Here is a 70309-nt window from a genome sequence, read left to right as displayed (position 1 = left end):
AAGGGCATTACTGTCTCTTCACAGAAGTGTAGGCCAGATCTCCTTCCAGACTTCTCTTATGCAGCTGGGGAAATGAAGTAAACAGGGGTTTGCACAATACTCTACAGTGTATCAATGGTCATGGCGAGCTGATCCAGGAGTTTGATTAGGTTCCCTATGCCCTTCTGCCCCTGGGGTGGGTATGGGGACCTCAGAATGAGGCTGGAAAAAGACAGGCTGCACTCACACCCATTTTGTCTGAGGTCATGAGCCCAACTTTTTCCCTCTGGGTCACATCATCCTCCTTGGTCGTCTGACCCGATCCTTACCGTGGCTGCATACAGTGCTTTCAGTCACCTGCACAGAAGGGAAACTGAGGCTTGGAGTTAAAGGATAAACATAACTTTAGCCTATCTTCTAAGAGGGAGCCCATTCCAAGCCTTGTCTTTGTTCTGGAAGCTTCCAGGGAGTCTTCTGCAAAGGCAGGGCAGTGGCTCCCCCTGCTGCCTTAGCCCTTTACAGTTTCTCAGTCACAGGGACACCTTGGATCTTTCTCTGGTGTCTAAGTGACCCCAGGGCCTCTGACCTCCAAGGGTCTGGCATCTCCTATATGGTGCACTAGGGTAGGGGCAGCTCTTCCTACTCTCAGGACAGATAGATGCACCAGGCACCTGACAGTGTTTGTCATCCAACAGTGTGAGTGGGCTCTGGACTGGCTCTTCCCTGATGCCCTCTCTCCAACTGTGGTGGGTGGCTGGCCTGACCCATCCAGCCCCATCAGCCTTTGTTTTTCCCCTTCCCATGTGCTGTAGTTCTTCACCATGGACCAGCATAGAGCTGGTCGCAGCCAGGGTGGACCAGGGTCTGCCTCCCTCCTGGGCACCCCAGACTGTCCCTCCTACTTGGCCATAGCAGAACAACAGAGCCAAACTTTGGCTTCCAGAACCTTATGCCTGACCCTTGCTGCAGCCCGGAGTCATGTCAGATGAGATCATAGCTAACGTGGCTTTGGGGACCTCAAAGATCATCCCTGGCCACACCTGGCATGTGATAGGGTTCCTCAGCCCATGTTAGTGGGTGACTCACAGGGTGGGCCCTGCTTGGGTGATGATATAAGACTGTCTACAGCCCCTCCTCTAGAAATTCCCTCATGGGGGTGTTGAGAAGGGCAGGGGCAGCTGCTAGCTGTTCCTAGGAGCTCTATGAAGGATGGGTGTGATCATCTTTGACCACTTATTGTTAATCCCAAAGATGAGAGGAGATAGACCTTCGACTCAAATCCATATGGCCTAATTAGGTAAAACAAACAATTAATTAGAACAGGCATTTTAACTCATGGAGATGGGATGCCCCCCCCCCCAAAAGTGGAGTTCAATAAGTCAGCATTGGACATAAGGAAGATTAGGTTTTTATAGCCCAGCGGTAGGGATTTCCAAATAAGGGATTTTCCAGGCAAAACAGGTGGGCTTACAGAAGCAGGCTGTAACAAGATGGTCATAAGAAGAGAGTCATAATAAAGTAGTCATAAGAACCTTTTTGAAACAAAGGAAGGGTTGCAAGATGGTCTTTACAACTTTTTGAAACAAAGACATGACTGCCATTCCTGGAACAGGCACTACGGAACCATTCGTAGTTAAGGTTACAGGCGGGGCATAGCCTAATCCTTAAGACACAGCAGTTTAATCATAAACAGGAAGGAGTTTAGTTTGTCTTTGCTATAAGATGGCTTTCAAGTCTAAGATGGAGGCAGGCTGGCTCATCATGATGAGTCTCTGTATGAACTGCCGCCCACTGCAAAAAAGAAGCTTCCGTGAGAGCTGCACTAATGTACGGTTGGAAACATAAATATTTAAAAGGCAGTTTTACAATATGCCCATTCAACAAAACAGTCTAATGTCTATGAATGCTCCAGTCATGGACTTTTGACCAAGGTCACAGCATCAGGCATGAATTCCCTCCTGTGGAACAGGCTTCAGATCCAATTAGAAACAGCTAGTAACCCCCATTACAGCCGTGCCTCTACTGTGAGCACACCTTGTCTGGCAGGTCAGTATTGCAGCATGCAGGGGTGGTTTCAGGGTAAGACCATCCATGCTTCTCCCTCCACCTCTCCAGCAACCTGAACGCTATCTTGTAGCATTCCTAAAGCTAGTCATCAGGGAGGAAGTTTTCTAGGCAGTTCCAGGTTGATGTCTCCATATCCTGTACTAAAAATGTATGGTGTCTCCAGCAATAGGGTCTTACCAATCAATTATGGTAGGTTCTCAAGAACAGTGTCAACAGCCTGTGCTGTGTTGAGAGCCTCTGGGGCCTCCCTGACTGACAACTTACAGGGAGATATCCCACACCTGGGACTGAAATCTTTATTTGATATTCTGCATCCTCTAGGAGTAGCATTGTCCACCTATTCAGGGTATCTCCATTCAAAACTTTAAAAATGTTTTTAAAATGAGCTTTCAAAGTAGCAGGCTTCCATAATGATTTTTTCTATCTCCTTATTTCAATTAACCCTACCCACTCATCCTCTCTCTCATTTTTCTCATCCCATCCCTCCCTACCTCATCTCATCCCTGGTTAAACATTTAACCCTTAGTACACAAATGCCTATTTGCACACACAACTCTCCTTTTAAAGTGTGACTGGTCATTTTGGGTGTCTTCATAGAAATAGACAACTACCATTACAATTAATTTTAGACTATTTTCATTATGACAGGACCCCAGACCTGCAAGCTGACACTGGCCACCTCCTTCTCCCAGCCCTTGGTCTTATCTCCGTGAATTAGCTAGCTGCTCTGAATTTTCCCTATGAATAGGATCGTATTACCTGTGGTCTTCTGTCTGCCTCCTCTCCTGGATCCTCATGTGTCCAGGTTTATCAGCACTGCGGGATCAGGAATCAGTATGTCTCCCTTCCTCTGCATGGCTGAATAATATTCCATTGCATGTCTAGACCACATATGTTTGTACATTCTTCTGCCAATGGATGGATTTTTCCCCTCACTTTTCAGTTATCTTGAAAAAATGCTACCATGGACATTCCTGTGTGAAGTCTTACGTGGGCTTATGTTCTTGATTCTCTTGAGAGCGTACCTAGGAGTAGAATGACGAAGCCACGTAGTAATGCCGTGCTTGACCATTTAAGGAACCACCAGGCTTTTCCACATCTGTACCACTTTCCACCCAAACCATGAGGCTCCATTTACCCCAAACCCTCAACAACTCTTGGTATTTTCCATTCAAAAAGACAACAAAACAAAAAAACCCTTTGGTTGCCATTCTAGTAGCTATGACGTGGAGTCTCCTTGTGGTTTTGATTTATGTTTTCCAGGGAGCAGACAACACCATATGTCTTCCCTATGCCTTTGGCCACTTGTGTCTCTGGGAGAGATGTCTCTTCATAGTCATTGGTAAGTGTGGTGATACAGATGTTTAATCCCAGATCTCAGGAGGGCTTTGAGTTATCTGTTCATTCTTGTTTGATCAGCCATGACCATGATTCCTTTGGTTTCTTTAGGGGATTCCCTGCTTTAGCTCTTGGTTTTGGGTTCACCATTGGTTTTGAGCAAGGGCTTGTGGTGTGAGGTAAGAGAATTAGCTTCATTTAATTGTATGCAGGTATCTTGTTTTCCCAGCACCTTTGGGGCAACACTATTCTTTCCCACTGGCTGGTCTTGGCACCTTCTCTGCTCTCTTCCTCCTGCTCCCTGACCCTCTACAGCAGTTCTGATAGGTTCACTTCTAGGGTGCTACAAGCCTGGGCCTCCACCACTTCAGCCATGGATCTATGTTCATCTTTCCTTGGGTGGCTTTGACTTAGTGCGTAGGCTTCCAGCAGGTTCTTGTAAGTCCGCTGCCTTCCTCTTCCTCCTGTTCTCTAGTGCAGTGACATCAGCCTTCTTAGAGCCCATGAGTGACATCACACCATCCTTGCCCTCCTGTGCCCAGCTTTCCCTTCAGTTGTCTAGGGTTCTGTGTCAGTACCTGTGACAGGATTTCCTCCTTTGTGGCTGAATAGTACTCTTCTGGGTGCTCACACCTCATTTCCTTTACTTGCCTGTTGATGGACACTGCAGCTGTCCCTATACCTGTAAATGGTGGACAGTGCTTCAAGAGTATGGGACTTTAGATACCTTCAGGGAGGAAACAGAAGCCCAGAGAGCTTCTTGGACAGCAACATGGACTTCCTCTCTCCATTTTGAATGTACACACACACACACACACACACACACACACACACACACACTGTCCTTTGATTCCTTGCTGTGCCTTAGCCTACCTCACCTGTTCTATGGAGCTCCAGAAGCTCTATCCTTTGCCCCACTGCCTCTTCTGGGATGTGGGATCTGGTCTATGTTCTTTCATGCTCACAGCCATTCTATATGACTGTCCCCTCCCCAGCCCAGTTCACCTTCTCTGCCATATCCAAAGGCTGCATATCTTTGCAGCCCCCCACCTTGCACCTGCCCCAGTGATGGCACTGTGTTCCAGACTCTTCATTCTGGGTTAATTGTAGAATTTTTCAAAAGTTGAACCAATAACCCAAAGAAAGATGTCCCTGTGCTGAGAGTCCTGGGTCAGCCCATTGAAGCTTTGCTTGGTTCTTTTGCAGTGCCCTGACTGCCCTTTTAAACTTCACATATTGGAAACTTCATCCCTTAAGCCAGATTGGTAGGATGATGAGGCTGTGCCTTTGAAAGGAGATTGGGAATTGATGCCCTAGTCCAAGCATTGGGTACTTAGACAGCATTAGTGGCATTCCAAGCAGAGGGGAAGAGTCCTGAGCCAGTAGTTTGCTCTGTCTGGTCATGTCGTGCCCAGTGCCACATCACAGCATAGCACAAAGGCCTCAGCAGACACCAGCAAACACCACTGGTACACCTTTGAAGATCTAGCCTCTGGAACTGGAAACCAACCAGCTTCATTAATGTGGCCACTGTCATGTGTTCGGCCACAGTGCCTGAGTGTCTGAATGTGGGTTAAGTCATCTCCCTCCAGCCCTCCCTCACCCTTTCCCTCCCTTACACCAGTCTCATGTGTCTCAGGAGAATTGCAGAGCCATCCCTCCTCTGCCCTGTTGTCTTCCAGCTCTAGTCCTAAGAGCATGGTGTCTTACACCCCCAGTGATGATGGTCAAAAGCCAAATCAGGCCTGCTTCTGTGGAGCCAGGAGCTGAAATGAAGTGAGAGGGTCAGGTAGGCTTAATCTGGACCCCACTCTATACTGAGCACTGTCTGCTGTCACTGAGGCCTCTGCCACAGAGCTGTGTAATGCTCATGTCAGCAGAGGCTCCTCTCTAGGGGAGGGTAGAGTAGGGAATGGGCCCTCTTCCCTACTCTGCATGCTTCATCCTGCAGCCAGACACACAGAGCCTGAATGGAGTGAATTGAAGATCAAGGAAGTGGAACCTCCCAGGAGTCAGACTCCCACTTAAGAGCCAAGAGCTAGGCTGGACTGTCTCCAGTGTCTCTAGGGGTCTCTTCCCAGACCCACTCAGGGGTTTGTAGGGGAGTAAAGTGGACAGCCCCATGCTCAACATGGACCATGGTCGAATGCCTACTTCTGAAAGAGGGTGACATGGGCATGCTCTCAGGGCCTGACATCTGGCAATGCCCTCTGCTGCAGTCATCCTCAGGGACACCTTGGTGGCATCTGGAGCTTCAGACCCAGTGCCCTATTGACCTTATATGCCCCAGCATGATGTGGTCAATGACAAACTCCATAGACTGAGACATGGAGGGGCAACTGTTCCCACCAGCAGAGTGTGCTGGCAGCAGCAGGGTTGTAATTTTCATGTTCAGTGGGCAGGAAGCTCTAGCCACACAGCTGCTGTGGCTGCCCTGTCAGAGAGGGCCCCTTGCCTGCAGGGCTCTGGCTGGGGTCACCACAGGCCTTCATGGTAGCTATGTGCAGACACAGCACAGGCAGTGGGTGACTTCACCTCAAAGGCATCTCCTTCCCACAAGCCCTGACTGAGGTCCCCATGACTGGCTCATGCTGTAGGCAAGCTCTGAAGCCTTCTGGGTACCTTAGCTCAGGTCCTTCCCTCTCTCAGTGTCTGCCATGGCTCCCCAGTGCCTAGTTTTCTACTTCCTGGTTCCGTGAGGGTCCTCCAGTGATCTCTCTTGTCCTTTGCTCCTGTGTGATACCCTTTACTGTCTTTACTTGGGACTCTTCTCCACCTTCATGATTTGGTCTTGGCAGTGGCTCCCTAACTCCCAGTGACAGACATTGCCTCTGGGCCCACATGGCCCTGGGCTCCCCTGAAGAAGTCCAATCAACTGTGACCTGCACTGTTATAGCCACCACAGCCTCACTGTCAGAGAACCTTTATTGGCACTTGTCTATATTTGTAACCCTCCCTCCAATGGCATGTCCCCACCCCTCGTGAATCTCAGAATTCAGGATATGTTGCCCTGTAGCTTGTCTGGGCCACACAGAACAGTCAAGGCTGAGCCCCTTGTGTGGCAGCAGGGTGGCTGTTCCTGAGAGGGGTGAAGGTAGGGCAGCTGGGGTGTGAGTGCAGACGTGCTAGTTCCTCTCACTGTGGCATCTGGGGGGTGTTGTGGAGAATGTTAACCTTACTCCCTGCTGCTCTGAGTGCTGTGGGGGGTAAGCAGGGGGATGGGTGTGGGGGTGATGACAGAGAGCTAAGGAGCAGGACTTCTTATGTGACACAAATGTAACTCCATCAAATTGGGAGGAATCTAACACTGCCTTCAGGGGCTCTTAGCCTTCAGGACAGTAGGTAGGCAGGAGCTCTTCTGGCTGGGACATGGTGAGAAGGAAGGGCAGCAGGGACCTCAGGCATCAATGCGCCTCTTTGAACTTGCTTGCCCAATAGCTGAACTGAAGTTGTCTGTGGTGGGCAGAGATCTGGGCTATGATCTAGGTCAGACCTTCAGCCAACCACTGGTGATCGCCTCACCAAACCCTAGGAGGGACACCTTGGCCTGCAGCTCCACTGTGGCCCTTTCTTCACAGTCATACCAGCAGTGAGGAGACACCATGACCATGGCAACTCTTATAAAGGAAAAACACTTATTGGGGATGGCGTACAGGTCCAGAGGTTTAGTTTATATCATCATAGTAGGAAGCATGGCAGCGTGCAAAGAGACATGGTACTGGAGAAGCAGCTGAGAGTTCTGCATCTTGATCCAAAGGCAGCCAAAGGACATTGTCACACTAGGCCTACCTTGTGCATATGAGACCTCAAAAAGTCTGCCTCCACAGTGACACACTTCCTCCAACAAGGCCACACCCACTCTAACAAGGCCACCTGTCCTAATAGTGCCACTCCCTATGGGCCACCATTCAAACACAGGAGTCTATGGAGACCATTCCTACTCAAATCACCACAGATAGGGACATGTTTTCTGGTTTGCGTTCAGAACTGTCAACTTTGTAAAGTGATGAGATCACACACCCTATCAATGTCACAACCATGTCATCCCCCCCCCCCCAACTGTAACCATCACAGCAAGTGATGCCACCATCCAAGCCAGTGTCACATCAGCTGTGTAGTGAGGGATCAAGCCAGCCTCTCAAGAGTAGAAGATAGGCTAGGCCTTCCCATGTCTATCCCTGTCATCTCAGGCACACTGGATCCCTCAGCTGTCCCCATGTGCTCAGGAAATGCCTTTGTGATGATGTCATCCTTCCTCAGGGACAGAGCTGCTCTCTTAGGCAGTATCAGCAGAAGGGGAAGGAGGTTATACACCCAGCAGGGGACTAGGGAAGGGAACAATTGATCCTGGAAGGGTCTAAGGAGGGGGTCCTATAAGAGAGGTCAAAGAAAGGGTCCTGCAGGAGAGTGTGTGAGTGTGTGTGTGTGTGTGTGTGTGTGTGTTGACTGACAGACCTGCAATGTCTTTTAAGAAGCTTGATTCCCTGAGAATCTTTTCATCTTATCACATACTTCTTAGAGAGTTGCTTCTTTCTGATAGTAAAAAAAAAAAAAAATAAAAAAAAAAAAAAAAAAAAAGATACGTAGTACAAAATGCATGCTTATTTCACAGAAACTGGAAGATTCGAAGCTAGAGACACAAGGAATAATTACTATATCTAATGCCACCCAAAAGCGAGGACCAGTTTTGTTTTTCTTCTCATTTTGATTTTTGTCAAAAATCCTCACAGGAGCATCGGGGAGATGATTCATGGGTGGAGTGCTTATCATGTAAGTGTGAACATCAGAGTGTGGGGCCCCAGCACCAGAATAAAAACTCAGGGAAATAGAAAGGTATGATGGGTACCTGGAATCCCTGTGCTCCTGATGTGTCCAAGGTTTGCCTGGACGAAGCTGGCTGGGGAGATCTGTCCAATCAGTGAGCTCTGGGCCCAAGTAAACGGCTCTGACTCAGTAAATAAAGTGGGTGACAAAAGAAGACACTGACAATCTCTCTCTCTCTCTCTCTCTCTCTCTCTCTCTCTCTCTCTCACACACACACACACACACACACACACAGGTACATGCACACACACCTACACACATGCAAACATGCATGCACACCCCAATTGCAGACAAAATTCTTCCAGAGAATGCAAAATGGCAGGGAATGGTTCACACTTCTTAAAGGCTAACTATCACCTTGTGACCCGTGTGCTGAATCCCAGCCATTCTCTGCAGCAACTTGTCCACATGGCAGCTGGGACAGGATGGCCCACAGCACATTCATTCATAACCACTGAAAACTTGCTAATGGTGCCAAACTGTTCTCAGCAAGCCACAGACTATGGCTGTTGTGAACAGGAAGAGGAGCGTCACTGGCCCCCACACACATGGATGCAAAGGTTCAGTGAGGGAAATGTGTGTGACATTCTGTTGCATTGCCTGAAATGGTGGCAGCAGTCCCGGGGCTGCCAGACACATCTCTCTGCTCTGGCCGCCACAGGAATCTACTGAAACATGACAGGCCACAGGCTAGCACCCTGGTGGCCCTACCGTACTAGGTTATGAAGCATGTGGTCTTGAGGGATGCTGGGAGAAGGGCATTCAGGACCTCTCTAAAGTGGTTCTAATTTGAAGATGAAAGCCACTCTAGAGATGGCAAAGACAGGCAATGGAGTCTAGGTGGCTGACAGCTGGGAGAAAGAAGGACACAAACGCCTGAGCTGGGAGCTGTGTGCCCCAGGGCTAAGGGGCTCAGGGAAGTGGAGCCTGAGGCAGAGGTTCATGGCTGGAGCTAGAACCCTGGTGGAGGAACAGGGAAAGCTTGCCTAGTGTTTGTCCTGCCTGGCCCAGGGCTCTCCCAGGCTGAGCCCAGCAAGAGAACAGCAGGGAGGAAGCTCCCTAGCTAGAGCAAATGGGGAGAGGGTGTCGCCAGTCCACGAACATAAAGCCTTTATGCCCCTCACGTCTCAGTCTATTCACTTCCTGCAGGTGCCATCTTGATTCGTCCTTGACATATTGAACGTTATCTTGAAAGGAATTTCGACATTTCATCTCTATATTCCTGTTCATGGTGCTGGACAGACACACACTCAGGCCGTGGCCAATGGTACAGCCAGGGAAACTCCAGCTACTCCACCAGCATGACTCTCACCCTCCCTCATGATGCCTGGTCTGCGTGTGCTCATGCTCCAAACCCTTCTATCTGACAGCCGCTTGCTTAATCAATCCCTTCTCGAAGCCCATTCTGCAGGCACACCCTAAGACACACGGTCAGCCAGAAGTTACTGGTTCAGTCTGGAATCCCCTGCCTGCATGCTCCTCTATCCATTCACTCCCAACTCCCTCAAGCACATCCTGAGTCTTGGGGGATATGTGAACAGAACCAAGGAACGGGGGTCTCCAGGGCGGTGGGAACATCTAAATAGCCAACGCGTTCCAAGTCCTCACTGAGCTGCAGCTTCTGAGGCTCACCCCATGCTCCGTGCCCTGTTGTCTGTCTGCATGGAAGGCGTTATGTCTTCTGCACTGTGTCAGCATTTAGGTCACTGTGCATGACCCCAGACAGCACTCAGGCCTAAAATTGGGTTGTGTCAACAGACTGGGAACTGTTCCCTGAACTGCTACAAAGTGACAGACGATGACCTTAGGCCGGGTCCATCTGGAGTCCCCAGAGAATGCTGGACACTTTGGGGACATACTCCTGCTCACAGACTGGGATTTTACAGGTGAGTAACCAAAGGCTCAGAGAGGAAGGCAGCCTGCCTAGCCACATGCGGAGGGTCTGGGCATTCTACAGATTGTCAAGGGTGTGTTGGCCTGCCAGCCCAGAAAGCTTGTGCCTGTATGAAAAGCCTATGGAGATTGGGAATCGCCTTCCTCTTGGGTATCAGGTAGAGAGAATGGCTGGTGTTCATGTGGCTGCCATGACTTGTCGGAAGGAATTGATCCTGTCATCATGGTTCAATATGGAGGAACCTGACCCCTTAAATCAAGGGTACCAAACAAGAGGGGTACTTGGGACTGGAGCAGGTTTAGAGGGAAAAGGGTATGAGACACAGAAAGCCTTGCTCACTGCACCTAGTCCTTCAGACAGACAGACAGACAGACAGACAGACAGACAGACAGACAGACAGAAGCCAGGGCCTGTTGTTATCAGCCATTCAGACCACAGAATCAGGCCACAGCAGCCACAATAGGCGAGATGGGCTTTTCACACAGTAGAATATTGTGGGTATTCACACAGAGAAAAGAAGCAGGCCTAGGTGGGTGGGGTCAGCAGAGGGCCTAGACAATCAGAGGAGGGTCAGAGAGGAATTGAGAGCTGCCCCCTACACACACACACACACACACACACACACACACACACACACACAGTCGTGCATGTGCCTGCCCACCCTGTTCCTAGCTGCAACCTTAGATAGATGGCAGGAAGTTGACCCAAGAGCCTGAGCAGCTCAGGTCAAACGCTGGTGTGATCCACCCTATAGGAAGAGATGCAGGGATAGGGGGTAGCTGCATGGAGCCTGGGAATCAGAAGTTGGGAGGTCTGTAAGGGGCAGTTGGTAACTCCCTAGGGTTCCAGCCATGGCCTGCTGCTGGTAAAGAAAGGCAGACTGGTCCTCTCTGGTGTGGGACCTCTACAGTCGGTCAGTCACACGGCTGCGTGACTATTGGGATTCCTCGCCCTTACGCAGCCTCAGTGTTGTCTGTAGAAGGGGCTGATGAGGTTGACTGCACAGAGCTGAAGAGATCTGTACGTTGCTGAGAAGTAGGGAGCACTTTGACTCTGTGTGCCAGGCAGAGGAGGCTTTGAAGACGGAACATTTGAGCTGGGTTTAGGGGGAAGCATAGGAGTCTGCCACACAGCTTTTCTGACAGCATTGACTTCATCCATCTCTTTCAGTCCCATCATCTATCTGAGCCTGTGACACACTGGGAAAGGACCTGAGAGGGAACCTTTGGGTTCCCTTGTCTGATCTACTTGGGTTTCAACATGTACTCTGATCACGCCCTTATCCCAGTTGGACTCATCCCATCAGCCAAGGGGCTGGTGCCTTAGTGGGTGAGCTGGGAGCTGCTGGTTGCAAGGGACCCTGTTTTCCCGGGTCCTCAGAACTGCCTGGTGAAGCATTGCTCCCTGGGTCTTTCTGAAGTCACAGAGGAGGGAGCTGAGGAGTCGAGGTACCACATAGTCATCAAGAGGCTGCAACTGGACTCGGGGCCAGAGAAGCCTCTCCACATAAATATCAGATGATGACACAAGACCCTGTATGACTCAGTGGATCCTGACCATGTGTGATTGCGGGCACGCAGCAGTTCAAGGTGCAGGGGTGAAGAGACGGAGGTGTCTTGAGGCATCTGTCAAAGGGAAATCTGTTTTTAGACACTGCCTGTGCCTGAGACCTACAGGACCCTATGAACTCTGCAAAGGGAATAACCCCTCCAAGCCAGGCCCCATCCCCCACTGTGATTCGGAGCCCACCCCTTCACAGCATCTATGAGTCACCCATCACCTTGCCAACAAGCTTCCACCACCATAGTTCCTTGGCCTCTACCCTGCCTTACTCCCTATCCCTGCTTTAACATCCTCCTTCTACCTCCCTGCTTGGAGTCACCCAGCCAGAGAGACAGAGTATCCCTGGAGATGCCAAGGTACCAACTACTACCTTGTAAATGAGACCCTCACCAAGCCTGTCTTTTGGAGCAAGGTAGACTCCCAGGTGGGTGATGGTCTGGGTTATTCAAGTGGCCCCAGCTGCCTTCCTGTATCCTTGTTGGAGTAAGGAACAGGGAGACACCCCTCCATCCCACACATTGAACATGGTGTGACTGGAAGGATGCAGGGACTGAGATGACATGCCCAGTAGGGATGGACCTCTCAAGATCTGGTGTTCAGGACACAGTCCCCTGGCCTCACAAGTGCTGCTGCTCAGGTTTCTGTGGGGATGGCACAGGAGCTTTGGCTGGGATACTCTGCCCTTCCTAGCCACCTCCCTCCTGAGCTCCCAGGGCCTGTTCCCCACCATATCTGGAATATTCCACATGTCCTGCCTCTGGGAGCCTCCTGACCTCTTCACAGATTGCCTCTGCAAAGATTGGGCTCCTCTGAGCTGGCCAGTGATGGCTATCATAGGGGTACTTGAGACCCACCTGAGGCCTAAGTGAGAAAAGAGCCAGGAGAACGGGGTGCAGACAACCTCCTGATTGCTGCTATGGGGTGTTCAGGAACAAGAAACTAAACAAGAGAAGTGGAACCAGGGCAAGCTTGTGAAGGAGCTATTGGCGTGAGGTCATGTGGGGTAAGTAGGAGCTCACCCAGCAGCATGAGCTGCTCATGGCCCTGTGTGGTGACATCTCCATGAAACTTTTGCAGTAAAATACATGTGACAGGAGTAGTCATCAGGGGTTCACACCCTCCTATGGTTCCCATGATCAAGTCTGAGATGAGTGTCAGTGTTCCAGAGATGGACCAGGACTCGGGGGAGGTTGACTTGCACAGAGCCACGTGAACTGGATGTTGCTGTACCCCAGAAGACCTGTGTGCTGACGCCACAGTTCCCAAGGCTGAGATGTGGGGTGAGGGCACCTGCTTTGGCTTAAGTGGATTTTTCTGATGCCCCTGCCAGCAATGGTAGAATTCTCAGCTCAGGTGGCTTTGTTGCTGTTGATGGCTGAGAGCCAACATGGACCTGAGTCCTCTGGTTCTTGCTTGATCTGTATCCCCAGAGTCCCTGATCCCTATCCCCTCGAGGGAGAAGGAAATCCTCAACTGCTGAGGTCAGAGCTAGACTAGCCTCTCTTGGCCCCAACACAGGCCATGCCAGGAATGGGTGTGTCCACAGTCATCTCTGAATATGACTGCTTGGTGGGGCCTTTATGCTGGGCTATGGTCTAGAAGTGGTCATCTAGCATGAGTGCATTGCTCAATGGTCCTTCTCCAGCCCCCAGAGGCAGGCATGATGGGAAAGTGAGAGGAGCAATGGCAGTTCTGGGAATGGAGAAGCACGGCTGAGGAGTCAATACTCACTAACCTCCTCCTAGGGCGAACCTGTCTCTGTCCTCAGACAGAGGAAGATTCCCCCTCTTCCTGAGTCTGCCAGGCTGATAGGCCCCCACAGAGATGTCCTCACCCTGCTGACTGGGTCACAGAGGCATCCTTGTCCTCCAGGAGCCATTGCCTCAGGTCTTTAGAGATAGAAGCCCAGGATTCCTGCCTCCCTAGGACACAGGCTGTCAACCCAAGTCTGACCAAAAGGACTGGCTTGGTAGAGATCTCACAGTGGGCAGGGAAAGGCTGATTGGATGCTGTTTGCCCACTAAAGCAACCTGAAGCTCTGACATGGGTCACACAGAGTGTTCCTGTGATCCTGACCCCCAAGCTTCTCAGCTCCCTCAACACCTGAATCTACCTTCCTGGGACAAAGCTGGTACAGAGTAACTGTGCTCCCAAGAGAGTGGATACAGCCATACTGGGCTGGGGCTCATGACCTCAAAGTCAGGCCATGTGTGAAGGAAAGTAGTTGTATAGATTTGGGAGATGCTGGGCCTCCTTCTAAAGCTTGGCTTCTGGGCAACGGGCCTAAAGGCTGCTGAAGCCTTCAACAGGCCACAGATTATCCTAGACCCATGCTAATGGGGGAGCAGTAAGGGGTGCACTAGGCCCCAGCTTCCACCACTCACTCCTACCTTGGCAGAGATACTGCAAGGGACTCAGTCCCCATGTTGTCTTTCTCCTGTCATTCATAGAAACTCAAGGTTGGGCTTGTTTAGTTACAGACAATGGGACAGAGGGTCTGAGAAGTTAAGACAGCATCCTTTGTTACTTAACTTACGGCTGCTGGGACGCTCTAGGCTTATAAGTATCCTAATAGGAAACAGCACTGTGGCAGGGCCAGCCCAGGGAGCACCATAAAGCTCTCTAGCACCCGGCTACCCAAGTCTCACCTCAGCCCCAAGGCAGCTGCTTTGTTTCAGGGCCCACCTACCTGGGCTCAGAGAGATCTACCCCTAAAGGCCTTGCAACCTGAGGTAGCAGGCAGCTGAGGACATCTAGTGGCTGACAACTTGCAGACTGGCAGGCAAGTGATGACCTCATCCAAGTGTCCTTAGTTACCATGACAACTCTGGGTGAACTCAGAGTAGGTCACCACTACCTTTTATCTTCAGCATCCCTCCCCCTGTGGCCCAACCCAACCAAGAATGAGACTGTCAGATGCTGGCAAAAGGCTTGGGTTGGGAGAGGAACTGGTTCTGGAAAGTTCTTTGCTGATTCCTGGTGGGGAGACAGGGAGAAGCATCTGCTTTGGGAGGGCTTTGAAAGGTGAACACGACTCCTTGGTGTTCAGTAAGGTTGTGTGGAGTGGACACCCCAGTTCCTGCCTGAAGTTTTCATTTTAAAGGGGGACTTGGAGAGAATATAGTGTTCTGGGATACATGGGGGCTGAGACACTATGACATTCAGTGTCATCAGAAGTCATTAAAGTGAGAAATTTCACTTATTTAAACATAACTGAAGGAGGGGTTGGAGCACTGCCGGCCACTCACAGCCCAGCTTCCCCGTGCCATGGTGTCCCTGCTTAATAAAGAAATGATCTGAATCACATTTCCTGGGCTGGAGACTTGAGAGGTCTTGGCGACTAGGTGACAGCAGAGGACAGAGGGAGCAGGCAACTGTGGGGCTGGAGAGGGTGGCCATGAAGTCACCACATTTACCAGGCCTGTGGCTCTCCTGACACCATTAGGGATGAAGAGGTTCACAAGCTGCTCTCATGGCGTAAGGTGCCGCGTCCTTCCAGGCAGGCTGGCAGGGAGGTCACTGTGCTCGGTTGGCTCTGGGGCTCAGTTCCTCCCTGCTGTGTGGTAATGGATAATCTGGGTTCCCATATCTCCCACTGCCAATGGAGGCCATCATGTCCTGAGCTCCTCTCAGGCAGGTACTGTGAGCATGAATGATGCAGGCTTGTGTCATATACACGAGAGAACAGAGAGGATAGGTCACCTTAGGTCATGCTGAGGGACTCCCATCCTCTTACCTTTTGATCGACAAGGGGATGGTAAGTGATTTGCCAAGGCCACACCATGAGAGAGCCAGCAGGAGGCCTTGCTGAAGCATGCTGGATCCAGTCCTCACTGCAGACAAGGTGAGGCTAGGCTGCAGTGTGGGTCCAGAACAAGGATGGGTCAGGGGGTTGGGAATGGGGACGGGCTCCTGGGGAGGCAAATCACACGCCTAGAAGATACCACAGGTGCTGAAAATTGTTTACTACTGTTTGGTCCTTCAGTTCCTCCCCCCCAACCCTCAGCAAAATAATATAATAAAAATAAGAAGAAGTTGCCCAAGAAGAGGAAGAGTCAGTCCCCACGTATATGCCCCTTCTCAGGTTGTCAGGATGGGTGGCCAGGGGCTAGCCAGGGTGCCCGGCTACAGAAGCGTTGGGGCATCAGATTGGTCCTGCGGAGGTTCAGTTCTGAGGCAAAGGTCCTTGCTTTTTGATAGAAGAAGAGCGACATCTCACGGTCCATGAGGAAGTGGTGGTAGATGGTGGCCAGACGTGTGTAGATCTTCAGCTGAGCCTTCTTGTGGCCCAGGTCCACGGCTGCTGCCAGTGCCAGCTGGTAATACCCAGCTGCATCAAAGGGGTCCTGTGGGCAGATGTGTTTCACTGTGTTAAGCTGACTCAGTGGAGGAGGGGTGTGCCTGGAGCATTCCCCCAAGGACTACACAATCCCAGGGTCACTCTGATATATCTACCCATAATGGGCAGGGGTGGGGAGCAGAAACATCTTGAGCGACCCCCAAAGGCTACATGATCGCAGGATCCCTCTCATGCACAACCCACCATGATGGTTGACCAACAGGGCCGTATCAGGACACTATGGGGACATCCTTTCTTGCTCTGTTGCAGTCACAGCTTAGCCTTTCCTCAACGTGGACAGAGCTTCCTGGTCCTTGTGTTCGGACACCTTTCGTTGGTGGTAGTGGTTGTTGTTCTTTTTTGGTTTTTGGAGACAGTGTTTGTGTAGCTTTGGCTATCCTTGAACTTTCTCTGTAGAGCAGGATGGCCTTGAACTCAGAGATCTGCCTGTTTCTGTCTCCTGAGTGCTAGGATTAAGGGTGTGCGCCGCCACCACCCAGCTGGACACCATTTTTAAAAATCTGTTGCCGCTAAGGGTACCAGTTTGGATGCTGGCTCAGAGCCAGCTCCAATCTCATCCCAAGTGTGATCCAGAGACCCAGGTGATCTGGAACAGCATTATGGCTACCCCTCAGGCCCTTCCTGTGCACACATCTCTGTCCCTTTCCTAAAGCTCCCTTCTTCCTCCCAGATCCCAGATCCCAGATCCTAAGGCCTTGACCTGCCATGGCCTCTGCTTCTTCTCTCCTGAGCCTCTCTGCTGTCTGTATCTGATTTTGCCTCACCTCTAGTCAGTGTATGATGCCTTCCCAGGAGGTGGTGGGTCCCCTGGGACTGCAGGGTCTCACTAGCTCTGGGGACTTCCTGGCCCCCTGTTGTTGAGTGATTGTACAAGTATCCCATATCATTGGAACCTAAGATGAGGTGTGACATACCTGCCCCCAGCCACTCCCAGGTCAAGGGCCACTTTGGCTCAAACTCAGCATCCCAGTAGGATGCCAACTGCCCCTGGACACACCCCACAGCTATCTCCCACCCTAGCTTCTTCAAAGGTCTTTTCCTACAGGAGTGACCTGAGGAGCTTCCTGAGACCTCACCCAGCCTACCTTCCCCTGGTCCACATCTGGGACAGCTCCCTCAGCTGGCAACAAAGTCCAAGATCTAACAATGTCTTTTCTGTACCAGCCCAACAGAGCCAGGATCCAAGAACAGAGTGGGCCACATACAGCAGATGGTCAGTGCTCTTCACCCTGGGCTCAAGGCCATCCCTTCCTGGCTAACTCTGTGCCATGAGGAAGCATGGGAGGTACCCAGCACCTCGGGGGTAGAAGTTCTGGAGGAGAGGACACTCAGCTACATGGGAAGGACAGCCAAAGTGTGTGTGTGTGTGTGTGTGTTTGTGTGTGTGTGTGTGTATGCACCTGTGTGGCAGCTTGGATTCACATCTGTGCCTGAGTGTGACCAGCAAGGATTCAGAGAGGCAGCCTGGGATCAGCACACCCCTTCCTGAACCACAGTTTCCTTCACCGTGAGGCAGGATGGTATTATCTCCACTCATCCCTCCTAGGTGACCAGGAAAGGGAATGCCAGAATTCCAGTAAGGAATTGTGCAGAATGGCTAACATGCTGGGTGGGCTTCCTGGAAGAGGCACCATGGATTCTGCAATGTGAGTGCTCAGTGTTCCTACAAGTCCTTGTCCCTTTGTGTTCTTTTGGGAGAACCACCACATTCAGGAAGCTCCCCAGTGACTTTTCCACTGCTGGTATTTGGTATCCTGCACCCCCTGTTTGTTACATGAGAGGACCAAATCTGACCAGCACAAGAGGCTATGCCTGTCTGCTGACCTCACTGGCTTCTCACAGCCAGACCTTGTTCTGAGAGAATATGAGGTCATTGCTGTGAGGCAGTGACTACAGTGCAGACCCCACATTCAGGTCGAGCAATGGCTCTAGCCCAGGCTAGCCCCACCCTTTTTGCCCACCTTCAGGTCATAGAAGATGATGTCACCCAGCACCAGGTAGACCTTCACATAGTACAGGGTCTCCTCATCGAATTCCAGGGGTGAGCTGCAGAGTGACAGAGCCTTGAGGAAGAAGTGCTCAGCAAGTTCCCCATGGCCCAGCCGGTGATGCAGAGTGGCTAGCCTGTGGTAGGCCACTCGCTCATTCAGGCGGTCACCTGGGGGGTGCAGGTGGAAGGGCACATGAGGACACTGCTCAGTAGGGCAGGCAGGCCACGAGCCAATCAAGAGCAAGCATACAAATACAACACCAGGCCACGCAGCTGTGGACATTCACAGCCTTAGCCTAGGTAGCTCTAGCCAGTCCTTTCCTGACCTGGACATACTTTCTCATCTGTAAAGTGCACTAATGATGATAGTTCCCCTTCCTTCTACGTCTAGATGAGGCAAAGCTGCAGGCTCATAAGCCCCACTTCCTGTCTGCATGGAGCTGCCTAGCAATGCCTTCAGTTAGGCCCACGAGCTATGCATTCCCAGGCACATGGTTCACACAGGGACTGACTGTGGCTGCTGCCTTGTAGGCTCAGCACGGTCTATTACCTTAGGTAGCCTTGCTCGCCAGAGCTCCAGGCTTTCGCCTTCAAACAGGCAACCTGCACGAGTGTCAGTTCAAGGAGCCGGTACTCAGCTCTTTGAATCCAGTTGCACACCTCCTGCAGGTCTGAGGCCCCAGCCAGCCCACTCAGGGCTCTCTCCCAGGAGGAACAGAGAGACTCCCAGGCAGCAGTACAGTGTTGGATAGAAGGTAGCCTAGCTCTAAGAAACAGGCTGCAAACAGTGGGTGAGGGCAGAGGAGGTGGAAAAGGGAGGTGGGAGAGGACAGTATACACAAGTCCGCCTGTATGGAAAGCAGGACAAGCGAGTAAGCATGTGGGCCAGCAAGAGAAAGCCTCCAGGCTTTGCTCTCTCTCCTCAAGTCCTTGCCCGCTCTGTGTTCAGCTGTGGCTAGGCATAGCCAGCTCAGCAGAGCTGCTGTGGGCCTCAGTCAGCCCCCACAGGAGATGGGAGAAGCCAAGCAATGTCTGCTCAGCAGACCAGGGACTGGAGGCCGAGTAAGATGGGGTGCAGAGCAGGGTACAGGGCTGAGGACTCACCTAGGGTGATGCTGAGTGCTAGGGCCTCATGGGCAAACTCTAGGCCTTCCTGGGGTGCCTCCAGTGCAGACAGAAGGGCCACCAGCTTGTTGCACAGGCGCAGCTCCACCTCCTGGTTTCCTACAGTGACAGCCAGGGGCAGTGCCCGGTCCTGTCCATACACTGAGGTTAGGTTTCTGCAGTACCCACCATCCAAAATACCTCCTGAGCCCACATGTGTGCAAGGAACTGCCCTCTCCTTTTGTATGGTGTTTCCTGGGACAGAGGTTGGTTCTGTCCTGACACCCCAAGCTAAAAGCTGGGGTCATTCTCACATATAGTGGTCACTCACCCGGTAGAAGGACACAGCTTTCTCTCGCTCCCAGGTTCCATTGAAGAAAATGTCCCCAGCTGCCTCAAACAGTTCTAGCCCCAGCTTGGGGTCTCCAGTATACAGGGCTGCATTCTGTGCGACCTGTAAGAACCAGAAGTTTGGGCTGGAGAGATGGCTCAGTGGTTAAGAGCACTGACTTCTCTCCCAGAGGACCTGAGTTCAATTCCCAGCAACCACATGGTGGCTCACAGCCATCTGTAATGGGATCTGATGCCCTCTTCTGGTGTGTCTGAAGAGAACAGCAGTGTATTCATAAAAAATAAACAAATACATCTTTAAAAAGAAAAGATTTTTTTTATAAAAAGAAGAAGAAGAAGAAGAAGAAGAAGAAGAAGAAGAAGAAGAAGAAGAAGAAGAAGAAGAAGAAGGGGAGGAGGAAGAAGGAGAAGAAGAAGAAGCAGCCCAGAAGCTCTCTGGAGACTGTACCTCCTGGAGAGGCTGTCTCTCTGAGATGTGTGTCTCTTACTTGGAGACACCAACCTCCCTCCTGTCCTTGTGGGTTTGTGGCTCTGAGGAGAGGAGCTTTTCGGGACCAGAGAGCTAGGAAGTGTCAGTCCAGCTGCATCCCCAGAGCCCAGCATGTGTGGGATGCCAAGGTGAGCAGGGAAGAACTCGAGGCTGGCTTCGAGCCTGCCCACTATGTTCGAGTCACAGCTGGATGCCCCTCCTCTAGTTCCCACTACATTCTAGTCTGTCCTGACCCATCCATACCCACTTCTCTCCCATCAGCACCACAGGACAGGGCTGATTTGTGGCTTCTCTGCTGTGTCCAGGGATCCCTGCAGTGTCTGGTACATAGTAGATGCCCAATAAACATCTCAGGAATGAGATAATAAATACACCCAAGCTCCTGCTTCTAGGCGAGACCTGACACTAACTTCCAGCAGGTGGCGATAGCTCCCCACCCTGACTCAAAGCTGCTTGCTCTCAGGCTCAGCTGGCCCTCCCCATGCTCTTTGAGCCCTGGGCTCCTGGATCCTAGATCCTCAGTTCACCGTGCTGCTCTGTTCTCCTCATCTCTCCAGATCACACCATGTTTGGGAAGCATCTCAGCTTCTGCGATAAACATGTTTTGAAGTAAACATACCATGAGCTGCTGAAGCAAACTCTGCTGTGTGTAAACTGAGTGGACCTGGCAGTCCCACATACGCTGGGCACTCGCTATGTGTACATAAGAGGTGAGTACTATGCGGGGCCCACCTTCTGCCCAGGGAGCTCAGACAGTTACCAGAGGAGCTGGGCATGGAGGGAAACTGAGGGAGCCAGAGCAGGAAGGTACTCAGCAGCGGTACTCAGTAGTGATGGGTGGGTAAGAAGAACAAGTGGATGGATATATGGGTGGATGAGGGGATGCACAGGTGGGTGGGTAGACAAATGGATGAGTGGTGGAGAGGGAGGTGTGATGAATGGATGAGTGAGTAGGTGGTTGAAAGGATGGATGGGTGGATGGATGGACTGGTGGGTTGATGGGTGCGTGGGTAGGCAGGAAGATGGCTGAGAGGACAGTTGAGTGGGTGAGTGGGTAGATGGGTGGGTGGGGGTAGGTGAGTGGACAGTTAGGTGGTTGAGCAGGTGGGCACAGGGCAGTAAGTGGGTAGATAGGTAGGTTGGGTGCTGAGGGTGGGAGCCAGTGCACACTACCAGCACTGAACGCACCTGGATGTACAGGTCCACCAGCTCATTCTGGCGTAGGATATAGTAAATCTTCCCTGCCTGCAGCCAGGCACGTGCCTCCTTCTCCTTCTGCTGCAGGTCAATGAAAATCCCCAGGCTCCGTTTAGTATAATCCAGAGCTGACTTGTAGGCCCTGGGGTCAGACACAGGCATCAGAATAGGATTAGCCTACAGAATGGGCTAGAAGGACAGGACCTGAAGGAATCCTCTGTGGGCAGCATCGTGTCCTGCTCCAGGCTCCCCGTCACAGAACGAAAAGAAAGACAAAGGTAATTCTTCAGAGGGAAGGCAGGCAGCTATGTGTAAGGAGCCCTCTACGTTTGATCAACCCCAACATGTTGAATCCAGTCAGTAATGGCCAGTTGTATGTCAACTTGACATAAGCTAGGGCCACCAGAGGACAGGGGATCTCATTTGAGGAAATGACCCCACCAGACTGGCATGTGGGCAAGCTCAGAGTATGTTTTCTTGATTTATGTGTAAGGGCCAGCTTGCTGTAAGCAGAGTTACTTCTAGGCTAGTGGTCCTGGGCATCACAAGAAAGCAGGCTGAGCAAGCCAGCAAGCAGCACTCCTCCATGGCCTCTGCATCAGCCCCTGCTTCCAGCTTCCTGCTGTATTTTGAGTTCCTGCCCTTACTTTTCTCAGTGATGGGCTATGATACAGAAATGGAAATAAAAATAAACCCTCCCCCCCCAAGTTATTTCTGGTCGTGATGTAGAAACCATAACTAACACAGTCAGTCTTCTCTGGGAGACATTGGCATAAGGCAGAATTCAGATTGTAGGCCAGGGCTTCTCAAACTCTGTATATACTGCAGTGTTACAGAGGACTGTTATCAGCAGCGGCTGTCCCTGAGGCCCAGGTGGGGCTGAGCACCTTCAACATGCTTCCAGGGGGATGGACAGCAGCCCAGGGACAGATCCAAGAAGCCTGGCTCCAGGCCACACTGTCCCTGCTGTGAGTTCTGTGCTAGGACAGAGGTCTCTCCTGCTTCCTAACAGGGATCTTCTCTGCTCCAGCGCCCCTGCCTTAGGGGAGGTGTCATGTTGAGGATTTTGCCAGCTGGCAGGCTAGTCAGAACTTCAGTGTAGATCACACCTCTAACATGACCCTGAGTCCTGGCTCCAGGGTAGTTGACTCTGCCCTCTGTGGTGAGAAGCCTAGAGAACATGTGACCACCATTGTACATCTGACAGGTGAAGGACACCCAACAGAGGTGACAACTAAAGACTCAGGACAGGTAGGGGTCAGCTCACAGCAGCAGTCATGGCATGGGTGGTTTGAAATGGCTGTAGTAATGACCCTTGCTTAACTGAGACAATGTGGGTAGGAGGGCTGGACTCATCAGAGCTGGGGTCATGCTGGGACTGAATGGAATGATCCCCAGTCCTGGAGAATTGGGGCTTGGCTGGTTCCTGAGGGGAGGGACTCCGCAGGGTTTCTGTGCCCCCTACACTGCTGCCCTTACCGCTCAGTGCCCAGCGACAGATAGAGCTGGCTGATGGCCTCCAGGAGCTGCCCCTCCAACACCTTGTCAGCAGTCTTGCGTGCCAGTGCCAGTTGGAACTCGTGGTAGATGACACATCGTACCTCGTTGGGCATCACCTTGCTGTAGAAGTAGCACAGCTTTTGCACAGCCTGTAACTGACCTGGGTGGGGACAGAGGGAGGATGTGTTACCTTCCCAATGCAATCACCTTTGAGGCACCCCAGTGCCTGCGAGTCGAAGGGTTGAAGGTCTCACTGTATGACTCCCTCTTCTTCACTTCTGAGCTGGGTCCTCAAAAAATGGTGATCTGAAGCCCAGAGCCAGGCCATGTGGTCTGTAGAGTAGGCCACCATGAACTTCCCATCCACTGACATCCAGGGAAGCCTGTTGATAGTGCTGACCCATCCAGGGGAGGGTCCTGCCCAGGCTTTTGCCCTGTCTACACCTTTTGTTTCTGTCTTACCACATTTTCCCCATCTCTACCCTGGCCTGATGTCCAGGCAGCTCAATATAGTTGGCCACACAGACGGTCCATAGCCAGCATCTTTCCTGGAACCTGTGCTCCACCCATAAGCCTGTGCTCCACCCAGGAGGCAAGGCTTCAAACCAAGTCTCACTGGACTATCCTGAAGCCAGGGTCTGGGAGCCATGAGGCATCCCCAACTGTCAAGACAACTTGGAAATCAACACAAAGGCAGAAGGCTTAGCCACACCATAAGCCATACAGATCTTGAGGGTTCAGGTCTTCTCCAGGGCCCATTGGGCAGTCTCTGAAGACACACTCCAGGCCACTGACAAAGTCTCAGGAAATGCACAAGGACGGAAGTCATAGGGAATGTGTTCTTTGGCTACATAGCAGCAAAATAGAACTACAGAGTGAGTTCAGGGCCAGGCAGTACAACTAGTGAGGTCTTCTCTCAAAGAAGACTGGGAGTACAGAAAGGTTACAGAGCGTTTGTCTAGCACCTGTGAGGCCCTGCTAACCAGAGGGACAAACAGAAATCAGTGAGAGTAGAAAGTTAGGTAAGCTCATGGATGTATGAAAGTTAAGCTGCCCATTTCTGAATAGCCAGAGGTTAAAGGAAGAGACTCAAAGGAAACAGAAGCATAGAAGTATAAGGGATGACTGGGTTGGAGACATGGCTCAAATGTCAAGAGCACTGGCTTCTCTTGCAGAAGACCTGGGCTTGATTCCTAACACTCACATGGCACCTCACAACCACCTGCAACTCCAGGTCTAGGGCATCTGAAGTGGGGATCTGACATTTCTGCCGGCACCAGGCACACATGTGGTACACAGGTATATATAAAGGCAAAACACTCATGTACATAAGATGGCGATGATGATGATGATGGTGGTGATGATGATGATGATGATGATGATGATAGAAACTTAAGGGATGTTGAAAAGCAACGCTGAGGGGGAAGCTGATAGCTTTGAGTGCTTTTGATGGTCGTGGGAGGAAGGGGAAAGAGATGGAGAAGAGGTGAGACTGGAGAAAGGGGATGTGAGGGAGGGGCTGGGGGAGACAGGTAGGAGATGGGAGGATGGGAAGTAAGTAAGTAAAGCCCCAAACCTCAACTTCCGTCTTAATGAACTACAAAGGATCAACTGCAACGCGGGTGAGAGGCAATAAGATAACAGCCAAGGAAACCCACAAAGCCCAAGCCTGGTCTTTGATGAGACTGACAGAATGGTAAACCTTCCTCCAGCCTGACCAGGGAAAAGAGATTGTGAGTTTCTAAAACTAGAAACGAGGGGGCGTGCTGCTGGCAGTCTCACGGAAGTGACCGTGAATACTGCAATAACTGGGTACAGCTGCCCATCAATATCAGAACACTTTCCAGAAACACACTTTGTACCAACACTGACTCAATGGTGAGCTGGCCTGTGGCCCTGGGGTCATCCCTCAGTCTCCCTAGCGGAGGAGAGACACAAATGGCTGGGTCCTCAGTGCATCTGGGGAGGCCTGACAGAGATGGGCTGGTAGCTATGTGGTCAGGATGCTGAGGCTGTGAAAGTCTGGACCCCAGAGGCAGGATGTAACCTGAGGCTTCCTGGGTTCCTTCACGCCACTGTCTGTCCTGCCAAGGCCTTACCTGCTGGACCCTGCACACAATCCTTAGGGGATTTCCTCCATGGCACCCTCCACACAGTCATGTCCATGAAGCCTCATGTGTGTGCTAGGTTCTCTGCCAGAGAACAGACTGCAGCCAGACCCACCTCCTCTCCAACTCCGCAGCCACAGAGAGTGAGTGTCCTATAGACTTGATGGGTCTCCAGTCCTCTTGGGAAAGGGGGCAAACCATAGGCTAGGGTTCCTAATGATGCTTAGCCCCTCAACTGAGGCTTAGCATTCAATACTGCAAAGTGCACGGGTTCAGCATCCCTGTCCTCAGCTTCTCCAGCACTCTCTACTTGGCTAAGCTTTCCTCAGACCTTTAGTCAAAGAGATGTCCCCAAGCCACAGGCTGGAGTACAATGAGAACCCTCTGTGGGGCTGTTCTGACCTGGCCATCTGTTTCCTGTCCAGCTCCTGGCCGTAGTAAGAACATGGTCTCATTTGTGGGTGGATCCTGGATTACATCCATACAAGGTCCTTGTGGGTGAATTTGATTGGCTCTGAAGCCCTGGTGACGTCTAATGAAGAGGCCATGTGAGGTGGTCAGGGCTGCAGAAGACAGAACTGGAGGTCCCTCTCACAGAACCCCAGGCTTGTGTTAGCTCAGTGGGCCCCCAAGTCTCAGTGTTCTGTCTAGGATAACCTCTACCTCAGTATAGGGCAGTAAGGAGGATTGTGGGGTCCTTAGTACAATGGTTCTCACCTTCCTAAGGTTGCAACCTTTTAATATAGTTCCTCATGTCTTGGTGACCCCTAAACTCAAAATTATTTTTGTTGCTATTTTCTAACTGTATTTTGCTACTGTTGTGAATTGTAATGGAAATATCTATTCTGCCATGGTCTTAGGCAACCCCTGTGAAAGGGTCATTTGACGCCCTCTCCCCCAGAGGTTGTGACCCACAGGCTGAGAACCACTGTCCTACATACAGTAAGCCACTCTCAGTATATCCCCCATGTCATACCTAGCCCAGCACAGGAAGAGGTGGAAGAAGTTTGCCTCAAAGGTGATGGCAAACATCTCCAGGTTTCCACTACTCAGTGGGCGGTCTCTGTCCTGCGCCTCCCACCCCACAGTGTCTGAGGAGGGAATGACATGCTTTCTCAGAAGCTGGCATGATTCATGCAGACCCCAGGAGGGGGCATGGGGGGGGACAAGGTCAGTACTTACTCTCCAGATGGTCCGTCTCCACAGCCACCAGAAAGGCCCACTCATAGTAGCACTTGGCCTGCTGGGGGAGGGCCCGGCGGGTGCACAGTTGGCCCAACCACAGGAGCACCTGGGTGAAGTCCCGGCCACACACACCACTGGGCAGCTGAGAGAAGAGCCCTACTGCCTCGCGCAGGTAGTGCTGGGCCAAGCTGCGTGCACCAGCTTGCAGGCACAGGGCCCCAAAGTTAGCCAGGACCACTGCCTGGCTCTGTAGACGGCCCTGGCTGTAAGCCATTTGCAGAGCTCGAAAGTAGCCTTCGGCAGCCTGCCGAGTCCTGCCCTTCCTCTTCAGGGCCATGGCCACCATGTTCATCATAACACATTCCTGGTCCTTGTTGGCCACGGCTGCATCTGAGACACACTTCAGGATGTCCATGGCTACTAAGCTTTTCCCATAAAGCATGTGCAGCCAGGCAAGTGCCACCAAGCGGTCCACGACAGGATGGACCCCAGCTGCAGTGTCAGCTTCCGCAGCCTGAGACATGAAGGCAATGGCCTGGCTGTACTGCTGGTGGTGACTGTACAGCTGAGCCAGGCTGGCATAGAGCGGCCCACGCAGTGCCTGCCCCATGCCCGGAGCCAGAGAGGCCAATGCCTGTCTGAGGTAGCAAGCAATCTGGGAGGGAAGGCTATGACCTGTCCTTCTTTGGCTGTTTGGCCCAGGAGCATTCTGTAGTACCAGGTCCACACTCCTCAAGGAGCCAGCCAGAGAGCACCTAGTCCACAGAAAGGACACTCTGAGGCAACTCAATGCCAGGTGGGGCAGGCATTTCCGGCCATAGATGTCTGCCAGAAGCAGGTAACAGTCTTCAGGCCATGAGGCCTGTGGGGTCCCCACATCCCTGTTGAGGCGAAGTAGTCTCTCCAAGTATGGCAGTGCCTCCTCAGGCTGTTTGAGGTGGGCATAGTGCCTGGCCAGTAGGAAGCAGGCCCGGGCCTCAGCCTGTGGGCTGAGGCCACAGATGACCCTGCGCAGTGCATACTTCAGGAGCTCAGCATCTGTGTTGCAGGAGTGGTCAGGTGTCCCTAGGAGCAGCGCTGCAGCTTTGGGTGCCATCTGCACACACTTCTCCCCGTTCTTCTGCTTCAGATACACAGTAGCCAGGCTGGTATACACTGCTGCCACCAGGGAGAGGTCCCCAAAATTTCCCTCCAGAGCCCCCAGTGCCTCTTCAAAGTACACCCGGGCCTGGGATAGTTTGAGCTTTCGGGCACACAGCCGCCCCAGCAGGAGGCAGAGCCTTGCCAGGGCCATGCCCAAATCAACTTTCTTGGCAACTCCTCGGGCCTGTGCCAAGCGTTCAGCCAACTGTTCTTCATCATCAAAGCCATAGAGTGCAGTGCTCAGCCAGGGAAGTGAGATATCGTATAGGCTCTGGAACTGGGCTCCATAAGTAGGGGCATTCAGGACCTGCAGCAGTGAGTCCAGAGGCTCAGGGTCTGTCCAGTCATCCTCGGGATCCAGGCAGAAGGGGGGATCCTCAAGGTCTGGTGAACTCACTCTGCTAGACACTGCTCCAAGGCTCCAGGATACTGGGTCTTCAGGGTGGTCAGGGCAGGCCTTGCACTTTTCTAAAATGTTCTTTACCATGTGCAGAGTCTCATGTGGTTCTGGGTTCAGGTGAGATGGAGACATTTCTAGAAGTCACAGAAGGCCAGGTTAGATCAGCAGTGGACCTGAGTCCCAACTTGACCTGTGTAATGTCCCCCACCCACTGTTCCACTAGCTGCATGTCCCTGCTGGCCCAGTTTCTGGGTGAGACTTTCTCATTCCAGAACACTAGAGTCTGAATCAGTCAGTCCTGGTTCCACTTGTCAACCTTCCTGCCCAGAGTTTTCAGAGACCCCGAATGCCAGAGCAGAGGGGTGGCTTGCAGACGTTTTCTCTTTAGAAAGAACTGAAAGCCACTTAACCATCTGGCCCACAGTCACAGTCCAGCCACAGGTGTGTGACTCTGCAGGCCCCTCAGACTCTAGAAGCCAGGAAATCACTGACAGTCAATGGCACAACTCGTCAGCATGGGCTCAAAGGCTGCCACATAAAACAGACAAAGCATCATGTCTATCTGCGTGACCTGTGTGCCCAGTGTCCATGGAGGCCAGACATATGGGGAGCATAGCTCAGTGACAGAAAAGGTACCTAGCATGCACATGGTCTGGATTCAGTACTCAGCAACACACACACACACACACACACACACACACACACACACACAAAGTGAAGGCAGAAAGAAGGCAGATAACAGGGATGTTGTGGTCATTGGTCTCAGCAGTATCATGGGAAAGTGATAGTGGTCTCCTTGGGGAACAATCCCAGGGACAGTTTATAGATTGGCCAATTGAGCACAATCTACCACCACCTGCTTGTGGGCCTCAGACAGGTACAGACCCAAAGCCACACTCCTCTATGTGGGCAGAGTAAGCAGACACGTATTTCCTACTGGGACAACACAGGCCTAACATGGAGTTATTTGGAAGGAAATGAATGAACAAAGGCTCTGGGATTAACCCTTCACTGGTATTAAACAACCTCTTTGCTCTCAAATGTGAATGTTAAAATGTGCTCTTCCAGAGGACACAGGTTTGGTCCCCTGCACAGATGGCAGCCCACAACCAGTTCCACTGTGGATCCAATGTCCTTTTCGGGCCTCCATAGACAGTGGAGACGCAGGTCACACATAGATACACACATGCAGACAAACACACACATAAAATAAAAATAAATCTTTAAAAATATATGCTTTGGACAATCTGAAGCCAGACGTGGGAACACTCACTTATGGTCACAGCACGTGGGAAGCAGAAGGAAAACCAAGTGTTCAAGACTCTCCCTCACTACATGGCATGTTTGAGGCTAGCCAGAGACCTTTTTAAAAAAAAAAAAAATCTGTCTTTACTATTCTGTAAAGCCTTACAACAGACCTGAGCCTATTGGATTGGTCTAGAAATCCCCAGCCACTGAGACCTTCCTGACAGGACAGATGGAGGAGTCCTAGGGCCTCTGTCAGGATCTGGGCAGAGGATGGGCCACCCAGGAGAAAGCTGCTCCATCTCATCTGACTCTGCTCACTGCACCCGGAGCAGAAGGCTGGGACCCATCCCAGCAGTGCCAGCCTCCTCCTGGCCCTCTTCCTTGAATCCCAGTTAAGAGCAGATGGGTACATTCCTGGGGGTTATCCCAGATCCCTCAGGGGCTCACATTTCTAGATCCCCTGTTTAGACCCTTTGGGGAAGGAGATAGCTGCAGAGGAAGATGGTCAGGGTATTCTGGGATGAACCCCAAGAAGAAGGGACCTCTAAGATTAAGTTAGGGGAAAGGGCTCTCTCTCCGACACCTAAATCCAACTACTACACACCCCTAGTAGTGTAGTCAAGCCTACTGTGGGAAATCTGGGTAGTTACATCTGTCTTGAAAAGGGGCCCACAGCAGTGTGGGCTGGAGCAGGGGAGGGGACTCTGCCTTCCTGGGAGGTGCTGCTGAGGAAGAGGTCTGGGTTCCCAAGGCTTCTAACAGTGGCAATAGGGGAGCTCCAGGCCACCATCCCACATCCCCCATACCCTGCAGAGGTGTGACATTTGATGGCCAGTGACCATGGTCTCCAATGCTGCTGCCTCTGTCTTGTGTTCACACCTGGTGAACCTGAGTTCACACTGGAGACTCAGCCATGAGAAGAGGACCTGAGCCGCAGGGCAGTACCTACCTCGTTGCTCCAGCTGTTCACCTTCAGCTTCTTCTAGACAGTCTAGAAAAGGGAAAAGGGAAACAGTCACTCCTCTACCTGTGCCCCATGTCCTGTCTCATGTGGCCAGGTGAATGCATGCTCTGTAGTGACCAGCATTCACGATGACCAGAGCCAGAGAATCCATGTTCTCAGATGTCTCCAGGCAAGGATGGAGCACATGTCTACCTCTGGTGCCCCGTACACTTCTACCAAGGGTGCCTATTATCCTTGTCAGCTCCATGGCAAACACAGACACAGACAGTAAGCAGCAGAACAAACTGGGTTGAGTTCCTTTGGTGGGTTGCTCTTCACCCAGGGTAGCACTTGAACCTCATTCCCACTTTCTTGGGTGAGTATTAACTGCCTGCTGGATTGCCATAGCAACCAAATGAGGAAACGAACTGAAGAAGACATGTAAAGAACAGAAAGTTACAACAACAGGCAAAACTTTGAGGTGTGTTGTTAGGAGAAGAATTGCACCACTTTTGGGAGTTCTGGGTCCTGGAATTCTAGAGACCAAGCTCTCCCGGCCAACCAACAGCCATGGAGCCTGTTCTGTCTAGGGCTGGGAGGAGTGAATCTGACCAGCACAGGTAGAAGGACCAGGCTCAGTTCTGGTAAAGTGCTGTCAGATCACAATGGGGCCCCACATCTCCCTGTCCACAGAAGCTGAGGGCCCCGTGTGTCTGCATCTGGTGCTTGGTGACAGGACCTAGGCTCCTTCAACACCTAGGGCCTCAGGACTGCTTTCTTGTGTCACCAGCTCCTGATGTCTTTGGATTCTGAGCCTGACTGTCTGCATCCTGAAGACACACTCTTGGTTTGCCTTTCCCTGGTCCCTGGTGACTTTCACTGCTTCTTTGGGGGATGGTCTGAAGGAGGCTGCATAGTTGGAAAGGGAGGGGAAAAGAGGGTCCCTGGGGAGCTTGGAAAGAGCCAGAAACATCCAACCAGCAACCAACTCTCTTGGGACTAAAGCAATAGTACATCAACCCAGTGCTGGCAGGGAGGGCAGAGTCTGAGAGTCATGTGTGGCCTTGACCAGACCCCTGGGCTCCACCCAGTTGCAAAACATTTGGCCCACACCCTTCATGCCACTTGCTGCTCTTCCAGGAATCTGCCCCAGGAAGACTCTAGGTTAAAATGACTCAGCCAGAACAATCTTGTCTCCACAGCTTACAGAGAGGCCAGATGTGCCACACTCCCTGTACCTACCCAGGCTGCATGTGGTGCACACATCTGTGCCAGATGTCCTGCTCAGGAGTCGCCGAGCAGCCTCATCTGAGAAGTGCCCCTCGCTTCTGAAGAATGACCTTTCTTCCTCACTGAGGAAAATTGCACTTTCCAGGCTAGGAAGACAAAAACCAAAACACCTTATTTAGAAGAACTAATTCTCTCAAAGCCCAGGAGGCCCAGCGTGGGTGGGCAGATGGAGTCTGGCCAACAAGGTCATCTTTAGGTTAACCAAGTTCAGTGCCATTCCAGGACTTTGGAACAGAGCCACAGGCCAGCGGAGTCTCCCTCCTGTGTGAGCCAGTGGCTCATCCATTGCTTTTCCTTGCTCCTAACTTGCAGAGGACACGCCCCTGGGAGCTGTGTTTTCTTTTGTAGGATGGAGTCATCCATTCAGGGATCACGATCAGCAGCCAATTATCTTGACAACTGAACTTGTGGTTTTGTCTTTTTTGACAAAAATTTCACAGTAAGACCTAGTTCTTCTTCCTCATTACACTGCTGGCCCCACTCAACCTCAATGAAGACATAAACAAAACCTGCCTTGAGGAGATCTCGGCTGAGTCCAGGACTAAGAAAGTCTGTAAATGGGCTGGAGAAAGAGCTCAGAATGTAACAGTACTTATTACTCTCGTAGACAATTGAGTACGTTTCCCAGATACAACCATCTATACCAGTTCCAGGGGATCTGATGCCCTCTTCTGTCCTCCACAGGTATCAAGCACCCATGTGTGTACAGACAGACACGTATGCAGGCAAAACACTCATATACATGAAATAAAATGATTGTTCTCTCAGATAGATAGATAGATAGATAGATAGATAGATAGATAGATATAGAGATATTTAGATTATAAATGTCCTGGGAATGTGAGTGCCAGGCAGATTCTCAAATGCTACTTGAACTGTCCCCTGTGAAACCTCCATCAATTCCCACAATACAGGATTCATGTGGCCATGAAGTCAGGAAGAGGAAACAGGGAAAGAACAGAGGCACAAAGGGAAGAAGATGGAGGGGAGGCAATTTTGCCTGTAGGAATAAGTCAGCAGGGCACCATGAAACTTAAACAGGTATCAAAGAAACCACAGCACAGTTTCTGGCCTCTACCCAGCGAGCCACTGCTTCAGAAATAGAAGAGAGGAAAAGGTGACTGAAGGCTGTTAGGGCAGAGCGGGTGACACCGTGAGTGTGACATGCACTCTGGAATCATCTTTGCTTGTGAACAGCATGGTGGCAATGTGAATTTCTTGGTTTTTGACACCTGCCCTGTGGTCGTACTTGAGATCCTGGCTTCAAGAGGCACTTCTATAATGGGGCAATGGGGCAAAGGGCCTTAACTTGTATAACTTATCCTCAAAGGCTCTGAGGACAAGCAGGAGGTGGGGGGGGGGGAGAGAGAGAGAGAGAGAGAGAGAGAGAGAGAGAGAGAGAGAGAGGAGAAAGAGAGAGAGGAGAAAGAGAGAGAGAGGAAAACAACCAAGGTGAGAAACTGTCTTCAGCCACCAGCAGGTAAGGGACAGGATGTGGCTGTGTTCTCCTAGCTGCTCTGTAAGTCTGAGATCACATCAAGACAGAAGAAGAGAGAAATCACTGGACTGTTGCCAAGCTGGGAGCTCCCAGGTTCAGGGCAGGAGAGATATCAGAAATATTGGAGTGACAGAGAAGTGGGTACATTCCCTTGATGTGAAAGATGATGTCAACATCCCCAACACTCTGGGAAGACTGGGAAGAACAGACCAACACGAGTTCTTCCAACCCTGACTTCTGTTAAGTTCGGAACTGTTGAAGCCACAAGGATCCCACATCTGTCAAAAGGCCTAGCAATAGAGGAAACATTCTCCATAGACCTATGCCATCTCTGTAATGGGAGACCTTGAGACACAAGCCAAGAGACACACTGTTGTTTTAAGAAACAACTGAACTAATGAGGTTATCATGATGTGACACTGACCAATACAAAAAGGGAGAGCCCAGAATTCTGTCAGTGGAGCTGAGTGGAGAGTCTGTGGAAGTAGACAGACTATGCCCCATCCTGTGTGCAAGCTGACATTTTGATAGGGTACCAGGAAATGCTACTCTAAGTATGATCAGCACACAGGTCCTGCCAGCGTCTGCCTGCTCTCACTGATAGAAGGGATGCTTTAAATCAGGGGAAGGGACAGAAGGGAGAGGACTCATAGGATGGCAGCTGCCTTAGAGACTGCATCTGAGAGTTGTCTGTGGCATCCGGTCCCCAGCAAGCCTGCTGAAACAGGTCCATTTTGAGGAAGGTATGGCTATAGAGGAGACAGGAGCATAGAACAGGGCTCTCAGTATACACCTCCTTGGCTGAGGTCTTGTTGAAGGAAACCATGAGCTGACCAAGGGCAGCCTCAGCTAGACTCACTGGCCACTGCCCAAACACTCCCCACCCACCACTGCTCAAGGATGTACAGAGTTAGCCCAGAAAGGACCAGAGCAGTCCCCTGGAAGTTCCCTCAACTAAAGCAGGTGCAGACAGGGCTCTCTCAGGGCCAGAATAGGCCCAGGGATTAGTGATTACAGATGGGATTATAGGCTGGCAGGCCCCCCCAAAGAACCAGGTAACAGTGAACAGTCACCCACATCTGTTCAGAGCCAAGAAAAGGTGAGCTGCCTTGCAGCTAGCCTCTGGGGAGCTGATGGCAAGTGAGATCTGAGGCCATGAAGACCGGGTCCAGAAGCTTCGTGGGGCTTTATGTTGAGGGGTAGATACAGAGAACCTTCAAAATACCTGTCTCCCTGGAACTGGAAGGCAACTGGTTTGGAAATTGGGTTTCTGTGGCTGTGACTAGGTAAGCTGAGGCAGATAGGAGCTGGCTGGATACACAGTAGGATAGCAAGTGTCTCACAGAAGACAGACAAGGGTGAGGAGCCAGCAGGAACTTGAAGGATTCAGCAGAAGGCCGGGAGGAGCTGGCTAGTGGGAGTGAGGTTCAACAGGAAGGGCATTCTACACAGCCCCAGCACCTCAGCTGCTCTACCTCGCCTCAGGCTCCCACCGTGGAGGCTCTCCCTAGCATGTGGCACTTTTCACCAAAGCTGTAGAACTGATGAGGCAGATAGGCACACTGTACAGTCACACAGTGCCCTCTGGTGGCACCCTGGAAGGGCTGAGTCAGGCCCAGTGGAGGAGGGAATAAAGGAACTGCCCAGGACAGCATCCTGGAGGTTCCTGAGAGGCAAATAGAGGGTGGCAGGATCCCCGCAGGAGCAGTGTGGGGTTCAGGAAAGGGGCCTCTGCCACTCACTCAGATGCCGGGCCCTGCATGCTGACGAGGCCAGTCCTCACAAAGCCCACCTGGCCAGAGGCCATGTGCCGGCCCACACACCAGGGCAAGCCAGGCACCTGGGCACCGATGATCTCGATGACATCACCAGCGCTGAAGGACATCTCTTCAGGGCCTGAGCCCTGGAAGTCAGCTATCGCGGAGGCCAGGCCAAACCCTGCAGAAAGAAGGCTAGGTGGTCAGAGCTGAGGCCCTGTGGACACAGGGGGTAGCCCTCAGACACATGCTGGTGTCTTTGACTGCACGGCCAGAGGAATGTGAAATGAAGCCTGACTCTGGAGGTTGGTGGTCCTCAGAGGGGCAGTTTGGTCCTTATACCATATGGGCCACTGAGGCTGAGATACTGGTGAACACCGCCCTGGGCCACCAGCCTCCAGGCACAGATCCCTGCTTCATGCAACTTAGGCTCTCCCATCACCCACAGAGCTCTATGTATACTTCGCAGACACAGGGATCATCCAAACACCAGCTGGCTCTAAGGGGACAAAGAAATCTGCCTTCCCTTGTGCCCCTAGGAGCCGAAGGACAGGCAGCAGGACCAGCTCCTCACAGGGAAGGCCCAGGACAGGGCCAGATAGCCTATCCATCCTCCATCCTGCCCCATAGATTCCACCAGAGGCCAGCCAGCCAGCCAAGCCAAGGGTCTCCCAATGAACCAGTCTCAATGAAGTATCTTGTGATGTCACATTCCTGGCTCTGTGGAGTGGGAGAAGAGTCCCGGCCTATTTCACTCGGGTGCTGGGTAATTTAGTTGGGTCCTGAACCTCTCTGAGCTTTATGTAATCCTGAGTATGAAGGGCTTCTAGCTTCCTCTTCTGGCTTAGGGAACATTCAGAATAAATGTAGAAACTTCCAGAATACTAGTCTCGGCCACCTTCTTCAGCTACCTCTCCCCCAAGGAGAAAAGTCTGGCACTCACTCATGAGTTGGGCATCAGGTGTCCCAGGTCCACTCATGGAGTCATCGACAGGATCCCATGGGACCCTGAGAGTCCACCTGGGGTAGGGAGAAGAGATCTATGCTGTAGAGCCTCAGACGAAGGACAGGTATATCCTCTAGACTGCTTAGAAGCAACAGCCCTTGGGGACACACATGAATCCCACCCCTCCTTCAACATACCTGCCCAGATGTGCAGTCCAGAGGTTGCAATGTGTAGTGCTACCCCTAGCTGGTTGCCTCACCTTAGAGGACACTGCCATCTGTTACCATGGGCCCTCCAAAGCACCTGCCCTTCCACTCTTCCTGGAGCCGGCAGAGCCAACAGAGTGTGAAGGCCTGTAGCCTAGGTATAGGCCTGAATTTCAACTCTGGGTCTCCTGGATTCTCATCTGCTGTGTGGTCTGGTCAAACTGATCCTGCCTTGGAGCTCAGCTTCTCCAGAAAGCTTGACTGACTGCTGTAGGCCCTCTTCTGTTGAGAACCTTACACTGAAGAGCATACTGTATCCCCTGCTGGAACTGCCATTAGCCCCAGTGCATAGGGAGTGTTCCAGGGAGAAACTCCTTCCTTTCCCCAAGGAAAGCCCTCCTGCCACAGCTGTTACTACAAAGGCGTGGTTACCTAGGAGGCCAGGAAGCTCCTAGCAAGCTTGCACTCACTGCACAGCAGTGAGCAGGAGTTCCCATGTTCCCTCTCCTCAAGACCTCTGGCTTTTCTTCTTTTAGTCTTTCTCCATGCAGATTCCTACATCTGTGCCTTGAATGTGACCCTCCAGAGTGAGCATGGTAAGTAGCATGTGCTACATTCAACTCTCCCCTCGCCTCCTGGGCAGTATAGCCTAGGAGGTGCCATTGCTCCTCCAAGCAGACGGATGCCTGACTGAACTTCTAGCCATACTACAGGAAGCAGCAGGAGGGCCCGGAGGGCTCTGTCCTCTGCCTGTCTCATATGTCTCTTTGGACACTCACTATCTACAGAAGGAGTAGGGTCTATGAGGCCCCACACCACCCAGGGTCCCAGGATAAAGATTCCAGCTTGGTACCTACTGGTGAAATGGAGTCAAGGGCTCTGGCTTGGCCTCTGTTTCCACCTTGGAGGACATACTGGGTGTGGAGGATGAGGATTCTGTTTCCAGGATTGCCACTCCCAGGGGAACCCCCGAACCCCGTCTGAGGGTCTGGGTGCCCTTCCCTGCACCTTGGGGTCCCATTGTCCTTCTTACACGGTGGTCAGGACACAGAACAAAGAAGGGCCCTTTGAAAGGACAGAGATGGTCATTAGGGTGAGTCATGGTTCTGTTAAACAGGAAAACTGCCAGGCCCAGACCCAAGACCCACAGTGAGGAGAACCATGCAGGAGCCCACTCTACCCTCTTCTTCCCAGGATACCCATGTCTGAAAGCCCAAAGGAAGTCCCAGCCTCACCTCAACTGAGGCTATGAGGCTGACTAGGACTTACTCTGGGCCTTAGTCCCCACCTGTACTACTCAGAGATAGACATGGGATTTCCATGTTCCTTAATGCTTGGAGGGTTACCAAGAAGCTTTGCCTCATCTGGGTGTCTACCCATGGCCAGGGAGGTAAAGCAGCCCCGAGGTTCCTTCCTGGAGACTCAAGGCCCTTCCTCTATGAGGCCAATAGCTCAAATCAGGGGCAAGAGTGAGCATGGCAGATGAACTCTTTCTTACGTTTCTCCGCACATCTCACCTTTTGGGGGAGCCATAAACAGTTTTCAACCAATGACAGTGTATAGGGCATCTTATGCTACACTGTGCCGCCCACCCAAGACACTCCTGTTCCCCCAGAGTGTTCGCAGCCCTGTGGGATTTAACGAAGATCACTGTTGCTGCCTACCTTCCTGTGTGAGGAGGCTCTTGTGTGTCTGCTTCAAGGCGTCCTTGTTCACATACATGAGGATGGCAGTCTCCTCCTCCTCACTGGGGGAAAGCAGCCAGAAGGTCTGGTCCACCAGCAGGTTCTCCAGGCAGTGGTGTGTGAAGCCTGAAAGGCCAGGCTTATCACCGACAGCCTCCAGGAGGGGCAGAGGACCCCAAGACCTCAAACACCAGACCTGGAGAGGACTGGGATATACTATTCTTCCCTGGGAATCTCCCAGCACCTCCACAGCCTACGGGGCCCTATCTCACTGTCCTGGCTGCTAGGTTTACAGCTGTGCACCCATTATATCATCTGGCCTTGCTGTGCCTTGGGATTCAGAGATGTGAAGGGTGCAGAGTCTTACAGGCACTCTGTGATGCCCATGCCCCAGTGTCCCTTCAGGACCATTTCCATTCATCCTGCGCAGGCCTGTAGGATGCTGGGTGTCACCACCTGGACAGGGACCATCCCTTTATCATGTACTACTTAGCTGGGAGGCATAGCCACACTCCCTTAAGTCAAGGCAAATGCAGAGAAAACCTTTCACTTTCAACAAATGTGGGTGGACATCGAGGACAGGAACTAAACAGGCATTGTCTTCTGGATGGTACAGTCCCTAGTGGTGCCTCCAGGGTGGACAAAGGACAAGCTGACTCATGAGACCGAGCAACGCACCACCAACTTCTGGTGACTCCTCCCCCTCTTGCCTGGAGTACCAAGAAATGTGACTAAATGGCCTCCACAGAGACACAGCTGCAGGTGTGAACACATCGTTGTCATCTACACATTACAAACCACAAAGAAAAACATCGCACAATTGGTTTCTTAAAAATCTCATGGCTTTTGGTTTGCTTTGCTTTGATTTTTCCGAGGTTTCTCTGTGTAGCACTGGCCATCCTGGAATTCACTCTTTAGACCAGGCTGGCCTTGAACTCAGGCACTCATCTGCCTCTCCCCCCTGAGTGCTGGGATCAAAGGGTGTACAACCACTGCCCAGCTAAAATCTCATAGTTTAAGTAAACTTAGCAGTCTGTATTGGCTCACATTCCTGGACTGTGTGGAGCTCGAAGGCTGCAGGCCAAGGTCAAGACAGCAGGCATACCAGGGTGTGTCGGGCGTAAGAGTCCAGCCTCCCTCTGAGAAACGCAGGGAGGGACCACAAAGCTCAGTTCCATATCCTGCAGCAAAGCCCTGATCTCCCACATGGTTTAGTTTCTGTTTTTCCTGGAGTCTAGGATGATGTGATGCCAGGGCCCTCCAAGAGGGGGCGCCACACCCTACTGTGGGAAGGTGGCTGGCTTACCAAGAGCATGATAGGTGGAAAACTTCCAGATTTCTTCAAAAGTCTTAAACGTCACCACAATCCGGTCCTGGTCACTGTGGATGGACAGCAGCCTGGCTGACAGTTCCTTAAAAGGAGGAGACACTCAGTGAGTGAGAATATGCATCCAGCCATTAGCGAACAAACAGGTGTCTGTTCCTGGAGAGAATTTACAGGACTGCTCTGGTTGGGGTGACAAGGGCAGGGGAGGGCTCGTTCCCTTACATTTCGAAAACTCGTTATGGTTATCCACCTGACAGGAAAAAAATAAATAAAAATAAGGCTACTTCTTGTTTAAAACCCACTGCTTATAGGCCTGTAAGTGGTCAGGTGGGATCCAAACCCTGGAGACAGCAGCCCAGAGGCACCCTTTGCAGAGCTGATATAGGGCCAGAGGCTGTACTAGGCTGTCTGTTGGCTATGATATAGTGGCTCACTGAAGACAACCTAAGCATTTCCAGTAAATAGCTAAGAAGCTGGTTTTATACAGGCCAGGACCTTTTGCCCCAAAGTCTATCATGGTGACACACAGCCCGTAAGCAGACTGGCACTGGGCCCTACCCTGTCCCTTGCTGTCCTCTGAGTGACTCTTCCAGATCTACCACCTTCCTCTTCTGTCCTTGCTGTGAAGGGAGGTGTCCCCTTGTTCCCCAGGCCCTAAGGGCTGACTCACTCCAAGCACACGGGCCACTTCCCGGCTGTCATTCTCCAGCAGTCGGAGTCGGCTGCGCAGGGCCTGCTGCAGGCTGGGGCTCCGCAGTCCACTCTTCCGCCTCACGGCCAACAGTTGCAGAGTCAGGTCTGAAGGAGCGGGAGGTGGATGAGGCAACTTGTCTGGCCCTGATGGGGCACACGCTCCCCACCAGCTTCCAACCTTCAACAGAGGCCTATAATCCTCCACTATGCCTGGAAGAGCATGAATAACTAGCGATTCCCTCAACTGACTGTGTCATCCAACAGCGGACAGGACCCTGGGCTACTGTTTACCTCTCCAGCCTCAGTTTCCACAGCTGTGCCTGCCCTGCCCAAGAAGAAGGGGCTTCATGTTCCATCCCTCTCGTGGAGTAGCAGAGCACCCACTCAGCAGCTAACTGTAACCTTCAGCTTCCCATCCCCACGATCCAGCCTCAGACATGACTACAGCTCAGACTCTCCTATCTTCAGAAAGGCCCCACCCTCACACCTTATCAATCTACCACCAGTTCCCACCCTTGCCCCTGACCACCCTTAAGATAGATGCATTGGCTGGGGAGGGGCGACTGGGCTGTAGCTAGCTTGCCTGGGCTTCCCCTCAGACAGTGTTTTGATCTCCACACAGCCAGAACTGTGCCCGGCTGGCCCGGCTCCCAGCCCTGTTGGGTAGCATGGTCTGGTGGGTCTTTCTTCATGGTGGATAATATCCCATTTGTCTGCACCTCACACGCAGTGACCACCAGCCATTTGGGGATGCAGGGCTCCCGAGAGCTGCCCAGTGTGACTGAGATACCACTCTTTTCATACATCCCAGTAAATTCGAATACAAGTTGCCCCTGTGACCATTGTCTCCACCCCCAGGAAAATAAAATCTGTTGGTGCTGTGTGGGCCTCTCTGTTGCTTCAAGACACCAAGGTCCTGCCCTGGGTCCTCTCTAGATCATGTCCCTGTTGGCTGGCTGCCACTTTGCCTGGCTCCTAATCTGGGATGGGTCTCCCTCCCCCACAACCATCTCCTCTAATGACTCTTGTCCCAGATTCCAGGCTCCTGAGCAGCCAATTTGTCTGTCCCAGTGTTTGGAAATGCTGAGAAAATTGGTCCCCTGACTCTCAAGGTCCAAGTGAAACTGCCAGTCTCTGGTAGCAGCCTTCTGGGGTGGGGGTGGGACTGTTCTCTCCAGGGAGGATTCCAAGCATGAGGTGAGAGAAAGAAGGAAAAAAAGAGATGGGGAGAGGGAGAGGGAGAGGGAGAGGGAGAGGGAGAGGGAGAGGGAGAGGGAGAGGGAGAGGGAGAGGGAGATGATGGTTCTCACATCCTTGGGACAATCCCAGAGCCTGTATCTTCTGGCCTGGGGATTCTGATATCAACGTTCCTACCCAAGGTTGGGAGGTTCATAGGCTGAGCAGTGTAGAAGCTTCTAGAATCTCACATTTCACAAAGCTGTGATCCCTACAAGGACAGGCTCTGCATTTACAGTCCCACAGTAATTCATGCACCCCAAGTGACTACGGGCAGCACCAACCACCCCAAAAGAGAGCCCAAGGATGAACTTCACAGTGAAAGCTACATTCAGTCACAGAGCTGAGTGCTCAGGCTCCCCAGCTGGAGACAACAGTGAGGCTCCAAGGACAAGGGGAGCTTCCTTACCCCAATTCTGTATGCAGTGCTCCCCAGAGGGCCTCAATAGATGCTACAGGAAGGACTCAGAGGCAAGCACAGGCTGACCCCGGCCTTCCCGCCTTTTTGTGTGTGGAGACACTTGGAATTTGAGGCCTTTCCTCTCAGTACTCTGAAGCAGGAACCTACATTTGACAGGTTCCAGATAACGATAATGCAGAAAGCCTTGAGCCCCAAAGGGAAGCTCTTAGTGAAAGCTTTGAAAGCTTGCAGGCTCTCCAGATTCTCTATGCTTGTTTATTGTGTGACTTGGAGTGACCCCTTCCAAGGCCCATGTGTTGTGGTCCTTAGCTTATGGTGTTGAGAAGTGGTGGGCCTTCAAGAGGTAGGTAGGGCCTAAGCTGGGTGTGGTGGCTCATGCCTATAATCTCAGAACATAGGAGGCTAAGGCAGGGGGATTGCCTTGAGTTTGAGGCCAGTCTGGTTTATAGAACAAGATCCTGTCTCAAAAATACGAAAACAAAACAAGGCAGGTAGGGCTGAGAGGGAGAATGGTAGGAGACACCAAGACCTGTGTCTTCTCTTTCAGTTTCCAGCCACAGGCATGTGCTGTTTCCTAACACATGCTCCCACTATGACACCTCAGGACACTGCCCATGTCCCATGTTTCTGCCCATCCTCTGACTCTGTCCTCTTTACCAGATATCTTTCCAGATGCAAGGGCAGTGTGTCTAAAATTGACCCCACATCCAAAGCAAGGGGCCAGCTAGCCATGGTAAGCAGGAAGCCCATTCTACAAGCCTACCTCTGTTACAGACCAGCCAGGGATACAGACACTACAGGTTTGGCCTGCTGTGAGACTCAGGCCCTGGTGCTCACCTGTCGGATACACTGTCATTTGACTGGAAGGGGGTTCAGCAGCCTGCCCAACCATGCTGCGGGGAGGAGCCACATCTGCAACACACCAGGTGATTACGATTAGGGGGGGGGGGCGAGCAATTCTCCAAACAACTCCATCCCTCAGGTAGAGGGGTTGGAACTCACTGGACTCTTGTCTCATCAGCCACCCAGGATGCCTTCACAAACTCCCCCAAATGGGATGGGCTGTTGGCCTAAGAGCATGCTGCAAGAGACCAGCCCAAACCCTGCAACCCAGTTCTGGAACCCAACATGAGAATCAGAGAGACTCAAGGTGCAGTCAGTCGGGGATAAAGCTTCTGCTTCAGGACACTGGCCACATCCCATGGCTCCTCCCACCCTCCAAGTTCAGATCTCTGACTCCTTTCCCTTTACCAGATGTCTTTGCAGATGCAAGGGTAGGATATCTAAAATTTGCTCTCCAACAATTCAGAAAAAATTAGCATGACTATGTATATATATATTCAGAGGGAGCTGCAGTAAACACAGATTCACAGTCACTGAAGGAGATGAGGTCATTTACTCTGTTCTTGAGACTTCTGATGTGCCCCCACTCCACCCCCAAGACTCAGAGCTGAGAATGGTCTGTCCACTGAACAGTCTTGCTGCTGGCAGCTGTTTGAACCTCCCAAGGCAGAAGTCCATAGGCTGGATTGGCTTGGTTACAGTCATTCTGGTGCCAGGGTATGCGTGGTGGTGGTGGTGGTGGTAGGGCTAACTTTACAACCCAGTGTTTCCAATTCCTAAGTATCTCAAAAGCAATGAAGAATGGGGTCTGTACAAAGACATACCTGAGCGTGCATGACAGCTCTATTTACAGCATTCCAACCAGGGAAACAGGCAGGTGAGATGTCTCCCCAGGGAAAGGCACTTGCCACTGAGCCTGGTAATTTGCATTCAATCTCTAGGACCCATAGCCCAGGCCCCTGAAGGGAAGTATCTGGCCACATAGTCCCCAATGTTTCCCAGGCTCTCTCCAGCTCTGAGACTGGCAGTCCCTCCCTGGGTGGCTGATTCCTGTGCTGACTGTCAGGATTTCCCGGCTTATCTGCATGTTCCCTTCTGGTTTTCCTGCCCAGGCCTCTCTGGAAGGAGAGCTATAGGGAGCTGTGGGTTCCTCAGGCCCCTGCCCCACCCAACCCTCCCTTCCTGGGAGGACCATTTCCTGTTTGTGAGACAGTACTAGACCACCAGGTTTCTCCTCCTCTTCAGCCAGGGACAGAAGGACCAAATGATAGGTCTCAAATCTGCAGGTGCCCTGCCTCCACACAGCAGGGCCTGACCCAGGCCTGCTTCTCCCTTCTCCTAGCATGTCGTTCACTCTGTGTCAAACAGGGGTGACTAAGTATATAGTACCTGGCTCTCCCTGGAGTCCAGAGACAGGACAGCTGAGCACGTGTCAGGGTCATACAGTGTGAGGAAGCTTGAGGAGGGGAAGGGCTTATTGACCTCTTCTCTCCTCTCTGTCAGGGCCCAAGGGTGGCAGGGATGGGGTTGTTGGAGTTGCTAAGGTTTTCCAAGTAGGGGAAACTGAGGCCCAAGTCTAGTAGCAGCCTATGGACAACCATGAAGAGAACCAGGCCTCCAGGAGTGCAGCCCATCTGGCTTCCACAACATAGCTCTGCTGCTTGCCTGGAGAGTCACATAGCAGGTGTCATCACCCAGGCCTCAGGAAGACTCCAGTCCTGGTCTGGCCCCTGATCACTATAAAGCCTGGGCCTTGGTTTGCCTTGTGGGACAGCACTGCACTCTGAGAAATGGAGAAGTCCATGAAGACAAGGTGAGATAGCACTGTTCAGGCTCGGCCAAACGGAGGAGCAAGTTGCCTGGGGGCAACTTTGCTATCACTGAGGTTCCTAGAGAGGCCCCTGGTCAGCTGAGTACTCCCTAGGCCTAGCTGCAGGGCATCCAGCCTGGAAGCCTGGATTACTTCCGGATTGATCTTCTGTTGTGGTAGGGGAGGGGAGTATCTGAATGCCAGAGGATGGCCCTCTGTGCTTAGCCCACAATGTGGCTAACCCAGGGCCCAGTGAGCAGTGCCAGGGTACCCATGTTGGCCCTGTTGGCATGGAGGATTAGGATATATACTGGATGGACAGATGGATGTGAGACTATGGTGGGTTTCAGTTTTCTGTACTCACCACCTCTGACTGTTGCCTCAGCCTCCTCAGGCCCTGTTCTCTCCTGGCCAGTGGGCAAGCCCATCGATACACTCTGGATCTGGTCTTCGGGGCTACAGCTTCCTGGAGGCTCCTCAGGCCCCCACCCCATGGTGGACAGCTCCTCAGAAGTCACCTCCTCTTCCCTGAAGCTCCTCATGACACACAGTGGCCTCAAGATCAAGAGCTTGGCATGCTGTTGGCCTTCTATGGAGAGAGGACAGTGGTCAGAAGAGAGTCCTCTTAGTGACGGACATCATGTTGCTGTTAGCCAGGTCAAGAGGAGCAGAGACTGACAATACAGGGTACCCAGCACCTCCAAGATCCAGCAGTGGGCTACATTCACCATAGGTGACCGCAGGAAGTCTGGTGACCAGACCCACAAGCTTCTGCACGTCCGTTTCACACCTCAGGCCATCTCACCCACATCTTCAGTCCCTCATGTCTGCCATGTTTTTACTATGACAGAGCCTCTATACAGAGGCTGCTATTTCTGCCCAGTGAATACCCACGCAACTTTTCAGAGCTTGACTTGGCAACTTCCTCCCCAGCTCAGTTGAACAGCTGAAGTAGGCTTCAGCAGAGGTGGACACCAACATGGACATCAAATTGAAATCAGTCTCATCAGCCAATCAGAGGTTCTTGTATACAGTGTGGACAGGAGCAGGGTGAGAAATGGCTCAGAGTCTGACCTGAGACAGCTGCTCAAACATCCTTGCAGATGATTCAACACCTGCACAGGATGCTGTGGGAACAGAAACGAGCCCTCGTTCCCATCAGACACCTGTAGATGCGGGTTTTCAAGTGCATAACCACACACCTCAGCTAGGTGAATTTACTGAGGTAATTTACTCAGAGTAGGAAGAAGGAAGAAAGAAAAGGGAACAAAGGAGAGGTAGGGGTGGAAGGAAGAGAGAAAGAAGGGGAGGGGAGAGACTACATCTCACCATGAGCAGAGGAGGGTATCTTGGTTTTGTATGCTATGTGGTTCCAGTTCCATGACCTCAGCTTTACTGGTGGCCCCAGGACCTGTCACTGTACCTCACTCTTCCCGGGTATCAGGAGAGGGGGATGATGTAACTGACAGGCCATGTTCCTGGATTGTTCTATCAGCCATCAGAGGGGCTCAGAACACCAAATGTAAGTAAATCAATGGCAGGGGCCACAGATGGGGCTATGGAGCATAAGCTAGACTCTCAGCCTTGGTAACTGTGGAAGGCCTAGTGACAACACCCTCAGGGAGGACAAAAGGCCTATGCAGAGGTTGGCTGAACATAGTTCTCAACACTCCAGCCTACATGCCTGACTTACCTCAGGCCAGATTATCCGCTGAAGATTGGGGACTTTCATCTCTGTTAACAGAACATCCAGGGAGACACCTTTTGTACTGAGTCCACAGTCTGATCCTTTCTTACTACATAATGAGGAGTGGGGTGCCCAGATACAGAACCCACCTGGCAGAATAGGACCAGTGTTCATATGTGCCACCAACTGCTACCAAGCCAGTATCACCATTTGAATGACCCATCTCTAGTGATCTGTGGTGTGAAGAGGTAGACAGGGATGCAGAGCACCTGGGCTCTGTCCAGATTTAGGATGGCAGCCATGGGACTAGGATGGGCAGGCCTATGGTGCAGAAAGCTGACGGGCCATTAAAACCTTTACCCTGGACTAAGGGATGTCCTGCCATGCCTAGGGCTTTGTTCAATGTTTGTGCAGAGTGTAGTGGGGAAGAAATGCTAGAGGTAGAGAGGCCATGGGTGCCAGGCTGATCTTCCACCAAAGTAGGACAGCAGAGCCCTTATGAGACTTTGTGTATCAGGACCACAGAGCTCCTTCCTTCTCTTTCGCCCAAGAACTAGTCAAGTGCACAGAACTAGGCCACCCAGCCAGGCTTGTCTTCAGGGGGTTCCCAGAGTGACACAGGCAACCTATCTGCTTACCAGTCATCTCCTGACAGGGGCTCAGACAGGCTTCTATAGCCAAGGCTCATGCAACTTCTCAATATACAGATGGGGAAACTAAGGCTTAGCCTATAGAGTGCTGGGTGCACAAACTTCCACTGGTGCCCATTTCTAGTGGCAGGGGGAACTCCTGTCACACTGCCTGATGCTGACTATGAGCCTGAAAACCTCCGGCCTGCCATGCCCTGTTGCTTTCAGGAGGCTGGCCATTTCAGGGCAAGGACTTTCCCTGGGAGCTGCCCACAGGGACTCCAGCAGGGATTTGGTGCAGAGTGACAGAGCCCTCGACAGATGAATCAGGAATGGGAGGAGGTTGGTGCAAGCCTCCATTGATGCTGCAGGTTCCATGAGGACTTGTCTGGCCTAGCTCATGGCATCTCCTCTTCTGCAGTACAAGGATGGTAGGACCCCATTCTGAAGCCTTCTGTTGTTGCAACAAGCACTGCTGCCCCCTACCCTGTGTGGGGCTGTATACCAGGCTGTGAGTATTTGGGAAATCAGGCATCCAGCAGGCAGTGACATGTGTAGGCGGTAAGTCTATGATGAGAAGACAGGGTCACCCAGCCCTGGGGGTGGTAGAATGGTGACTACATAGCTGGAAATGAAAGGAGGCTCGTAGAGAAGAGACTTGGGTCCCCAGAAGACAAGGGTTTGTAGAAGCTGTAGCCCCACTCCCTGGAAGTGGCTTCAGTGAACTGTCTAGCCAGCCAGCCAGCCACCTAGCCACCTAGCCACCTGCCTTTCATGGAATCCAATAGGTTGGTTTGTAGTCAAATCCTTATTCTACAACTGTGCTAGAATGCCAAGATCTGGGATAAGCAGATAGGAAGGAGGCATCTCATACCAAAAGCACCAAGGGGATCCCACATTCCTGCAGGCACCTGAACACTCCAATACTCAATCCCAAGGGGTGAGGGGTAAAACCAACAAAACAAAACTTCAGGCACCAAGAGCCTGGCATGGTCTAGTTTTCAACACAGAGACGGAAGTATGAACCAAATCTACCCTCCTATCCCCCTGTCTTAAGGCATCATCCCAGCTGCTCACGCCTGAGATCCTCCAGGGCATCCTTCAGGCTTTGGCCCTGTCAGCCTGACCCCAGCCTAAGTCCTGTCTGAGCCTGGACTTCTGTCCTTCCCTGCCTTGCTCTGCCAAACTGTCACCCTGGTTCCTATCACTTCAGAGGCCCACTGTCTTGCCCAGGTCTGTAAGGACCAGAAGGTACACACCCAAGGGGTAGGTGACTCCTCATTTTCTCTGGTATAACATTGAGGCCCTCAACCAAGCACTTGATCCAGTTCCTTGATGAGTGAGGTCCTAGTTTATAGGGTCTGTGGTCGCCAATCACTGCCCCCCCAAAACTCACCATGTCTCCCCCATGTCCTCACTCTTCTCTCTCTGCCACTTACAGCCTTCAGGTGTCCCTACCTGCAGACTGGCCAGTGTCTCTGCAGAAGCTGAGCAATGCCAGCTAAACTTACCATACCTGGGTTAGGGGGGCACTTAGGGCACTCCAGGGTCTCACAAAGACCTGGGGCTGGACTTAACCTGTTTCTGGAGAAATGGAAGTTCCCAGCTAAGGGAACTTCTGACCTGCTCATTGAGGGCCCAAACACTGCAATCACAGTGGGACTTAAGAGCCACAGGGAGGAAGTAGGCACTGTCTTACTTACATGGAGCCACCTCCTCCCTGCACAGGCCTCCCTCCACGAGCTTGCTTGGCCTGCTCCAGCAGCAGCCCAGCCCCAGGTAGTGTCCAGAAGCCTCAAAGGTACACTTGCTGAGTTCAAGCAACCAAAGGTGGCCTGCAGAGTCTCTTTCCAGCCTTTGTCTTCTGTCCAGGTGGCAGAAGCATCAGGTGTCCCCAGGTAAGCCACCCCAGGCTCTGACCTCCAACGCACATCTAGTTTATTGCGGGAACATGGAGACCCAGGGCCAAACTCAGTGGAGGGTGAAATGTTCTATGCCTCAGTTTACCCACCCATAAAATGAGAACAAAAACACCTACTCATAGGATGTTGGGAAGATCAAGCAGATAGACAGCGTGCTGTCTTACAGTATGGTAGGCAGGAGGGAGGAGCCTTTGTGGTTGGCCCTGCCTGTGTTCTGAAAACTCTGGCCAGAGACCCACCAAGGTACATCCTGAGCCTCTGCTTTTACAGGGCTGTTGAGACTTTGCCTGGAGGTAGCAGTATTCTCCACAGTCACACTAACCAGGAACTTGAGAGTGGGGGGACTTGATTGGAAACAGGTGGTTTCAGATGAAGTTGACCTCAGTAGGGTGCGGTCCTGTCGGATGCTGGATTAGAATAATCCCAACTGGACTAGGTGGTTGTGCCAGATTAAAGTGAATTCTCTGCCTGGTGCCTGAGGGCTCTCCAGAGAACAGGACACACAGAAGAGGAGGGCACATGACACAGAGGCAGGGGTCATCCAGGGACAAGCAGAGGCTGAAGACATGGAAAAGACCCTGTCTTGGCAACTCTGGAGGCAGCACTCTTGTCTCTGACTCCTGGCCTTCAGACCCTAAGAGAATAATTGTGTCGTAGTTTGTTATGGCAGCCATGGAGCATGGTGATACCCTGAAGGCTTCTCTCCTGAGAAATGGGCTTCACATACCCATAGCATGCCCTTTGTAGTTCCACGAACTTAAGACACAGGCACTGTGCCTGACACAAGAAGTTTCATGAAATCAGCAACATGTTGAGAGTCACATAAAGGTGGCACTGTTCAGCATCCTCCTGAGTCTTGACCTTTAACCTCATCCCAGAGAATGAACCCTACTCCATCCCTATCACTGGTGTGCACCTCAAGGTTTGGGCCAGCCAGGGTCACAGCAGCAGAGACTGTAAGTCAGATGGTGGGAGTCTCGCCCCTCAACCTGAACACAATGAGCTTGGATCCTTGTCCCACCTGTAAGTGGCTATTCTTCATCTTAGGGTGAGGAGGGCAGAGAAGACAAGAAGGGAAAGGAGGCTCTGGAGCCTTGGAACTCTGAAGCAGGCTGCTCCTGATGAGGTCTCCAGAGAGTCTGTCAGTGACTCTAGTCAAGTTACACATTTCATTGTTTAACATAAAGAAATCCAGAGTGACCTCGGAGAGGCCAGGTCACAGCCATGGGGGTGCCATGAAGCACCATGAGGTACAGGCATGCTTGTCACGGCCTGGAATGAACCAAGGCTAGATAGAGTTCATCTTTTGGGGCCCAGTGGCTTATGAATCCTATGTTGCCACTCAATTCCCCGTGATCTAGTTGAGATCTCAAGGACACATTTACAAAGGGTCAGTGTGAAGCCCAGATCACAAGTCACAATTAGCAGTTGGTCTCATCTGAGCAATCCCGGACAGTCTATCAGAGCACCCGGGGTGCTGCATGCCAGTCTCTAACAGCTCTCCCCAAGCCCAAGCAAGCCAGAAGAAAGAGGAAGGTGGAATACTACTATTCTTAGATACAACTGGTGGCAAAGGCAGGCTCTCCCGATTACAGCACACTCACTCAGCCCATACTCTCCGTCCATACCCCCTTACCTGGGCTCTGCTCTTCAGAGAACTTCCTCCCAGGCTCAGGAATGCAGGTGCCAGGTGGCTACTACTGGCTTGGCTCCTTGCTGACTGGCCTACAGGCTGTCTCCAGCTGGCCTGGACAGGCAGAGTCCGCCCACAGCCAGCTGACTGCTCAGTACTGCCACCGCCCCCTGCTTCCTGCCCCACTTCCTCTCTGAGCCTAGGGGCCTGGAGACCCAAGGCAGGCTGGGGTGCTGTGGCAAGGATTCCAGTGGCCAGTTGATCATTAGCTCCTTGTGGACCAGAGCCAGGCCCTGTCCCTGCCTGCCCACTGCCAGCCCCGTGCTCTGTGGTAAAGGCTGGGGACACCCTTGGTGCTGAGATTGGGGAAGTCCACGGGAGGCTGGCCCTCTGGCCCTGCTAACCCCAGCTCAGATTCTGTTCCCTTTTCCCTTCTACACACGTGCATACACATGCAATGCAGACATGTGGGTGGCCTTAGAAACATGTAAACAGATCTAGCACACATGTCTGCATGCACACACACAAAATACATATGTTTTCCTTCTCACCCTGGTGCTGGCTCCATCTCAGCCTACTGATGCCAACAGGGAGCATTCTGGAAGAAGAAAGGGCTCAGTCTCCTTCTCAGCTCGCAAGGACCACATCCTTGGAGCCAAGCCTGTGGGGGCACATACGCTATCTTCCCACAGGCTGTAGCCCGACCTGAGAATGTCCCTATAGCCCAGATTCAGGCCTGTCTCCTGTTCTTAGGCCCTTGCAATGTCCACAGTGAAAGATGGGGCTGGTCTGCCCCTCCCCCCACTAGGTGCTGGGGATATCTCCTACCTGTCTCTATTTGTGAGGGGTTCTGGAGTTATAAGTGCACTGTTCTCTCTCTCTCTCTCTCTCTCTCTCTCTCTCTCTCTCTCTCTCTCTCTCTCTCTCTCCCTGCCTCCCCCTCCCACCTCCTTCTCCTCTCCCCCTCTCCCTCTCCCTCTCTATCTCTCCCCAGAGAATACAGGCCCCCAGGATGCTAACCTTCCACCAGCCCTATTTTTCTGGAAGCTGTGTCAATAGGAGGGCCCTGCAAGCCCACACCCATACATGGGTCTGGAGGCATTTCCTCTCCCGGCTATTGTCCCCTCTGCGCGCCCAAACCAGTATCCTGTTTGTCTCAGAAGCTGCTCTCTTGGTTCATGGCCAGGGGGATTTTCTGAGAGCCTCCCCCAATATATGCAGGGCACTCCAGAGCCAACCAGCAGGGGCAAGTACATTTCTGGTCCAGGGCTCTTCAACAGGATCCTCCTAAAGTCTGTACAAAGCAGAGGCCACATAGCTATGACCTTCAGAGGGCCACCCAAACCCCAGCCTAAAATCCCGTTGGAAAAACCTGTCACTGAGCCTCAGTTTCCCTGCTGCAGAAGATAGAGTTAGGAGGTATTCAGCTCTTATAGTTTTGACCCCAGACATGGCTGTAGTTTGTTCAAGTTGTCATTGCCACAATGCTAATCCTTTGGGTAGATCATCCCATGGGACTTCATGACAGATCAATGAAACTATCACCCTGGTGTCCCTATCAGGCTTGATATCAAACAGACTTTAGAGAGGTGTATTCCCAGGGTCCCACAACTCAGGCCAGCTCTGATACCACAGTCCTCGGTCCCTTACCCTGTGCGCCCTCATTCTTTGGTGTCTGTGTCTAGATGGAGACAGCAGGCTCTATTCCTGGGAACCCCAAGAATCGGGTCCTACCCTGGGTGGTGAGGGCGCCAGATCATTTCCAGCCCATGTTTTGAGCACCAAGTGAGAAAGCAGTGGCCCCGTTTTTCCCTGTCTGTTCCTCTTCATCACATAAGTTCAGGTACTACTGAGATGCATTAGGCACTCACGTGACCAGTGGCCAGTTTCTCCTCACCCTGCCCTACCTCTCCTTACTCACCTGCTCCAGGAAAGGAAGCTACATGGAGGACTCCCTGACAGAAGCCAGCCTTCTGGGGCAGGTGCTCCTTGCCTGTCATTCAGGCTGCTCAAGATCCAGGCCAATGGGGCCAGATGTTCATAATGAATAAAGCCATGGGCCTAGCTACTATTATGGACTATCCCTGTGGTTGTAAAATGCAAGAGCAGGATGCATCTAAGACACTGGGTAGAGCCACCCCTAGGTGGCTAAGACACCATTACACCACAACAGGAATAAAGAAAGGTTCCTGGCCTGGCTCCTTCAGCAGACTGTAGACTTTGAGCTGGTACTCAGTCCTCTAGTTTTCCCCAAACATACTCTGAAACTGTGATTCCATCCCTCTGGATAGCATCCCCTGTGTGGCACACTCAAAAGCCTCTTTGGAGACAAGTGTGCCATTGGAGCATCTGCTCCAGGTCCTACCTATGGGAGAGCCTATATCCTGCCCATCAAGATCCCTTCATGGCTTGAAGCCCCAAAGTTGTGATAGCCCACTGTGCCCACTGACACCAGGATGTCATGACTGACTTGGACAGGGATGGAAGGCCTCAGAGGGAAGGCCAGGAGGACAACAGAGATAGGACTTCCTAAAAGTAGAAGTTCCTAGGCCACCTTCTGGAGGGAAACCAGACAACAGTGGATTGTGAGGAATCCAAGGGGACAGATGAACTTAGAAAAAAAAAACCCACTTAAGCCAGGAATGGTGGCTCATGCTTTAAATCTCAGCACTCGTGGAGAAGAAGTGGATCTCTGTGAGTTCAAAGTCATCTTGGTCTACAAAGTGAGTGCAGGACAGCCAGGGATGGTTACACTGAGAAATCCCGTCTCCAAAAACAAAAGAAAAAGAAAAAATACTTAGGCCCATCTATATCCCAAAGGGCTGAGTCTCCTGCAGTCACTCCCTAACATAGGCTGCTAGGCGAGGCTAAGCACCCTGCCCTGCAGTTAATCAGAAACAGACTATAAATATTGAGCTCAGGAGAGCAGAGGCCTCCAGCAGAGCCTCAAGATCATTCTAGAACATGAAGACAAGCATACTTTAAGGCTCAGAGAAGAAATGTATTTAGCTTTGCTGACCATCCGGATCTGACGTGACTCTGCCATCATAACTGGACATCAGAGAAATCGCCAAGGTAGGCATGGGCACCACCCACCACTACTTTACAGCAGGGGACCAGATCTGGCCTGTGAGTATGGTCTGTTGACTGCTCTACTGGGACCTAGAGGCAGCTTTGGTCACATTGGCCTGAATACCAGTGGCTCACTCAAGAGAGGTCCCTGTGACAGACTGAGCACGCAAAGGCTCAACGTGGGGCAAATACCAGCTAAGATGTGAGATGGCTGCCAAAGAGATACTGGGAACAGCCGACTTAAGTAGGATGCAGAAATACAAACCCTCTCTGTTCCACATGGGGTGGGAGAAAGACAAGTAACATCAAGACACACCAAGGAGAAAGACAGTAAACCATTAGTTCTCTCATGGGCAGTGGGCTCCAAATGAAGATGGTTGGATAACAGGCAGCACATGGCTTGTGGAGAGAGCCACCCTTAGCCCCTCACACAGAAAGAAAGGCTTTCGATGTATTTTCATTTCAAGGGGAATTCTTAGAGATCAGCCTTGCCTATACACAGGTATAGCTTTTGAGATGCCGCCTAGACCTTCTCCATGGCAAGACTGCCTAGACCTGAAACCAATTTGTACCTCAGCAGAATATTCTACCTCTCAACAAAATGCAGACTCTAACCACACCTTTAAGGCAAGTTCATCCCTGACCCCACCCCTTACCCTGAAAAATGGCTTGTGGGTTTTTTTTTCTTTTTTCTTTTTTCCTTTCTTTCTCTCTCTCTCTCTCTCTCTCTCTCTCTCTCTCTCTCTCTCTCTCTCTTTCTTTCTTTCTTTCTTTCTTTTTTGGTTTTTCTAGACAGGGTTTCTCTGTGTAGCCCTGGCTGTCCTGGAACTCACTCTGTAGACCAGGCTGGCCTCAAACTCAGAAATCCGCCTGCCTCTGCCTCCCAAGTGTTGGAATTAAAGGTGTGTGCCACCACCGCCCGGCTGGCTTGTGGGTCTTAAGTGTCCTTGCTGGGTGGCATCCTCTGCACACCTATGCGTCTGTTCCTCTGTGCCTGCTTATACATCACTAGCTGGGGCAGCAAAACTTGGTGCTGGTGAGCAGCTGCTGTGTGCACACATGGGTAGGTCCAGAACCCTGTCTGCCCAACAGGCACTGATCTGTTTGTTATTGCTGGCTCTGGTCACTAGAGCCATCCCAGGATTGCAGGAGCTGCTCCTTGCAAAACAAAAGAAGGGGGGGAAATGGGCTCTCAGGAGATTGAGAGCTACTCAGGCCAGATGGACAGACTGACAGGCCACCCAGACTGAGGTTCACAGGAAGCAGTTCCCAGACCAAAGACACCTGCTCCCAGGAAAGGACAGCCTCTGCCTGGGTTGTGATATTGCATCCAAAACCTGGGATAGCGATACTGGCCAATGAGGTCCAGCACTATCAGAAGAAGCATCTCCCTCTAGCCTGGAACTTAGTAAGTCCACAATCACTTCTCTCCCTTGAATGAAGAGCAGTAGGCTACGCCCCACGTGTGTGACAATGACTCCCTTCAACAGTGCTCTCCATCTTGGGGCAAGGTGAGGGTCCCCACACCCCAGAAAAGGAGATAAGTATACAGGAAGGAAGACGGATACAGAGCTCTTCTCACTGTGTTCAGGTTGTCATGCCAGAGCTATGCCCCCAACCAGCCTGGCCGCACAAGAAAACTCCAGCAGCCCATCATTCCAAAAGAGTAGACGTCTCACAGGATAAGGTCACAGAGCTGGGAGGGACTAGGTCTTTAGACAGTGTGGACTATAGTTCCTGAGTGTACAGAGGCATATGAGTAGAGAGTTCTAGACTGGCCAGGCAGTGGGGGCATAGCCTTTAGTTCCAGAACTTGAGAGGCAGAGGTAGGCAGATCTCTGAGGTCGAGGCCAGCCTGGTCTACAGAGTTCCAGGATAGCCAGGATAACACAGAAAAACTTTGTCTTGAAAACCAAAAAACCAACCAAACAACAAAAACAAAAAGTTCTAGATTGCGACCATGTGGGTGTTTCACGGCTGCTGCTTTCCCAGAAAGCTTAGGAAAGTCTTGTCTCAGCTAGTAGATACAGTGCCAGGACAGACACCAGGTTCTAAGCCCCACAGATTCTCACTTCCTCCCCTGTGCACCTGAATCATGGTGCAGGCCTTGTCTGGAATTCCTGGCATTTCCTAAAGCCCAGTCATCCCTGGGATGATTTTGACTATGGCTTATGCAAACAAATTAACCAGTCCAAGCACACATATCCCATGTATCTCTGTGAGGAACAAAGTTGTATCAGCTAAGACATCTTCCTGGAAACTGAGGCCCCCCAGGCCACATCACTGCCCTCTAAGGTGGGGATTTCTGCAGCTCTCCCCGTTAATGGCAGCCTCAGGCTTAATGGGAGTATGGAGGCAATAGCCATGTTCTGATTGCTATGGAGGAACAGCCCAACTTACTCTCAGCCACTTCCCATCTCTAGTGCTGTACACTAGAGATGCTACACTAGTGTAATGTACACTAGTGCTGTTCTCATCACTAGCCAAACCTCAAGTGCTGTACACGCTGTCAATGTACCTGCCAGACATACACCGCAAGCTACCTTTGCTTCAGTCATGAGCCCAGTGCCAGCTGTGGATGCCAGAGGCCCCTGCCTGGTCTCTCCAACCAAGCAAACTGCACGTACCCTGTTCTCCTTTGGTCCTGCTCTGCTGACAGCTATGCGGGAGGAGATTACTTAGCTGAAGCCTGGAGCCAGGAATAGCTCCTATGTTCTCTCCTGCCTCCTGTAGGACATCGTAATGGAGTATGGTGCTACAGAGACACAAACTGGGCAACATCTGCCAACAGGTCCCGCTGCACGCTCTGAGCAACAAACCCCAATGTGAGAGGCACACCTGCACCCTTCACAATCTAGGAGCCCAGCTGTGTTGTTTCCCAGGTGATGTAATGGGGGAGTGGTCAGAGGGATGACTGCTTTGATGCTAGTCCATGTGTGTACTGTGGGGTCTCCTCTCATCTGCCACAGGGAGGAGTATTACCTCTGTAAAGCACTATTGGTACACAAAAGACTACCTGGTGACAGACACCCATCTCCTACTCTTCATCCCGCACACAGTTGTTCTCAGAGGTGACTGGGGAAGAACAGGTTCTGGGGTCAACAGCTCAGGTTAGTCCTCTGGGTAGCTACTTCAAACTTAGCCTCCAGGTCTGCCTGGCTTACCACCTCTAGGCATGAAGAAGGGGGACCACAGAGAATGCTATTATGACTACTGTCATGATATTTCAGCAGGGGCACGAGCGGAGAAGACAGACCAGTGCTGAGCATGGGAGATGTGACCGAGCCACATAGCCTGGACCACCCAGCGGAGCTCACAGTCAAGTGGCAGTGATAACCATAGGAGACAGACAGACAGAATAGCCCTATCCTCAAGGCTGGGACAGAGCAGGTAGTAGGCCAGGGCATCAAGTGACTAAATCTTGGCTGTAGATGGGTGGAAAGTGGCCTGGAGGTGGGGTGCCCAGCCAGCTGTGGCTCATGAAATGTGCCTGAATGCATTTTCTGGAAGGGTAGGAAATTATACAGCTGGGGATGGGATGGCTGGTGGTGCCAGGAATCAGAGGGTACAACTGCTGGAGTGATCAATCAAACAAGGATATGTCGATAAATGGATAGGCAGCTAGCTGGATAGAAAGATATATAGATGAATGGATAAACGGAAGGATGGACGGACGGACAGACAGACAGACAAGTGGATGAATGATTGGTGGCTCAACAGGTCCCCACTGTGATATGACTATGCAGAGAGGACACAGGCCCTAACTGAAGAGGACCCAATGGATTTGGCTGGAGCAATTGGAGCAAGACAATGAAGCAGCACTGGGTGATAACCCAAGGTTTAATATCGTTCTTGGTTGTCAGAGTGACCACATCTGGAAGCAACTAAAGCCCAAGTGGCTAGGTACACCTGTGAGAGATTCTTTCTTTTCTTTTTTTAAGGTTTATTTATTTATGTATTTTATATGCATGAGTGTTGTCTTCAGACACACCAGAAGAGGACAGGGAAGGCTCCTAGGACTCCATTCAGAGATACTTGAGCAGGGTCTTGGAGGGTGCTGGGTGGGTGTCAGCGTGCTGGGCCACGTGAGCCTCACAGTGGACAAGTACTGAGTGGACCTGACAGGAGTGAGGTGGAGGTAAGCAGACGCCATGGTGAGAAGCGTCTGCAATGGCAGCTCCATTTTTCTTTTACCCCCCGAGGTCCTGTGGCCCACAGTGGAGACAAGAAACTAAGTGGGTAACAGACTTCCCCAGATACCTCCATCAGAGCAACTGTCGTCCAAAGGGGACTGATGTCCCCATTCTTGTCCATTACCTTAAAACATGACATGATGTTGACTGAGCCCAAGACCTCCCTTGTTGTCTCCGAGGTTAGATCAGCAACACTGACATCTGCCACCACATCCTTGGCAGGCAGCCAAGATCAAAGTGCCGCCAGGTTGTCAACACTTGCAATCACAATTGCATTCACCTTTGGCCAGCAGCCCCATTCCTGGGTACTCATTTTCAGATTGCTGCCTCTGGTGTGGGGACAGGTGCCAACCCAGCTGCTGACAACACCAGCACCTTGGAAATAGCCTGGGTGTCAGATAAGTGCCACTCCCTCGCACACTGCACAGCAAGTGCAGTGATAAAGAACCAGGGCTTTCTCCATGTGCCCACGAGGTATGCTGTGGAGACACACCAGACAGGAAGCGAGGCAAGAGCAGTCTCCTGGACACTCAAGCACGCTCCTCTCCTTAGTATGGGAGAGGAATACAACCTGGGCTGCAGAGCATGGGGCCAGCAGAGGGGTTGTCTGTCACAGGGGAGCTCGGGGGACTTTGGAATGAAACCGTCTAATAACATGGTGGTGGTGAGTGTGGCACTGTGGTATTCTCGGGAGATGCTGACCATCACAGCACAAAGAGTGAACCTCACACAATCAAAACACACAAATCAAGAGAACAGGGGGGACTCCAGGACATGTAGGCAAACAACATCACCACCACCACCACCAACAACAACAACAAAAAACAGTCCCGTGGGTTACAAATGTATGGTGGATTGAAAGGGGGAGGGGGAGAGGTCCAGGGACAGAATAGGACATTTGAGGGTTTGAATGAGGAAAGGCCTCCAGCTAAATTAACATCTGCACTAGGATCCTGAATGGATGATCCCTTGGGTCGATCACTTTTTTGTCAGTTTAACAGAAGCTGGGAGGAAGGAACCTCAGTTGAGACAATGCCTCTGTAACATTGGCCTGTCGGCAACTCTGTGGGGCACTGTTCTGGTCAGTGATCGATGTGGGTGCTACCAGGTTTTGGAAGGTGGTCCTGGGATATTTAAGAGAGCAAACTGACGAGTCAGAGTAGTGCGCACCATCAATCAGGAGGTAGAGGCAGGCAGAACTCTGTGAGTTCAAGGGCAGCCTGGTCTCTACAATAGTGAGTTCTAGGACAGCCAGGGCTACATAGTGAGATTCTGAAAGAAAGAAGAAAAGAAAAAGCAGCATTCCCCATGGCCTCTGATGCTGTTGCTGCTTCCAGGTTCCTGCCTGGGCTTCACTGAACGATGGACGACTACAAGCTGTAAGATAAAGTAATGTCTTTCCTCCAGGAGTGGCTTTTGGTCCTGGAGTTTATTACAACAGTAGAAATGCTGACATCCCTGTATGACCCTGAATGACACCAGACACCAACAACAGGAGACAGGGGGCTGTTCAGGGACTCCCTGTCCTGCCTTCATCTGACATCTTCCAAATACTTAAGTCTATATGAGTCCCAGTCAGGATAAGGCTGGATGGATTTGGAGGGCAAATGACTGAGGCCTGGGGATGGACACATTGGATGGGGTCCTGCTGAAGGATCTACTCAGGGCCACACCTTCTTATGCTGTTAACCACGGAAACTTAGGGCAAAGCCTAGGACTCTCTTACTGTCCTGAAGCATCAGGGAAACTGAGGCAGGCTTTTGAAATCATACCTTGTTCCAAATGTGTGCAATTGTGAGCCTCCACTCTGCTGGGGTTCCTGGAGGATAGAGACCCACCATTCACTATGAACAAAGTTCTGTTGAGGTCAGGCTGCTGCTACAAATGCACACAGATCACACGTGCTCCAGTCCTCCAGGCTGGGAAGAGAGGAGATATATCTGGACTTAGGACACTCACAAGCAGATTCTCAGGAGGCCTACCCCCTCTCTCTAGGGCCTGAACTGGCCTCCTCAGCTTCTGTACAAAGTCCACACACTCACCAGCCCTAGCCAGCCTTAAATTCCAAGGGCTAACAGATTCACTCAGCAGGAGTACTCTTGTGTCCTGGCTGTGTCCTGGGGGAGGTGGGATGGGGGAGGGCATCAGACCCCTTCTGATCATTGCCCTACTGTCCCCAGGAACTGGCAGTTGCCAGGAACTTCAGCCCCTGGGGAAGGAGAGGGCTGTGCTGGGTTGAGATACGGGCATTTTAGAGTAAAGCACAAGACCCCCTGTCTTTGGTGCTGGTGTCCAGCAAGTGGGGGAAAGTATAAAGGTGATCAGCATCCTGCCCCCAGCCCACAGCCCAAGACTCCTGCTTCATCCGCAGGGTGCTACTGTACTGTAGCAACTGTGGTCACTGGCCACATGCAGACACTGCTCTGGGTAGCCAAGAGTACACCCCAGCATACAGATGAGGTAAATGAACTTCAGAGGAGTAGAGTTGCCCAGAGACACTCATTCAGCAAGTGTGAGATTGAGGACATCAGCCTAGGACTGAGCCCAGAAGACATCAACACCTTCCTCTAGGACTCCACCACTCCACAAGGCACCGGACCCAGCCTGCTCTTAGGATAATGGGGAGACCACACCCTCTACTTCATACCTCCTGTCAGCCCTAGCAGGGCCTGGTTCCACTCCCTTTTCAGACTGAGAGATACCAGGGCCCCTTTTCTTGACCACAGCCACCTGAAACCTGTCCTCTGGGCTGCTCCAGATCAGACCGGTTCAAGCGCGCTCGCCATCCCAAGCTCAGCTTCTCTAGTGCTCACCTGCCCTCACAGGTGAGCAGATTGTAGGTCTCTCCTGGAGCAAACCCAGCAGAGACGTCCAGGACTTACCTTGCCAGTAGAGCAGCCGCTGCCAAGGGGGAAGAGGGGTAGGGGCCCTCCAGGCCTCCTTTACCTGCACTGGATGAATGTCTCAGGCCCCAGGAGGCAGCAGAACAGGCCCTGCCCAGGCCACTGGGCTCCAATCAGACAACCTGAGTCATCGGCAGGCTGGGCCCGCCCTGCTGGGAAGGGGCCAGCCTCCTTCTGACCTTCCTCCTCCTTATCAGCCATCGGAGGAATGTCAACTCCTGGTCAGCATTCCCCCGGTGGGTGCGGAGAAACAGTTTAAGAGCACTTCCTGAGATTTTGGGATATGAGAGGGGCTCAAACATCAGAGAGTAGACAGGCAGACAGTTGGGACAGCCACCAGAGGAATGGCTGTGCTAGGCTGCAGACAGCTCAGCCACTCTCATGCCTAGTGATTAGAGCTGGAACTGAGGAGACAGACTCGGGAGTTGAGCAAGCCCTGATTGAGCACTGACAGAATGGCTCCAGGCCCCATGTAGTGCCAGCAAAGCAACAGCAAAGGTGGCCAGATCTCCCAAGTGGTGTCTGGAGAAACTATTCCCAAACATGGACGTCCCTAAGGTTAGACCCTGGGCCCTCCACTTGCTTGGTGCAAGTGACAAATTAGGTTTCTTTTTAAGAGTTGCTAAATGATCCTTGTCCTCAGGTGAGTCTTTGAATCACTGCTCTAAAAACACTCCTGCCAGCAGAGAATCAGCAGGTGGCCATCACCCGAGGCACCCCTGCCCCCTGGGGGCCCCTAGCCAGGGTGGGGCTGCTGCCTCCTGGCTGAGTGCCTCCACCAAGGATCTTCCTCAACCATTCTCTGCATCCCTTCCTGTTTGGAACAGAAGAACCCAAGGAACCCCAGTATGGGAGAGTAGATGCTTTAGTAAATGTGGAGGGTTTGGACTCACGTGGGCGTGCACAAGCTTTTTATCAGTCATCCGCGGATCCTGACTCTCTACCTATTGTTGTTTGTATGGGGGCCGGGTGGGGGCAGCTCAGCAGGGAGACAGGAAACACCTGATGCAGCCGGCCACTCAGTCTTCCTTCTCACCTGTGTGAATGGACTAACAAACCAATGCAATTCTCTTTGCTTTTACTTAGGATTTACATGAGATTTGCCCTCAGATCCATGTTGATACCGCGCACTCAGCGACCCCTTACATTGTCCCTCTGAACAGGGCTTGCCTTCCTCCCTGCTGTGCTCTGTGTGTACATGTCAATGGTTCCAAAGCCGCTCCAGGAACTGGGATTCTGCCAACCCTAGCCATCAGCAATCCAACTCTACAGAGACCACTCTCAGACTTAACCATCATCACCGAGGCTGGTGTGCTGCTGGCCGACACCCTGCACAGACACGTATGGCTGAACGTATGTGACTTAGAGATCATCCCCTCCCCCTAGTGAGGCCGGTAGGGATCGGTGGCCCTGGAGTGCACTCTATCATAAGCACAGTGGCCTGGCTGAGGGCCTAAGAAAAGCTTAGTCCAACCTGCTCTCTCCCTCTCTAAGGCACCAGGCACCTTGCTGGGTGCCTCCCTTGTGCCTTCAGTTTGGATGTCTCCTGACTGACAAGGTCTTCAAAGCTGTCCCTTTTCCAGGGTCACAGATTGGCTGGAGCCCTGGAATTGTAGGAAGGATTGCCTTCCTGGAAGGCCTGAAATGGGGGTGGGGACTGCAGCAGAGCACAGGCGCCTCTCTGGGTTTAGGTTCCTCTCTGTAGAGTGGGAGGGACTGGCCCTGAGGTACCCTTCTGCCAGAGCCCTGTGGAACTTCTGGCACTAGAGCAGGTGCCCTCCTTGCCTTCCAGATTGTCACACTACTCTGTATAGTGCCCCCTACCTTGTCCCCAGGCCACTGTGTGCTGAGGGGCACAGCACAGGGGACACACCATAAACCACACCCCTTCTCATGTGCCAGAGTTCTGGCTGTGAGCTTCTTGCAGCAGCCTCACCCCAAACCCTCATCCTTTAGGCTAATTTGACTGGGCTCAGCACTCAGGGAAGAACCAGGACATCTGCCTATGATGGCTCTGTAGAGCTTGACTTCATTTAAAACATGGGTCTGTTGCACAAGTCCTAAAGCTGCTCTTAGCTTTTAAAGAACATATTAGATTCCTGACATTTAAAATAAAGCCAGGAGCTAGGTGGGGTGGTGTATGTCTTTAATCCCAGCACTCCAGAGGCAGAGGGAGGTAGATTTCTGTGAGCTTAAGGCCAGTCTGGTCTACATAGTCGATTCTAGTACAGGCAGAGAGAGACCTTGTTTCAAACAAACAAAACAAAAAACAAAAAAAGTAAAACCATGTTCACTTTTCTCTTTCTAGCCTTTGTCCCCAGCTGATTCGGACGCCCTGATTGTGCTGCTCCTGGGGACAGCCTTTCAGATGTTGTTAGCCACCTGAGGTGGACCCAGACCCCACTGTATTGTAAGCATCTGCATTGCTGATCCAGAAAGCCACTATGCCCTTTACAAGCTCCTCTCCCAGTCAACTCTGTTTCCTGTCTCCAGCCAGCTTGCTTCTCTGAGGGACATTTATGCTGCCCAGCGTCAGTATCCCAGTCTGAAGAGGGTGGTCCTGTTCTGGTTTGCTACATCTTTCCAAGTGGAAACCTGGAAGACAAATAGGAGTCAGGCTGATAAGGACCCCCCTCTGCTAAGAACTGACTCCTTCGAGTTGTCCTCTGACCTCACACGCTGTGCGCAGTCACACATTTGTACAGAACTCACATATATTACCAAGTGGCCTTGAGAAAGGTCTAAGGATGGAGACAGGATGAAGTAAGAACAGACTCTTGGCCAGTTCTCCTCTAGTGTGTTCCTGGCACGATGAGTTTGGAACACGTGACCTCAGGCAGGACCCTCACCTTCTCTCAGTCTGAGTATCCCTGAATGAGATGGGTCAGGCCTGTTTTCCTGTCCCCTGCCTATAGGCTGCTGGATTTTTGCTTTTCCCAGTCTGGCCTCTCAAGGAGTTTCCTGTCCCCTGATGCTGCCCTGATGCTACCTATCAATCACTCAAGCCCTCAGTTTGAAGGCTGCAGCCCTCCCTCTACGGAATTTTCTGTCAAGGCCTAGCAGTTCCCCAACTCTGGCCTGTTACCTACCTCACCAGCCTCTGCCCTGAAAGGCCAAATCCTTCCACAGAGTGGGGAGATAGGCCGTGGGGGGTCAGGAGACTTTCTTGTGTCATACAACCACTCCTGAATGCCACTTGTGTGACCCAGGAAGCCAAGTCACAGGCTAGGTGGGGCAAGAAACAAGAGAGGGGCAGGGCATATTGCAATTTGCAGTGTGAAATGGTGACTCCCTTCCCTTAGGCCTGGCCCTCCAGAGTCCCTGTGTTAGCTAGCTTGTGTCTCTGCTCCTGCCCTTGGCCTCGAGGGACTGTGTAGGCACCTCTGTCCTAGACAGGAGTAGTTCAAGTCACTCCTGGATCTGAAGCAGAGCATTCCAGTTAAGCAGCTGTAGAGAGCAGTTTCTTGGAAGGAAGCAGGTTCTCTGTAACCAATGGCAGACCATAGCTTTGGCAAAAGGCATTGTTTCAGAACTACCCACATTTCAGAACAGATTCACCCCCAATCTGCCTTCAGTGACTCAGCGCCAGCAGCCACATCACCAGCCACCAAAATCTACACATTTGCACGAGTAGCGTACCCTTCATAAAGCCCTGCCACCACCTCCCACCTGTCTTTTTCTCTCGTGTCCCCACCCAGAGGCAGCCTCCCCCCACCCTAATAAATCAGTTGCATGAGGTCTGTTGTATGATGTGATCTTTGAGGCATTCCCTGGCCCTGATCTGCTGAGGTACTCTTCCCCCAAGAATTCTAGAATCCAGAATGGTCTAGCAAAGAGAATTCCACTTGTACTGTGTATTTGTAGAGCATGGTGGATGGACTGGACTATTGGGTCCCAGTGCTGTCACTCACAGTCATATGACCCTGGAAGTTGCCTCCCTTGGCCCAATTATTTATTTACCTATGCAAAGGGGACAGGAAACATGGTCGGTAATGGGTTACAAGGAGTTTATGAGACTCCACAATCCAGCATGCAGAGAGTCCTTCCCTGTTTTGCATTGTTGAGACAGGCTACACATCCTTGGCTAGCCTCTAGTGCAGCGTATACCTCAGGCTCCCGAGTACTTAGAGTAAGAGTGTACATATCTGGTTTTGTTTTATTTTCTTGAAAGAATTTTTAAATTTCCCCCTTTTAGAGACATAGTATCACTATGTTGCCCAGTCTAGCCTTAAACTCATAGACTCAAGGAAGCCTCCTGCCTCTGCCTCCTGAACAGGTAGACTACAGGTACCTAGTAAGGCACCTAGCTTTCTTGTTCTCTACACACAGTCATTTAGCTATCCACCTGCCCCCTCTTCAACAGACCCTCATGACCAAAAAGCTCCTCGGCCGAGTCCTGATATCCTGAGATTAGAGCCCAGGAATGGAAACCAGTTGTTTTCTCCCACCTGGTCCCAGCCTTTCCCCCTTAAAGATCTGTTGATCAAGTCCAGTTCCCTGTCTGTCCCTGGTCTTTCTGTCTCTGTGTCTCTCTCCCATCTGTCCTCTGGTGAAAACATTACCATCTGAGCCAGGGCCCAGCTATAGGGACAACATCACAGATTCTCTAAGCAGATCTCTTTAAGTGACAGTTAACAAGGACCCTGAGCTCTACCTTCTGGCTCAGTACATGTGCTACACATAAGAAAACAGGCTGTGGTCATCCAAGCAAGCCCCTTCATGTTACCTGCTGGGCCACACAGCAACCATCTGAGTGTCTGATAGTTTGCTATGGGTGGTACCTCTGACTATGGGTCATGTTAGTAGTTGCTTTGGTGACTTTCTAGGGACCTGAAGTATCAGTTAGAAGTCAGTTTGCTGACTACTGACGCTGGTTATCCTTAAGCTTTTAAGTCTTGAAAAAGGGTGAGCCACAAAGGCCTTTTGGTCTCTGCTATCTGGCCCTGAGCTCCTAAAACCCCAATGCCTAGACTAGAGCTAAGAACATCCTGGTCTGAAGAGCAGCCTGATGAGTCCATGAAGATGGCCACGCCCTTTTGGCCTGCCGGCTGCAGCCTCCCAAAGCCTGTATCCTATCACTCTTGGTGCATTTCTGTTATGTCTATCCATGCCCAAAGGCCCCAAAACTCCTGTCTCAGGAACGGCTTGATCATTGGGCACTGGGATCATTCTTCCAAGACTCCCGAGTGTGACTTTCTGCTCAAGCTGACTTCCCATGAAGGGACAACTATGGCCATGGTTGTTACAGGTATGCACCTCTTACTCCTAAAATATCCTGACCAGAAGGGGCACCATTGGAAACATCTTGAAGGTAAGAGACATTTTCCTCAGCAAGCTGGCCTCCCAGCTGCCTGGCTTGGGTCCTACAGCCACCTGGATAGAATCCCGTGTGTTTAAGGGTGCTGGGTGCTGGTTCATGTGGCTGAGTGCTCTCTTGACGGTCTGGGACCATCCTGTAACCATCCAGAAACATCTGAGCTAGACATAGGGTTGGCGTACTGCTGAGTCCCAAACTGTGTTTCAGGTGGGGCACCAGCAGAAATAGGGGAAGTGGGAGTTAGGAAACTACAAAACCAGTCAGGAGACAAGAAGACACTAAGGAAGTTCCCACCCCATCCTGAGCCTACTCACATGGTTGTTCACAGGCAAGGAACACCCAGGCACCAAGACCTCAGAATTGGGAAATAATCCAGCAGGAAACTATCCCCTCCATTCTGTTCTTCTGTGGCTAGAGAGCAGGGGCCTGAGTGCTGTTTGGTAGTGGAAGAAATACTGCCCTCTAGGCTGACTGGGCCGGGTGGGAGACATAGACAGCAGGTTGCAGTGGGGCACTCTCCCACCAGGGGGCAGTACAGTAAATAAACATGCTGGTTTTGCTGAACAGAGAAACTTCAATTACTATCCCGGGAAATGGCTGGCACCATGTCTTTATCCCTGTAAAATTATGTGTAAATTCGGCTGTAAAGTCTATATTTTTTATAGATATTAAAATGCTGTTTTCTGTACTGTATTCATGTTGTTAAAAACTGTGTATAGAGGTGCCGGAGACACAGAGTGGCTGATAAGAGCACATACTGATCTGGAAAAGGATCTGAGTTTGGTTCCCAGAACCCATGCTGGTCAGCTCACAACCACCTGTAACTCCATCTCCAGAGGGGATCCAATGCCTCTGCCTCCTTGGGCACAAACACTTGCATGCACCATCCTGACACACACACACACACACACACACACACACACACATTTTAAAAATGATGATAACAAAACTATACATATGTATACATGTATAGCACTTTGGGGGTCTGTAGTAAACTCAGACATCTGTGTCCAGCAACATAAGGGGAAGGAAGAATGGCTAACAGGAGCCCTGTGAGACATACATGCACTGATCGTGGCTGTTGGTGAAGCCAGGCTGGCTTTCCCGTCTGGACCTGTTGAAGCAGTTTCCACAAGTCTTAGGTGGGAAGTGTGAGCCTCAGAGACATGGTCTTAATCCCATGGACACAATACTGGTATGGCTGAGAGTGAACCCCTCTGCCTGAGCTGCATGCAGAGATGGGGCTGTGCTTGGCTGTGCTTGGCTGTGCTTGGCCGTGCTCAGCTGTGCCTCCACCCATGGTGCTGCATGGACCCAGAGCTTGACCACAGTCACCAAGCAAGGCTAGGAGCAGCAGCCACTCTTCTTTCCACACTAATTCTTCTCTTTTTTTAAGATTTATTTATTTATTTCATGTATATGAGTACACTGTCACTGTCTTCAGACAAACCAAAAGAGGGCATCAGATTTCATTCCAGATGGTTGTGAGCCACCATGTGGATGCTGGGAATTGAACTCAGGACCTCTAGAAGAGCAGTCAGTGCTCTTAACCACTGAGCCATCTCTCCAGACCGCCACACTAATTCTTAGCCTAAATGTCCTTACTGTTGCTCTTAAGATCTTTTTCTACAGTAAGCTTTTCCTGGGAGGACTCACCAAGTACTCTTTAGAACAGGTTGGGGTATTACCATTTTGTTCCTGGAGTTAAAAAGGCAAATGAGCCAGTCTCCTGCCTTGGTTCTCTGGCTCCATCCCTAACTCAGCTTCAGCTATGCCAGAGAATGGAAGCATGACATGCTTCCCACCTCTGAAAGGGGAGCTCCAAGGTATGTGGTAACCCAGGAGATCACCCAACTCTACTACTCAGCTGGGCTGACCCTGAGCACCAAGCAGGAGCCACCTGCATGCCAAGGAAGAGGCAGGTGGGGGCTGATAGCAAGGTGGCTGTTATGTATTGCTAACAGATGCCTTTGGCTTTCTGGCGGAGGAACGGGAGACCAGGAACAAAGAGACCAAGAGGACATGACTGTGGCCACCCAGAAGAGATAGGACTTGGGCCAGGCCTAAGCAGGAGCAGGTCCAGAGAGAAGAGCCGGAAGTGGGACCTATAACTGTGCCGAAATAAATTCTCAGACATCAGAGTGGTAGCCAGTGCTAGGAGGAGGTGTGAGGAGCTGAGACCAAGCCATGCTCAGCCCAGGTCTAAGCGGAAGCACCAGGAAGCTGAGGAGGTGTTAATCTGGGCTCTCCGAAGAAACCAACCAATATATACAGATGGATGGGTGGGTGGTTGGTGGAAAGGTGGCACAGTGGGTGTGTGGTTGAGTAGATGGGTGTGTAGGAGGGTAAGCAGATGATAGATGGTGGGTAGATAGATGGTGGATGGGTAGCTGGGTGATGGAAGTGTGAATGAACAAACATCTGGATGGATAGATGATGGATGAGAGGGGAGATGGGTGAATGATTAGGTAGCTGGGAGGATGAATAGCTGGGTGGGTGGGTGGTAGAAGGATGAATGGGTTCACTGTTTATCCACATGAAGGGGGCAGAATGAAGAGAGGAGGAGGGGCTGGAGAACCCAGTGACAGGGATAAGAGAGAATCAGAGCAGAGGGAGAACCAGGAGCCTAGTGGGGCCTGCTGAGACAGCAAGTCAGATAAGAAGAAACACATCCACTGCGCAGAACCACATGGGGTTCCCAGGGTGTGACAGACCAGTGGGCTGGGCGGGGCAGATGAGTGGTCTCAGGTGAGTGAGGGCTGTACAGTACCACAGTGGGTGTGATGACATTTTAGAGCAGCCAGTCTTTGCTACTTTGTGGGTTCTTCACTCCTTATTTCCACAACCCCAGCTTTGCCCACTATCACTAGATAGGAAAGAGTGGGAGACAGAGATAAAGATTTCTGAATCTAATTTCTTCCTTCTTGTTTCTTTTTTTGAGCATGACTACTAACAAAACCCGTAACCAACCACCCTGAACGACTAACAACCACTCATTCCACCTATCAGGGCGCTAGCATTTAAGTACCCTCTGAAACATTCCCAGAATTCCAAATGTCATGCAATCGCAGAAACTGTCCGCAGTTGGCAAAACCACGCCTCTTCGAGAGCACGTGGCAAATCACAGTCAGCTGCTGTGGACAGTCCAGAGGAACCCCACATCCCCACACCTAGGATTAAAATGGAAACATATTCTCATAATATTTCTGTGTTTTTAAAAGAAATCAATATTCCAGGATTGTCACTACAATGGAGACTCTGGGAGACAGACAGCCCAGCAGAATACGCTGTGGCCTTGGGTGGTTTTGACTTTATTTCATGTTTAGAAACCAGAACACTTCTCTTGACTTTTCCATGGCAGGACATTTGGCGTTATCATGGAGCCACATGACTCCTGCTCCCAGTGGCTTGGCTAGAATCTGTAAAAGAAATCCTGGTGGAGATGGCTCTGTGGTGTCACTAAGGGAGACTGGAGCTTTGGTGAAACTATGGAGCAGGCACACACACTCCTCACCAGGACATCATGGTATAACAGGAGAGGTAACTGGGCCTGTGAAGCCCGGAGTAAAGCACGTAGAAAAGAACTTAGGGACAGCGTTCCCATGTACACGACACGCATCCCCTGAGACCTAGTCTCTACCTGAAAGAGGGGCACTCTTGCCTCACCCAGGAAAGTCATTGGCTGTCAGCCTGTGATAGGTGGCAAGTGACCAGAGGCTTGGAGTTGCTCAGTGACACCAAGTCCAGGCTTAATTCAGACAGGTCCTTCCCAGCTCCCAGGACAACAGCTTTATCTTTCCACCAGGGACAGCTGTCGTCTAGATACCACTAAGCTGTGTGCCTTCATTGTCTTTGAGTAGGTATGCCACTGGACACTGGGGCATGGGTCTGGGAGAGTCCAGAGGATTCTAACTTTGGGGACCTGGTTCTGGTGACTTATTCTCTGTTCTCACTTTGTCCCTCCTGCCCCAGAAGCCTGTATGCCTGCCTATCCCTTCCTAGGGCAACAGCCACAGTTCTGGAGGGACCAGGGATCACAGAATCCCTTGTGGAGTCTAAGACTAGAGGCCTCATGTGTTGAGCTGAGTTATGCCTCTCCCAAAGACAAGAGCTAGACTCTGCCTCCCACACTGGTCTCTGCTTTGCCTGCTTTGTAGAGGAGCAGCATTTTCTAGACAAAACTGGTCTGGTTTCCCCTGCTTGAAGCTTTCGAAGCTCTGCAGTGCCTAAGGGCAAGTGCTGTCCTTGTGGTAAGCCCACAGTCTGTGGTTCTACGGGGATTCAATGTAGACGCTTTATGGGTTACCTCTAGTCTCCACCCTTATAGCCTGGTGTTTCTGCTCTGTCTCCATGATTTAGGTCAGGACCGCAGTTGGCTTCCCACACAGGATGGCCTGTATGTCCCGTTCCACAATTCCCTGTCAACAGGAAGTAAGCTATGACAGGCTGACACTGCTATGAACAGAATCGTGTCTGACTTGTGCTTCCCCAAAGTTCACACACTGAAAAAGTCTAGCAGTCAGAACCTCAATGTGTCATTAGTTATTTCTCTTGTTGTTGTGATAAGAATATGTGAGAGATGCAAGTTAGGGGCTGGAGACATGGATGGTGCCTCACAAGATGAGGAGCTGAGTTCTAATTTCCAGAATCCATGTAAAAAGCTGGGTCTGGTGGTGTGTGCCTGGAATTCCAGCAATGGTCTCAGGACAGATGGTCACAGGAAAATCCCTGGGAGCTCATGGGCCAGGACTATGTGGGAAGGTTCCAGGGCATTGGTTCCCAACCAAGGGTTGTGGGTTACAACCCTTTGGGGGTCGAATTACCCTTTCACAGGGGTTGCCTAAAACCATGGGGAAACATAGATATCTGCATTACGATTCATAATAGCTTCTGCAGAACGAGTTCAGTTCCTCCAGTAGCTAGCAAGTTGGGGCCTCGTGTGTGTACCACTTCTCAAATGTAGCCTTATGCTCTGCTTCTTCTGGCATTCAGATCAGCTGCGTGTCATGATTATTTAGTGAAGGGAGATGCAACCCTCTATTGTATCTATACATCACTATGAATCAAGCAGGAATTATGAATAGTCTGGACTGATGGACATCATCCCTGCATCTCTCCTTTTTTTTCTGTCCTGCAGGAAGAATTCATGTGAGCCAAGGCTGGCCTCAGCTGTCTGCCCAGTGTGGAGACTACTGTTCTTTTTCCCCCTTTGATCAAGACAGGGTTTCTCTGTGCGGACCAGGCTGACCTCAAATTCACAGAGATCCACCTGCCTCTGCTTCCCGAGTGCTGGGATTAAAGATGTGTGCTGCCACTACCTGGCTGTGGTGACTATATTTTTGAGAGAACAATGCAGGGCAGTGAGTTGGCTGCTGTTCTTGCTCCTGGTTTCACATGGCACGGCTTTAAATTATTGAGTGGCTGGAAAGGCGTAATGACATCCTATTTCATTTGGTTCTCTCCTGGGCTGTGAAGCAGATCGATACCTCAGCTAGATGTGGCAGTACAGCTTAGGCAGGACCTCCCTCTGCCATGGATGCCTTAAAGGCAGGAACTC

The 70309-nt window shown here is 51.6% G+C and overlaps 1 protein-coding gene across 4 annotated transcripts; it reads right to left on the bottom strand.

The window, feature by feature from the left end:
• Nucleotides 1-15606: 15606 nt before the first annotated feature.
• On the bottom strand, nucleotides 15607-49600 carry Sh3tc1 (SH3 domain and tetratricopeptide repeats 1). 4 transcript variants are annotated; one of them, XM_028758129.1, is made up of 18 exons: nucleotides 49271-49600; nucleotides 43761-43985; nucleotides 41581-41655; nucleotides 39064-39191; nucleotides 38373-38478; nucleotides 37046-37192; nucleotides 36239-36446; nucleotides 35173-35249; nucleotides 34215-34410; nucleotides 30927-31060; nucleotides 29691-29732; nucleotides 25948-27627; nucleotides 22637-22817; nucleotides 21149-21299; nucleotides 19451-19573; nucleotides 19120-19270; nucleotides 17987-18183; nucleotides 15607-16011 (listed from the first exon to the last, which is right to left on the bottom strand). In XM_028758129.1, exons 2-18 carry the CDS (start codon nucleotides 43936-43938, stop codon nucleotides 15754-15756), a joined length of 4032 nt encoding a protein of 1343 aa, XP_028613962.1. In that variant the 5' UTR covers nucleotides 43939-43985; nucleotides 49271-49600; the 3' UTR covers nucleotides 15607-15753. The 4 variants fall into 4 exon arrangements, with proteins under 4 accessions (XP_028613962.1, XP_028613963.1, XP_028613965.1 ...); XM_028758130.1 differs by having other exon boundaries at nucleotides 43761-43982; nucleotides 49271-49572; XM_028758132.1 differs by lacking the exon at nucleotides 15607-16011 and having other exon boundaries at nucleotides 18074-18183; nucleotides 19120-19239; nucleotides 49271-49572.
• Between the last annotated feature and the right edge of the window lie 20709 nt (nucleotides 49601-70309).

This window comes from Grammomys surdaster, unplaced genomic scaffold, assembly GCF_004785775.1.
Source record: "Grammomys surdaster isolate TR1022 unplaced genomic scaffold, NIH_TR_1.0 126187, whole genome shotgun sequence".
Taxonomy (NCBI): domain Eukaryota; kingdom Metazoa; phylum Chordata; class Mammalia; order Rodentia; family Muridae; genus Grammomys; species Grammomys surdaster.
The sequence above is the reverse complement of the archived record's forward strand: the minus strand, read 5'-3'. Positions and strand labels throughout refer to the sequence as shown.

Bases quoted from the DNA above. Each gene is read 5' to 3' on its own strand.
- Sh3tc1 (XM_028758129.1), bottom strand. From the start codon at position 43,938: ATGAGGAGCTTCAGGGAAGAGGAGGTGACTTCTGAGGAGCTGTCCACC. The intron at 35,250-36,238 runs GTAGGTACCAAG...TCCCTACCCCAG, and splicing joins CCCTTGACTCCATTTCACCA to GTGGACTCTCAGGGTCCCAT. The intron at 34,411-35,172 runs GTGAGTGCCAGA...TTCTTTCTGCAG, and splicing joins ACCTGATGCCCAACTCATGA to GGTTTGGCCTGGCCTCCGCG.